Source organism: Pangasianodon hypophthalmus, chromosome 21 (assembly GCF_027358585.1).
Source record: "Pangasianodon hypophthalmus isolate fPanHyp1 chromosome 21, fPanHyp1.pri, whole genome shotgun sequence".
Lineage (NCBI taxonomy): Eukaryota > Metazoa > Chordata > Actinopteri > Siluriformes > Pangasiidae > Pangasianodon > Pangasianodon hypophthalmus.
Window position 1 is genome coordinate 14646707 of NC_069730.1, and position 72089 is coordinate 14718795.

At 38.0% G+C, this 72089-nt stretch overlaps 3 protein-coding genes across 4 annotated transcripts; all 3 read left to right on the plus strand.

Annotated features, from left to right (window-relative positions):
- Positions 1–4784: 4784 nt before the first annotated feature.
- ralbp1 (ralA binding protein 1) lies at positions 4785–17480 on the plus strand. 2 transcript variants are annotated; one of them, XM_034314855.2, is made up of 10 exons: positions 4785–4923; positions 6694–7025; positions 10091–10528; positions 11347–11696; positions 12408–12569; positions 13021–13152; positions 13575–13685; positions 13934–14055; positions 15376–15496; positions 15756–17480. In XM_034314855.2, exons 2-10 carry the CDS (start codon positions 6776–6778, stop codon positions 16086–16088), a joined length of 2019 nt encoding a protein of 672 aa, XP_034170746.2. In that variant the 5' UTR covers positions 4785–4923; positions 6694–6775; the 3' UTR covers positions 16089–17480. The 2 variants fall into 2 exon arrangements, with proteins under 2 accessions (XP_034170746.2, XP_034170745.2); XM_034314854.2 differs by having other exon boundaries at positions 4789–4923; positions 6690–7025.
- A 1144-nt stretch (positions 17481–18624) lies between these two features.
- On the plus strand, positions 18625–33200 carry rab31 (RAB31, member RAS oncogene family). The gene is made up of 7 exons (XM_026925359.3): positions 18625–18849; positions 20730–20809; positions 23337–23418; positions 26776–26847; positions 28110–28216; positions 28739–28848; positions 29654–33200. Exons 1-7 carry the CDS (start codon positions 18814–18816, stop codon positions 29749–29751), a joined length of 585 nt encoding a protein of 194 aa, XP_026781160.1. The 5' UTR covers positions 18625–18813; the 3' UTR covers positions 29752–33200.
- Positions 33201–47875: 14675 nt separating this feature from the next.
- Positions 47876–53927, plus strand: LOC113533212 (C2 calcium-dependent domain-containing protein 4C). The gene is made up of 2 exons (XM_026925176.3): positions 47876–48307; positions 50366–53927. Exon 2 carries the CDS (start codon positions 50402–50404, stop codon positions 51671–51673), a length of 1272 nt encoding a protein of 423 aa, XP_026780977.1. The 5' UTR covers positions 47876–48307; positions 50366–50401; the 3' UTR covers positions 51674–53927.
- Positions 53928–72089: the final 18162 nt, after the last annotated feature.

The following is a 72089-nucleotide window of genomic DNA, read 5'->3' on the forward strand; positions in this document are numbered from 1 at the left end:
TGCTAATTGTTGCTATGACAACATTGTAATGTGGAAGCTGTAAGGGGGAAAAAAGCACAAAAAAAGCTACACTCTCTGAACCCAGTGGGGTAAACAGTATGCTTTAAGCATCTATTTCTTTTTGTGATATAGTAATTTTGTCCAAAACATCCCATTTTTCTGGATACTTTGCAACTCCTCTGCAAACTAAATCGCTCTCCCTCCTACAGCCTCAAAAGGTTTTTTCTGCATCCCAGATTCCTAGAGTGCTTGATGCATTTGCACAAACTGAAGCTTAGAGGTAATATAGAGGGCCTTTGATTTTTTTTTTTTTTTTTTTCAGTTCCCAAAAATCTATTTTTTATGCTTTAGACTTCAAAAAAATGGAAGATTTCTCCATTTTAACATCAAAAAATAGACACAGACTTTTGAATAGATTCCTTAACTATATGCTTTTGAGGTGAACTATAGATCTGAAGACACTAATACACCAATGGCTTTAGGATTTACATCAGTTTTTCCTTTACAGCAGGCCAGGTATCTTTAGTGCACAGCTGTAACAACAACAATATTAGAATAGTGTTATTCACTGTTGGAATGAGCAAAAATGGAATGAGCCATGTTGAGTATACTATTTGTTATCACAGTATTATTCTTGTTAAGACTGTATTATCAATGTTAAGAAGGAATTGAAGCATGCAAGTTGCATTGTTTGAAAACATTTTGGCAGGCAAATTAATGGTGTAATTAGGAACAGCTGTATGTTATGATGTAGTAATTAGTATTTTGTTGTTTCATTAATCATTGGAGGAATTAGATCTCGTATAATGTGGCCATAATATGGTAGGAGAACCTAGCAGAGTTAATGTTACCACTTCAATTATTTTCATATAACAGCACATCCCATGTTTTATTCCCTTTAAATCACAGCCATTTGATAACCATTACATTGTATTATTTAGTAATAAACATCATGGCATAATTTTAATCCATTTATAGTTACATTTAATATTTTGAAACAGTCGTTACCTTAATTTCTCTTTAAGTTCACAAGAAAAATGCCGTTTGTTTCTGAGAAACAACACCACACAATGTCCTTACAAATTTACCTTTGACTGTTACACAACACTGACACTGGAGACTCGGTTGAGACTCCAGGTGAAGATATATTCTCACTGCCGCTACTATCAGCAGGTAGTTGAATAGCATTGTGGGTAATGTAGGAAACCAGGAAAGTAAAGTGATAACAGACCTACATCTAGATGAAACTAAAAAGTCAACTCAGTCTTTCATTACAAAATAAATCCTGGATTCAGCTAAAGATTACGTTAATTAGAAATACTAATATGCAAGTTGTTCAGGGTGGATTTTCCCTTTAAAGGGCCAAAATATTTTTAAAATGTAACCATTAATTCATATGCTGTAAACATTCCTACTTGCCTCAGTGGTGACTAGGTTTTCATCCTGATGGTGCATCGTGAAAGTGGAAGTAAATTTTAAAACACTACATACACTTTGGAGGGACAGTTAGGGCTTCCATGAACAGTGTAATTAAGCTTAGTGTTACACCACTACAGCTGCCATATTTATTAGCTTGTGCATAAATGGCTAACAGCTAGGTTTGACTGACTTGTAAGAACTTAGAATGGCTATGATGTATGCTATGATGAGCAAAAAACAAAAATTATGAATTTTGTCAATTATCTAAGGCTGAGAAGTGCAATTTCATGGCAAATAAACATATGTATTACATCTTAATTTATATCAGAATTCCACTTTAACTCTGCTAGATGTTTTATTTTCAATTCAAATTATATTAATGACAACAACTTGAGTGAAAAGTAGAATCTTTGAAATATTTACATGAATCTCAGAGCTTCTTAGTATTCATTATGTCCTCTTTTTGCTTTAATGACAGTGAGCACTCGAGTTGCCATGGACTCTACAAGTTTGTGGAAAACCTGATGATCCATTTTAGATCAAATCTATCGGCGTATCGTCTGAACACATGCTTCAATAGAAGAGATTAGGCAGGAGGTAAACTCTGACCTTTTTTACAAAGCAGTTAACATGGTCAATATCACACATTTGCTTACATTTAAATATGGACCTAGAAATAGTGCAAAATCTTAAATATTCAAGATATTAAACATTTACTTTATTTGTTTTCAATATTTTGAAATTATAAAACCTGTTTATTTCCAATTTTAAATGCAAAAAAATCCCAGATTTTCAATGTGGTCTCAGAGATTTGGACCCCACTGCATGTATATAAACATTTTTTCTCTAAATATTATTCATGGCAAATTTATGCTGCTATTAGAATCTGTGCAGTCTACTGGAAATATGTATAATGAATAAATGAGTGAATAAATTCCTCTCCATAGTTGTGGTGTGTTCAGGTCTTAAGCATTACGTGTAAAGCATAATAGCCCACTAAGCAGTACCTCCAAGTTTTGTTCCACATCATGATATTATGATGGTTTCATAGTTGCTCTAAATAAATTCATAGTAATAAGATAGTCAATAAGTATGTGAAACATGACAGGGCTGTGCGATGGTGTTAGTAACTCGAAGGTGATTATTTAACTATAACAGCATGTCCTGAAATCTTTTATTCAGTTTGCTAATGCAAAATTAATAAATATTTATTCATTCATTTTAGAATATTTAAATATTTATTAATTTATTTATTAAAGAGTAGCATGTACATTTGAACCATTTATAGTTATGTGAAACAACTTAGCTCCTGTTATCATTGCATTATAGCAGCTATAAACAGACATCCCCTCACTGGCCTTAAAGCTTTGGTTATACGGCTTAAATCTGTGTTACACTGAGCAGATCATACTCAAGTTACATTTAAGTTATGAAGTGTTTATCTTTTCTCATTACAGTTATATCCAGACCCCATTTTTTGGACAGAAAATTTCTTTCTTTCACAGAATGACCCACTTTCTCCTCAGTTCATGAAGATATTTATGAACAGAATCTAGGTTAGGATGTTTTTCCCCAGACATGAATGAATCTTTGGATCAGGAGCCATTCAGTAGTTCGAGGTTCAGACTGCTGTACAGGTTTGTGGCTCAGTGCTTCCATCTGCTGGTTATGTTTTTAAGACCAGGTGACACTTTTCCAGTCTTCAGTTGTCCACTTTGGGTGACTCTCTGCCCACTGATTGGATAATTGCATGAATTAACAGGTGCACAGGTGTTTCTATTAAAGTGGCTGGTGAGTGTGAGTAACAACAGCTAAAAAGTCTTTTCTCTCTCTCTATTTCTCTTGAAATTAATAAGAAAAGAAATGCAGCTTGTCATGTTACTGTGAAAGTCCTCTGTCCAGAAGAATTTCCTGTGGCAGAAAACTGTGACCTTCACAAAGTACTGACACTGGAGACTCCTTCCATTAATGTTAAATATGTCTTTACAGAAAGGCTCACCATCAACAATTAAATGTCTTAGAAGGACTAGTAGTTGTAGTAGTAGTAGTAGGAGGAGGAGGAGTTGCTGTAGGAGTAATAGTAGGAGGAGGAGGAGGAGGAGGAGTTGTCGTAGGAGTAATAGTAGGAGGAAGAGGAGGAGCAGTAGTTGCAGTAGGAGTAGTAGGAGGAGGAGGAGGAGTTGCAGTAGGAGTAGTAGTAGGAGGAGGAGGAGGAGGAGCAGTAGTTGCAGTAGGAGTAGTAGTAGTAGGAGGAGGAGGAGGAGCAGTAGTTGCAGTAGGAGTAGTAGTAGTAGTAGGAGGAGGAGGAGGAGAAGGAGGATGAGGAGGAAGAGGAGGAGCAGCAGCAGTAGAGGAGGAGTTGCACTAGGAGTAGTAGTAGTAGTAAGTTACATTTAAATATGAAGTGTTTATCTTTTCTCATTACAGTTATATCCAGACCCCATTTTTTGGACAGAAAATTGACTTTCTTTCACAGAATGACCCACTTTCTCCTCAGTTCATGAAGATATTTATGAACAGAATCTAGGTTAGGATGTTTTTCCCCAGACATGAATGAATCTTTAGATCAGGAGCCATTCAGTAGTTCGAGGTTCAGACTGCTGTACAGGTTTTTGGCTCAGTGCTTCCATCTGCTGTAGTAGTAGTAGTAGGATTAGTTGCAGTATGAGTAGTAGTAGTTGCAGTAGTAGTAGCAGGAGGAGTTGCAGTACGAGTAGGAGGAGGAGTTGTAGTAGGAGTAGTAGTAGGAGTAGTACTAATAATAATAGTAGGAGGAGGAGTTGCAGTAGGAGTAGTAGTAGTAGTACTAATAGTAATAGTAGGAGGAGGAGTTGCAGTAGGAGTAGTAGTAATAGTAACAGTAGGAGGAGGAGTTGCAATAGAAGTAGCAGTAGTAGTACTAACAGTAATAGTTTGAGGAGGAGTTGCAGTTGCAGTAGGAGTAGTAGTAGTAGTAGTAGTAGGAGGAGGAGGAGTTGCAGTAGGAGTAGTAGAAGTAGTAGTAGTAGTAGGAGGAGGAGTTGCAGTAGGAGTAGTAGAAGTAGTAGTAGTAGGAGGAGGAGTTGCAGTAGGAGTAGTAGGAGGAGGATAAATTGGATTAGTAGTAGTAGTAGTATAGTAGTATAACTGCTTTATGTCATGTTTTAATTGGCACCTTTACACTTTCTTGGACATTTGTTAAACATCTATGTGCCTTGTTTACAGAGTTTGTTTGTATTTTACATTATTTTGTATAGAGACTATCTATCTATCTATCTATCTATCCTGAGGTATTCATGTATTCTAATTTAAGTATTCAACAGCGCTGTGGTATAAAACTCTTTTCTCTTGTGTCACAGATTGCAAAGAGAGGGGAAGATACGGGACTAGTTTTAGCAGGCGAGCTGTTTGTCGTTACCTACATTTCCCAGAATTCAAAGCGAACGCAAACTGCGCAAACTCGCGTCACAGTTGGCACGTAAACACAGCAACAGGAAGCAGCTCTGTGAAAATGACTCCTAGCAGGTTGGTGCAGGAACTTAAATTAGGACCTTTGGTTATGTTTATGGACTGATCATGCGTTTTATTCCTCTTGTTGATATGCGTGTTTTTGTCTCGTATTAGAGCTCAGAGCTGCCACTGGATATTTAACGCAATCGTTTACAGGGACACTGGCTGTGCTAGCTGACCAAGAGTTAGCCAGCTAGCATAGAGAGCTAGCTATGTAGCTGAAAAAACAAACAAACAAAAAAAAAAAACAGGTCAAAATAATACATTAGGAATGGTGGTGAAGCTGTAAATACCTATTTAGGATAATTATATTTCATCTCAAAATCTCATTAAGAATGTAACGTTAATAATCCTGCTTATTTTAGCATAGAAAGCCACTGAGATAACGTTATCTCGCTTCACTTCCTGCGCCTGTGCTTGTTATAATGACATGTATAATCCGTATTTTAGTATATAAATGCTCATTTTAGCGAGAAAACGTTGCTGTAGTCGTTAAAATTAAACATGATTGGTATCGAGCTGTTGTTTTATTATGGTGTTTGGTCCAGCTAAGTTCATGACAAAGAGACTGACAGGTCTGTTACAGGTCTGTTGCTGGTCAGCAGTGCGGAAAGGCTCTTCAGTGTTGCCAACTGTTTTCAAGTCGCTAATGAAGCTCAAAAAGTCGCTAGAACGCAATAGACGGATGACGCAGTGGACTAATTTGCATATTCAGTTATTTACGTCATGGTCGTTTGCATATCAAAAGGTGTTACATGAAGAAGGGAGACCTTCTGAAGACACATAGTGTGGACTAGAATAAAGTTTGATCCAAATAGAAAATGATCGATTCTAACTTATTTCTTAGAAAGAAAGAAGATTTACAGAATACTATAATTTTTTATCAAGAATGCAGACAAAAAGAAGTAGTGATAGTGAGAAGTGAATCAGTAGACATGAAGGGAACAGTTACAGATGGAATAACATGTTTTCATTAGTTGTAAATACAGACAAGAAGAATGTTTCAAGTGAAGAACATTGACCTGTGTGGGTGGGACAAACAGTGGTGTTCAGGGATTTGTTATTGGGAGCAAATGTGATCAGTGATTGGTCGTTGGGAACAATGCTGATCAGTGATTGGTTGTTGGGAACAGTGGTGTTCAGGGATTTGGTTATTGGGAAGAATGGTGATTAGTGATTGTTCATTGGGAACAATGGTGATAAGTGATTGGTCATTGGAAATAATGATGTTCAGGGATTGGCCATTGGAAACAATGTTCAGGGATTGGTTATTGGGAACAGTGGTGTTAAGTGATAGATCATTGGGAACAACATTGATTAGTGATTGGTCGTTGGGAAAAGTGGTGATCAGGGATAGGCATGTGCACATTTAAGTTGTTTTTTCCCCCTTAGTTTCATCACTGCACAGGATGATGTTATGTGTAAGAGTTCATATTAAAACATTCCCTCAGCGCACTAACATGTTTCCTGTCAGATGCAAGTTTCCACACCAAACTATAAGTTATGTGAATGTTTGTATGGAAAAATGAAAACAGAAATGAATTCACAGCTGCATTTTATTTTCAGTTAGCCGGCTAGCCAGCTACCCCACACAGCACTGTTCAGGGGTTGGTCATAGTGATCAGTGATTGGCTGTTGTCTGTACAGTTGATTTTTTTTAAATAAGTGGCTGCAGTCTCAGTTTGAAACTTGTTTGCTGTCTCTCGATATGAATATTATAATTGAACTGAAATATTATTAACATAAAATTGATTCTTCATGATCAATTTATTTTTTTTCAGATAGTATGGAGAGGTGACGCGTCATCAGATTGTAACTGATAGCAGGGCAGCGTGCTGTGATCAGCCAATAGGAAAGCGGCAGCACAATGACTGAGTGCTTCCTGCCACCCAATAGCAGCCCTGCAGAGCAGCGGCGAGGAGCGGAGCATCAGAGCGGCGTGCCTCGGACCCCCAGCTCAGAGGAAATCAGCCCCACTAAATTCCCAGGGCTGTACCGCACAGGCGAACCATCACCGCCACATGATGGACACCACCATGAGCCTCCCGACGCTGCCTCTGATGATGATAAGGAGCACAGCAAGAAGAAGAACAAGTTCAAGAAAAAGGAGAAACGCAGTAAGACTTTTCTTACTCCTGTCTTTCCTGTTTTTCATCTAAGTTGTATCTTTCACATTCTCAGAAATTAAGTTACTGAATGGTACTTCCATTGCTAGGATGGGTCCATTTAAATGTTTACATGTTTTTTACATTTAGGATGTATCTTTTACCTGGAAAGGTGCATGTGGCGTACGGTTAATTAGCTTTTAGATTAAAACTTTAAATGTACATCAGTAGTACTTGAAGTACCTTAAATTATTTATTAAAGTACACTATATTATAGTTTTCAGGTAAAAGATACATATTAAAGATACTAGTAATGTACCGTTAATGGTACCACCCCAGAAAAAGTACCGCTCAGTACCTTTATTTGGGAGAGAGCAGAGAATTAGAGTTTAGCCTTACTAGTGATGAAGCTGTTTTTTAACAATGAATTTTTATGATTTATTTTTTATGTATTTTATTAGTTTTAAAATTTTTGATGCCTCTTTTCATTTGAAATTGTGCTTAGTTTGAGTGTTGTGGATAACTGCTGTGCATGTGTACATTTAAGTATCGCCCTTGATTTCAGCACTGCAAGGGATGTTGTGTAAGAGTTCACATCAAAACATTCCCTCAGAGCACTAACACGTTTCATGTCAGATGCAGTTTTCCACACCAAACTCGAAGTTATGTAAATGTTTGTATGGAAAAATAAAAAAAGGAAATGAATTCACAGCTGCATTTTATTTTATTTCAGTTTGCCAGCTAGCCAGCTACCCCACACAGCACTGCGCTAATGCTGTCAGCTGTGTAGCTAGCTTAGCTAATGTTGCCCCTTCAGCAACAGCAATTTAAATTTTAGTTGCTAGCCAGGCTAGCTAAGCTTAGTTTAGGTGTTATGTAATGTGAGGTAAACCAAACAGTACAAGCCAGCTAAAATTAAGTTAACTATTCTATTGTCTAAACTAGTAGCCAAGTTTCCGAGGTAAGAAAGGACTGTTCTTTACCTGAGGTTTTCTTTCTTGTGGTATCTTCCTCTTACTCATTACATTTCAGAAGAAAACAATGCACTTTCTACTTACATTTCCTAACACTACATCAGTACATTCTGCCTAAAATTGTCAAATTTTTGTTAGCCATAAAGTGACCTTTTAGCATCTAGCTTCAGAGCTTCAAGCAGTTGATTAAAAAAATGACTAATAAATCTAAACTGTAATAAGTGTACAAACAGGCAGTTTGTATTGTAACAGATAGCTATTAGCATGCAGACTAGTTTGTATCATCAAAGTTATCATGCTAGGTGATATATGATGTATTGGATTTAGCTTTTGTTAATGTTTTCACACGTTCCTTGGTGAAAGGTGACTAATTTACTGTTTGTACATTTGTGATTCAAGGCTGTAAAATTTCTTAATTTTTCATACTTTCACTTTCATTCATACTTTAAGTACATTTAAAAGTTTGTGTTTCTGTACTTTAACGCGAGTAAAGAATATACTTCAACTTTTACCAGAGTATTTATTGAGAGGAACATTTGCACTTTTGTACCTCAGCCAAGGTTGCTAGCAAGCTAGCTAACATTAGGATACCATTTATGTAATTAAACCCATTAGTTATGTTTGCTAGCCAATTAGTAAAAAGGAGGCTGTTAAATTTTTGTAAACCTGCAGCCAATTTTGTTAGCAAGCTACTTAGCATTAGGCTGTTGCTTAAACCATTAGCCAAGACTGCAAATGAGCTAGCTAACATTAGGCTGTTTTGTTAGTCTGCAGGAGCTTTGTAATCTGCCTGATTGCTTATTATGGTATCAGGTCTATATAGGAGAATGTGAGTTCTAACTCTCTTTCATTTAGGATTGCAGTTTTGGGATTAAAACCATTAGCTAGGTTTGCTAGCAAGTTAGTTAAATCTAGTCTATTAAATTTTTTGTAATTACCTATTTTTTTTATAATTACCTACGTATTATACTGGGTAATTAAAACCAGTAGCCAGGTTTACTAGCAAGTGTTTAGCCTTCACACTCCATCGTTGGTGGCTAACATGTGAGAGAGGAACATAGGGTGGGAACTGGCTTCACGTGTCTCAGAGGAAACATGTGCTAGCCTTGGCTTTCTGCCTTTTTGTGGTTTTAAATGTCAATAATGACCACTCGTTTGATTTAGCTGATATTGCTACGTTAATTTTGGAGCCGGACTTGGTTACCTGTGACCTGGTTAGCCTAAAGCTAAACCTAAAGTTTGGCTCTTAAGCTTTACACAGAATTAGCCTGTTAGCTTATTTATGCAGCTTGATGTACTCATCAAGACTAGTCAGATTTGTCAAACATTAAACATCAGTACTGTCTAGTTTCTGTTCTGCTTTGCTCCATGTAATCAGTTCTACAATTCACCAATATCTGTCAACCTCTGTAATTGTATTTCACACAATAAGAACATTTGGTGTGTGATGTACTCCACACTGGCCGAGTGTGTCAGCTTTTACTCCGCAGCTCTGGAGAGAGTACACTGTTTTCCACCCACTGGCTATATTTAGCCAACCTATTGCAGGGAAGCAGGAAGTGATGGACAGTTTGAGGACACACCCTGTCAGTCCCTGTCCTATGTGGGTGTGTATTTGTGGCAGAACATCATTTCTGCTTGACTCCAAAGCTCTCTAAGGACACAGGCTCATAAGTGCCAGCTGATGGGCTCTGATCGCTGTTATGAGCTCAGTTACTGAGAGTACACTCTGCAAAGTAGGTGTCATGGCTCCAAAGATGGAGTGCTAAATAGAGAGCGGGTGCAGTAGTCTCACAGGGAACAGTGCTAAATTGTGAGCTGACCTCATTTAAGCTTTTTTTTTTTTTTTTTTTTTTCATCTTCCCTCCATCTTTTTTTTTTTTTTTTTTTTTTTTTTTTTTTTTTTTTTTTTTTTTGTGGTCATGGCTCACCTTGAGGAAGATTGGCTAGAGTAGAGAGAGGAGAGAGGAGGTGGCATGGGATATTTCTCACAGCTTTGTAATCTGCCTGATTGCTTATTATGGTATCGGGTCTATATAGGAGAATGTGTGTTCTAACTCTCTTTCTCTTCCTTCATTGCTTATCTTTCCTTCTCTTTTGTAGCTGAGGGCTACGCTGCCTTCCAGGAGGATAGCTCGGCTGACGAGGCCGAGAGCCCGTCCAAGATGAAGCGCTCCAAAGGCATCCACGTGTTCAAGAAGCCCAGCTTCTCCAAGAAGAAGGAGAAGGACTTTAAAGTGAAGGAAAAAGGCCCCAAAGAGGAGAAGGCCAAGGACAAGAAGTCCAAGGACTTGACTGCAGCTGACGTGGTCAAGCAGTGGAAGGAGAAGAAGAAGAAGAAAAAGCCAAGCACTGCAGAACCGGAGCCAGTCGCTGTGGAGACTCCAGCCACAGTCAGACCCATTTTCGGTGCGCCGTTAGCTGAAGCAGTGAGGAGGACGGCGCTGTACGATGGAATCCAGCTGCCTGCCATTTTCCGCGAGTGCATTGACTACATCGAGAGCTATGGCATGAAGTGTGAAGGCATCTACCGCGTCTCCGGTAAGCTGTTACATTAACCTGCATCTACACTTGTAAACATACAAAGCAACAAGCAGACTTTCATTCCTTATACCAGTTCATAACACAGTACTGACATTTTCTCAGTTTTGCGCAAATTAGTAATAAAGTGACAAATAAAATTTACTGGCTTTAATAAAAATCCTCAGACTAATTTTATACTGTAGGTCGTCCAACATTCCATGATTCTCTACTCTTACAACCTTGGTTCTAGCTTCAAAAATTGAAGAATTTTTCAGGATTTTATCACAGTATTAAAATACATTTTAACTCCCGAGTGGCGCAACAAACAATCATCCACACTATAGTTGGGGGTTTGCATGTTTGAATTCCAACAGCGTCACAGCCATCCATGGCCAAGAATCTTAAGCGATCATAACTGACTATGCTTTCTGGGTGGGAGGTATGGCATGACTCTCTCTCCTGTCAGTCAGAGCGACATTCATGGGTGTCTGTGAGCTCATGTATGCGTAAGAGGGCCGAATGTGCTTTCCTCCAAGTGCGTTCAGCTGCCCTGTGACGTAGCATGTGCAGCAGTTTGAAGAAACATGGTGGCTTCACAGGAAGCATATGCAAGCCTTCACTCTTCCCAACTGGTAACTGTTGCATGACAGGGAAGAGCTAGCTTGTGTAGCTAGTGTCAGCTCATGTACTACTTTCACTTTAAGCAACGTCTGTTTTTGACTGTGCGACTTATAACTTAATGTTTACTGCAGTTCCAGTTTGACATAGAAATCGACAACGTAAAAAAGAGATATCTTTCAGGAGCAGGAGATCTTGATCCTTTTCTCTCTCTGCAGGAATGAAGTCGAAAGTGGATGAGCTGAAGGCGGCGTACGACCGCGAGGAGTGCCCGTGCCTGGAGGAGTACGAGCCGCACACTGTGGCCAGCCTAATGAAGCAGTACCTGCGCGAGCTGCCCGACAACCTCCTGGGCCGAGATTTGGCGCCGCGGTTTGAGGATGCATGCAGCCGCTCCAGCGAGGCAGAGAAGCTTCATGAGTTCCAGCGGCTGCTGGCTGAGGTTCCTGAGGGAAGCAGGCTGCTCTTGTCATGGCTCATCACTCATATGGACCACGTGATCGCCCGTGAGGCAGACACCAAGATGAACATCCAGAACATCTCCATTGTGCTCAATCCCACTGTGCAGGTGAGACTTAAAAATTAGGTTAGAAAATCATTTTAAAGGTGCAGTTTTTCATTTTTAAAAGTTTTTCTACAATAATCACAGTTTTGCCATGCAATAGATCTGGCTAGGTTTTTTTTTTCTTCCACCATTTCATGCTTCTGTTTATATTTTACTGGCCCTTAACTAGGTCCAACCTCCTGCCAGAGCAGAGCTGCTTAGTTTGGCTGTGTTTACTTAAAAGGCAACTCACAAGGCATACGTGGTTTAAACATAGGGGCAGGGGCAGATTTTTCTTTGTTGGGTGGCCCATTTCCTGCAAAAGTAAAACTAAAGCTGTTATATATAATAGTAGTAAACCATTTGTGTGTTGCGTCCCTGCATTGCTAGTTTAAACCTATCTAGACTTGTATGATGTCATTAAATATTGAAACGCATTGTTGCCACGCAAGAAAAATCCCCTACTCAGCATCTCGTTAGTATGAGAAAAGTATCTTGTTATTAGAGTTAAAACAACTTATTTAGTAAAACAACTAACTTAGTATGGTTTCCAGCATGTGAAACAAAGGGCTTTGCGGTTTCTCCGTAACTTATAAACTTCATTGGCAGATTGATGATTGATGTGTTATAAGAGGAATGAAACACTTTGGGACATGCTGTTATTGGGGAAAAAAAAGCTTCCAAACAATTGTAATGATCTGGATGACTGAAAAAACTCCTTCCTTCTGTTTACAGATAGGGAACCGAGTGCTCTATGTCTTCTTCACGCATGTGCGTGAGCTTTTCGGTGACGTGGTTCTGAAACCAGTCGTGCATCCTCTGCGCTGGTCCAACGTAGCCACCATGCCAGCCTTGCCCGACACCCAGGAGAGCATTAAGGAGGAGATCCGGAGACAGGTACAGCTGTAATGAAGCTAAATAATACAGCATACAGATCTTTATGCAGCACTTTCTTTTTCATAAATGTATTATACTCTATACTGTACACTTGAAACTTGTTGGAGCATTTCGGGTGAAACCATTTAGGCTTGCCTGACTAGCAAGGGGAAGTGGAGTTTATTTTTGTCACATTTGCATATTTTATATAAGGAAGTTGCAAAGCAAAGTTATGGGGAAAAAATTGTGCATCATGGGGAAATGCATGATACACAAATGAGGTTAGATGTTTCAGTTGTGTCTTTGTTTGACTTGTGATGAAAAAAAAAGAGAAGGTGTGCACTGGGAAAATAATCAGGACAAAAAAAAAAAAAGCTGACCTGGCCAATGCTCAGTAATGGTCAGTGATATAATGGCTGTTTGGGGGGAAAAAAAGCAATATTTTTGTATTACGTGTGTGTTTTTTCTGCAGGAGTTCCTGCTGAACCGCCTGCACAGAGACTTGCAGGCTGGGATAAAGGACCTGTCCAAAGAGGAGCGCCTGTGGGAGGTGCAGCGTATCCTCACCGCTCTTAAACGCAAACTGCGTGAGGCCAAGAGACAGGCAAGGGCTCTCACTCACACACACACACACACACACACACACTCTCTCACACCACATCACTCTGAACATTCTTACCCAAGATGCAGATTAATCAGCATCCAGAACAGCATGCTAGAAGACTTAAAATAATTTATAAAACAAAGATTTCAACAGAACATTGCAGCCAGGGGTTTATCTCGTTTTGTTTGTGTAGGTTGGTCACATTGCTAAAACCAAATGCATTACATAAATAAACATAACCTTCTATTATTCAGTATTAAACTAAATATTCTGATAGTTATCAGAATATTCTGATCCATTCTGATCCATTTTCAAATACTAGGACAGAGAGTACACATTCTGTCAAAGGATATTGGATATTGGCATTTTGTTTCATTTTTCTTTCTCCTTTTTTATGAGGATGTCTCTTTTCACACACACAGGAATGTGAGAGTAAGATAGCACAGGAGATCGCCAGCCTGTCTAAAGAAGACGTGTCCAAAGAGGAGATGTCTGAGAATGAAGAGGAGGTCCTTAACATTCTCCTGGCTCAGGTGAGACCAAAGCAATGTGCTGGATTCAGAGAAAGTCAGGATACATTACCTGACTATGTGTGTTTTCAGGCTCTAATGGATGTAAGCTATAGATGTCCCATTGATCCAGGGCATCTTGTTTGCTTTTATACTACAGTATAGTACAATCTGTTTACAAAAACTCAACCCTCTGTCATATTTCCAGCTCACACAGAACATAAAGGTTAAATGTACAAGAGTAAAATGTATGTCTCTGGCTCTTCCTGTAGGAGAATGAGATACTGACCGAGCAGGAGGAGCTGATCGCTTTGGAGCAGGTCCTGCGCAGGCAGATCGCCACGGAGAAGGAGGAGATCGAACGACTGCGTGCTGAGATTGCTGACATACAGAGGTCAGAGTTAACAGGTTATCTTTTCAACAGGGCACATATTATGAGTCTTTAATGCCCCCAGTTTACTGTCAATCACACTGTCTGTATTATAGTATGAAATTTGTGCTGGAAAACTGAGAGATTGGAAATGTCAATATCAAATCAAATTAAAGCAATAATTTCAGTCACTTTGTGTGTAAAAATCATACATGGTTAAAAACATGGTTAAAATCATGGTTAAAATGTCTCCCAATTGATGGATATAATGTCAGCGTTTTTGAAAAAAGCTCAGCATCTGAAAACCAGATAAATATATCAAGGCTTTGTCCATAACAAATAATAATACTAATATTTCTCCAAGTGAAAAGAAACATCTGAAACCCTTATGACATTTAGTATGTTTATTGAAAGTATTTATTTAAAGGTGTGTTTGGTAGAATTTGGACTCTAGAGGTTATCTGGTGAACTACAAAAACATTGCAGTGATTTGTTTCCTCACTGACCCCACCTCCCCTCCATGCCCATGTACACAAAGCTCCGCCTCCCCGGATCTGCATCGGCAGAGTTGGACTAGGATATATCCATCATCTTATTCATCTATGATGTATCCATCATCTTATTGTAGCAAGTCAGTTAAGACAATATTAGCTATAAACATGCACAATATTGCCACACCAAATATCATATTTATTGCTGCAGTCACTGATCCAAGCATTTTATCAGTATCTAACATCTAATGATTGAATTGGCTATCCAGGAGGAATGTAGCTAATTCTGTGTCCAACTTCTTGTTCTGTTTCTTTTGGCATCTTTACGCTCTTTCTTTTTTGCGCATCAGCAGGCAATGATGCTTTTTGCTCCACAGCACTATTACCTAGCTACCTTGGCTGTTTAGCACTGGATTTCTCCATGTTTCTAACACATCTAAGCAGTAAAATGAATATAAGGTGACAACTGGAATGTGGTCCATGTGACCACTGTGACAATAACGTGACTGACAAGAGGGATGTAATTATAACCAAAGAGCCCAGCACTAAATTGCATTTTTCCAATTCTTTCCCTCAGGCATATGATACACTTACTTTGATCACATTGATTCAACAAATAAGTTTAGTCCTGTGCCCCAGATATTCCCAGGTTTTTGTAATGGTAAGGAAAATAAAAATATTGACCATTGCATTTTTAATGTTGTGTGGTACTTTTTAGGGTAAGTAAATTAGGTTAAGTTGTAATAAAAATGTTTGGTAAAGGCTGGCCTAACCACTATGACCTTTCTCTCTCTCTCTCTCTCTCTCTCTCTCTCTCTCTCTCTCTTTCTCTCACACACACACACACACACAGCCGGCAACAGGGCCGAAGTGAGACAGAAGAGTACTCATCAGACAGCGAGAGTGAGAGCGAGGACGAGGAGGAGCTGCAGATTATTCTGGAAGATCTACAGAAGCAGAATGAGGAGCTGGAGGTGAGAGAAAGAGGGAAATGATGAAGAGAGAAAGAAGTAAAATGGATAGTTTTCTTTTAAAGTTGTGTCTGATATGATGCTGAGCCCAAAAACTAATAATCATAATAATAATCGGTTTAAACCATCATCTCATATATGTGCTCAATAATAATATATTGTTATATTATCATAATATTATTATTATTATTAACATATAATTATTATTATTATTATTATGTATTACTTAGTAGTTGAAGTACTTTGCGGTTTCTCTCTGCAGAACAAGAACACTCATCTGAACCAGGCCATCCACGAGGAGCAAGAGGCTATTTTGGAGCTCCGTGTTCAGCTCCGCCTCCTTCAGAGTCAAAAGCTGCAGCAGGAGCACACAGCTCCTCCCACAGCGGAGCAGGCCCCAGCCACACAGCCCAGCCCAGAGGAGCGATCCAGAGCCGATGAGCCGATCAAACGCAGCGTACCCGCATCCATGGCAGCCCCAGGTGATGCCAGTGTCGCCACTTCTACAGCTCCAGCCAATGGGAAGCCGGGAAAGGACACTTTAAAAGTTTCACCTAGTAAAACATACGCCGTTAATCAAAATCCACCAATATAGATCAAACACGAGATTAATGTCTGTTGTATTGTGGCCAGTGAGGTGACGTTTTAAGGCTCAGTGCGTGCAATCACTCACAGGTTTGAACACAATTAGGGAGATATGATAAAAAGATGAAAAATTAGATGAAGGTGAAGGGATTAAACCACAGTGGGTGTGGTAGAGGTGTCATGATATTTTCTTTTTTTTTTGGAGTGGTGTCATAAACTAAATTAAAATATATCTAAATAAAATTATATCTATAATAAAAAGAGCTTCAGCATAAATTTGGTTAGGATTTAATTTTACTGTTGTTCAAACCCAGGCAATACTAATTCCCAGGAAAATACTTATTTCTGTTATTCCTCAAATAATTCTGGGAATGTATTAATATTTATGAGCTACATGCTAGAAAAAGTTTATTTCTCATAGGGGATTAAAAAATTTTGTTCTCTTCATTTCTCAACACTTTTTGGGGTGGGGGGGGGGGAGGGGGGGTGCCCAGGCCCAGGCCCAGGCCCAGGCCCAGGCCCAGGATTAAGATCGAAGAAGTCCTCCAGGTTATTTCTGAAGGTGTGTGTGCACATGTGTGTGTGAGATATGAAACCACTGTGCCATAGGTGAATGACTACAACCGGACCGAAGTTTTACACTGAAGAAATAAAACAGATCAGACGAAGAAGTTCAGATGCTCTTATTTTATATATTTGCATTATTTAAATATCTGTGCTTTTGATTATATTTAGTGTTCAGACTAAACTGAAATAAAGTGCAAATGTACAATGCATAGACATCTGGTAATAAACAGCCGATGGTCACATTGTCAACATGTTATTTAGGTTTAAAAAGGTTTTGTCTTTTTACACTTTTACTTTGTGTTTAAATATGCTGACCTAATCAAAATTGTTACCAGTAATTCATCATGCAATTATTTGATAGCTCTACAAGGGTTGTTATTATTATTATTATTATTATTATTATTATTATTATGACTAAGTTGTCTTTCTAATTGATTGTTTTTGATTGCTTTGGGGAAGTAATGACTCCAAATTTATAATGTGTGTTCCACAGGAACGTAGAGAATGTTGTCCAAATGACACTTCCATTAAGCGCTATATATATTCTGTGTTTCCTCTTTCTATTTGTGTGTGTGCTTTTTGTCTTATTTTTCCTCATGTTAATCAGAACTAGGAAGTCCTCTTGAATTTATAAATACTTCAGTCCAGTCACTTTTTGCTTCTTCTGTGGTTCTAATATGATGTTTTTCAAAGAAGAAGCTCTTGTATCTTCTCACCATTGAAATAGTTTTTTCTTAATTGCTCTTAGTTGCTCTTAATATGGCTTTTGCAGCCACTTGTCTTTACTTTCTGATGGATGCTACAAAATATAATAAATATATTGTGTCTGACGAAAGCATTCCAGTTATTGCAATGTAAATATCATGACTGTATGTAACCTAACAAGAAAACAAGTGTTACTGGTTACTTAAAGTGAATGGCAGGAAGACTACATTAACTCAAATAACCACTTATTACAACCATGGTGAGCAGAAAAGCATCTCAGAAGATGTTGAACCTTTGAGGCGGATGGGCTACAACAGCAGAAGACAACATCAGATTCCATGAACAGGAATCTGAAGCTACAGCATGCTCAGGCTCAACAAAACTGGACAGTTGAAGATTGGAAAAAGACCAAGCGATGTCTTTCTGATTGTCAACTGTCCAGTTTCACAGCACAGATTTGTTAGTATTGATATGTCTTATTGTGCACTAAGTGCCTAATTAGATCCAGAAAGGATTTTTTCCCCAGTAAAATAAAAAGTCATAAACATTTCTCAGTTCACTTGTACCTATTTCTTATTTAGATTTTCTAGAATGCCTAGAGTATGTCATTTGAACCTATTTCCTAAAGTTTAATAATAAAAGAAGTTAATACAGAGTTAAAACTTTTGATTGGCAGTACATATGAGTGGGTTCAACTGTATTATTTTTATGCAAACAACAAGCAATATACAAAAGTTTGGGATAACAGTCAGACCAGGGGCTTAGAAATAAAAATAAATCAATAAAATTAAAAAATAAAAGGAAATAAAGGCACTTTCAATATTTTCATGGCACATTTGTTATGTAAAAAAATTAATAGTAATAATAATAATAATAATAATAATAAAAACAGGGTATTTATTACTCTATTTACATGTAGGGATGAAGAACTCAGTCATGACAATAACTGTGTTGATGAATAAATTAATTATTTAAAGGTAAAGTTATTTACCTTATTTATATATATATATATATATATATATATATATATATATATATATATATATATAATGTTATGAAATTGAAATGCAGGTTAGTTGGGGAAAAAATGTAGAAAGCCAACATTTTTGAGTCCAAAATGGTTTTATGAAGAGGAGAAATAAAACACAACAGTGTAACAGATGCACTCATCTCATGTGTCTATGTGTGTGTGTGTGTGCGCGCGCGCTCAGGATTTTTCTTTTCGGCTACGTAATGCGCAACAGGAGGGTCACGTGACCCGAGTGACGGCGCTTCGGCGAGTTTCCGTTAGCTGCGGGCAGGAGATGGTCAGCGCAGGCCGTGGCCACGGTGTGTGATTTACAGGAGGAAAAGTCGCTGGAAGTACGGCGGGAGAGAGACAGTAAAAAAGGAAAGCAAAAAAAGAAAGAAAGAAAAAGAGAGAGACGGGGAATAATGCCTCAAATGTTGTAGGGGGTTTTGAAATGGCCATTAGGGAGCTGAAAGTGTGTCTTCTTGGGGTAAGTGGAAAAACTTCCTCAGCATTCTTCTGCCCGGATACTTCGAAATCCAGCGACGCGTTATTTTCACTCGTCGAGTAGCTTATAAACAGCCCTAAACAGTCTTAAACACGTAAGAAAACTGGAATTAGCTAGAAAATGTATTGTGGTTTGCTTATTCGAAGCCATTTTGCTATTTTTTTTCCACAACCGCCTTGCACTTTAATGGAAACTTGCCTCTAGAAGTAGCTAACATGCTAGCTAACATCAGTTTAATGATGCCAGCTGTTCTCAGGGGAAAGTAGCTAGCCTAATTAACGGTTAAAAAAAAAGTCGTTAGAAGTCGCCGGATGACGTCATGGCCTAACGTGCATATTCACTGAATCGTCATGTTTATTTGCATATCAAAGCATGTTACATGAAGAAGGAAGAAACATTGAAGACAGAATGGAATAGAAAATAATAAATTAACTATTTGTTAAGGATGTAGTATGAACACAATATTTGAAATGAATAGATAATCTGTGCTAAACAAAAATGATTAGGAGGTGGTTTTTTTCCTTTTTTTTTTTTTTTTTTTTTTTTTTTTTTGGAAAGCTTGCCAGGAAGGTTCACAGGACACATCTGATTGAGACTAGAGGAGTTCATCAGGACTGGGATCCCTCGAGACTCGCTTGAACTTGAGTGATGTAGCTGAGGTTGAGGAATTGTCAGGGCCATAATTCACAGACCAGAAGTCGTCCTTGGGCGCTGTCACCTATTAGTCCAGTTCCTGAGTCTGAATCAGAGTTTGTACTTTATAATTTTGGTGTGTTTGCTTTTGGTTTGGTTTGGTTTGTTTTCTCACATAATTAAATGAACCAAAAAGCAAAAAAAAAAAAAAAAAAAAAAGCATGTAGGGCTGAAAAGACATGCGTAAAACTCCTTCAGAAATCAGAAATCCGACAACGGAAAAAAGTAAACAAACCATTGTCATGTGTGTAGAAATCATAAAAATCACCTGAGCACAGAGAACAGAAATGACTAGTTTAAAACATTTTGTGTGTCTCATTTTGTCTGTCAGTCCCAGTCTCACTTCACATCGCATCATACATCAGCTATGTGCATGTAGTGTTGTTGAGGTCTGTAGTACACTGACACATCCCACATCTTTTTAAATGTGGCACTGCGTTGGTTTCACATCTAAGAAATGAAATCCTTGAAATCCGTCCTCTGGCTCAGGTTGGGGGTCGCTGCTCATTTTAGCAGCTCACATCTACAGAAAAATGCAACCCAAAGCAGACGGCCTATATTTGGGCAGATTCAGAATCACATTCTCACTCGAATTTTGTGTTCTCACCCACACAAACGAACCGCACTGAAGAGGAAAATGTAGCAGGGTTTGATTCAAACGGACTAAACACTGCATATGTAAAGCACACTTTCTAATGTCTGCTGAAAAATCACTGGGATTTCTTTGGAAATAAAGTCTCTCAAGGGGTCTAAAAGTCGCCAAATCTAGCGCGGAATTCACTAAGTTGGCAACATTGGCCATTTTAGCAGAAATTCACATTTCATAAGCGTTCACAGTAAAGACGTATACCAGCCATTACATCATCATCATCATCATCATCATCTGGCCTGCCTGAGCCTGAGAACACATAAGCTACGTCCCAAACTGAATACCAAAGTGCCAAGTATCACACTACCTACATTTACAGCCCAAAATAGTGGGCTATTTTTGCATGCTACTTGGTATGTCAGTTTTCTTTTGGGGACATGGTCACATATTTGTGGTGATGCTATGCCTTGAAAAAAGATGAGCCTGAGAAATGTTTTTTGCTCCTTCTGAATGGACCTGGAATAAAATTCTAAAAGAAAAGAAAAAATCCTCTTTTCCATTTCTTCTTTTGCAAACGCAGGACACAGGAGTTGGGAAATCAAGTATTGTTTGCAGATTTGTCCAGGATCACTTTGATCACAACATAAGCCCAACTATTGGGTAAGTACATGCAAAATATAAATTCCTATATTGTATCCCGCATTAGACCCAGGTGTGTCTTTACGGTCTAATGCACTGAAATTCGTGATTAACCATTGAAATGTGCTCATAAGCTCGATTTATGAGTGGCAAAACCAGCCTCATCTTGTCTCGTTTGGTGCTGGAATGCAAACAGTCTCGGATGTTTTCATGAGTCAGCCCAGTAAAGCTGAATAAGGAACTTTTTATGTCTCAAAGTTGTTTAGATAAGCGCTTTATAATTTACTGCTCCCAAATGAGCCACTAAAATAAATCACTGTGGGTATTGCACGAACGTGTAACACATCAGCTGTGTGCATGTAGGGTTGTTGAGATCTGTAATACACCGTAGTACATCCCAACAACTCCCAGTCATCGGGTTTTTTTTAATGCAGCACTGTGTTTTTTTCACATTTATGTAATTAAATCATCATCATCAGGAGCACTTTTCCAAATGTACATTTTTATCTGGTTTTGATCTGAAAATAACAGCCAAAAAATGCAACTGCCTGTATGCTGAAGTGGATAAATCACCAGCCTGGGTTCCTGGGACAGTCGGATTATGTGTCCATGCTATCCGTTTTTTAATTCAGCAGTCTCAGTAGCCTGTTAGGAAGCTTTTCATCTGGTTCGTATATTTCTCAGTGGTGTAGAGAAACTCAATTCTGTGGTGTGCAGCACTCTTCCAAACCCTAACACCTGCTGCCCTACACACGAGCACCGAAGATGTGGTCTGGCTGTTGGTAGTAAAATATTTTATTCCACATATTAATTAGCTTGAACAGATGCGAGAAACAGTGACAACACTGAGCAAAATACCGCACAGCGTAGGACAAAAACTCTAGCCAAACTCAAATAATGTCTTCACGTAACACCATAGCTCATAGCCAAAGACTTTTTTTTCCCCTTCTTTTATTGAAGGCACAAACATGATGCTGCATCAGGAGAGGAGCAAGTCTTGGCCTACATAAAGACGCATTGATGTACATACACTAAATGGACAAAAGCCTGAACATCACCACCATATGTGAGCTTTTCCCAAACTGTTGCCACAAAGACAGAACGCACAACTGCCTAGAATGTCTTTATTATGATTTCCCTTCAGTATAACTAACAGGCTCAAACCTGTTCCAGCTTGACAGTGCCCCTGTGCACAAAGAGAGCTCCATGAAGACATGGTTTGCCAAGGTTGGAGTGGAAGAACTCGAGTGTCCTGCACAGAGCCCTGACCTCAACCCCACTGAACAAATTTGGGATGAACTGGAGCACTGACTGCACCCCAGACCTCCTCACCAACATCAGTGTCTGACCTCACTAATGCTCTTGGGGCTGAATGAACACAAATCCCCATAGCTACACTCCAAAATCTAGTGGAAAGCCTTCCCAGAAGAGTGGAGGTTATTCTAACAGCAGAGGGGGATTACATCTGGAATGGGATGTTCAACAAGCACATATGGGTCTGATAGTCAGGTGTAAACACACTTTTGTCCATATAGTGTAATTAGCTTAATTAGCCAATCACAAACATGGGGCTAGGCAAACACATTGGAGCATTTATTTGCAGGGTCTGCACTAGGGACAGGTTTGGGAAACTCTGGCCTATTCTGATTATGTAAATTAGTTCTGCGTCAAATTTGAGTATGTCAAAAAACATGGTTTGAGGAGTTTTACTTGTGAACTCAGTTTGTGACATCACAAAATAGCCTTAACCTATTATCGTTCAGTATGTTAATTATTAGAGGATGATGTGCTAACTGGATAGGTTTAATGACAGAACTGGAACACTGTTCCTATGACCTATGAATAAAATAGCTGTTATGGCAATTTTGCCTGGTTTGGCCATCGTTAAATAAATCACTGAAGATATGACAAAATGAAACCTAGGTACAGAAATTCCCCTTTTGTCTACTTCTGACAAATGCTGGCTAGTTTACTAGCAACAAACTGGGATGCTTTCTGTTAATGTTTCCTATATTGTCCTCTTCAACCTGCCAAGCCAGTCTGAGTTTCAGACATACAGGGTTGTATTTTTACTTTTTTTTTTTTTTGTAATTGTAATATGGCAAATGTGATAGCCTTGTGTAACCAGGGTAGTGGAGGGGAAAGAGTGGGAATGAAATTGAGAAGAGGACAATAGGTGTTTTCAGTTTGCATTTCATAGGTCTATGCAGGTCTGTGTATTCTTAATGAGCGTAGAGAAGGTATAGAAATGTTGCTAGTTTAGCAGATAATCTTTCTTGCATATGAATGCACACATGGAGATTAGTGTATGGAAAAAACAATTATAATTCATGAGTGTAAACAATGTGAATATCTGTGACTGTTTTGTGTCTACACTGAATGATAAACTGTGTTCTTAGAAATAGAGTGAGAATATAAAAGAGTATACTTCCTTCTCATTTCAGACTAATATCAATAACAAAGAAGCTTCCTCCTATTCTCATCCCCACTGTAACATTTGTGTCACACTGTTTCCATAACTGCTCGTTGTTTTCTGTTTATGTGTCAGCGCATCGTTTTTAACCAAGACGGTCCCCTGCGGCAATGAGCTTCACAAGTTCCTGATCTGGGACACGGCAGGGCAGGAGAGGGTGAGCGTCTCATCTTCTGTACACCTAGCAGTCAACACTGTGTTACAGACGTGAATGTTAAGTACCGCATGTTAAGTGTGCTGGAACATTTTGAGGCTGGTTCTATTTTAAAAGTACTGCTGTTTTCAAAAAAAAACTTCCTGAGTCTAATGGGACATTCAGACCTAGATGAGGTTGTGGAGGAATATTTCTATCCTCTAGCTCTCATAATAATCAGATATTCTTAACATTAACTCATTTAAATGCTTATTTATGAGAAAAACAACACCCACATTGCGGTTAGAGAGCACTCTGTGTAGGGAGATAAAAACATACTTTTTTTATCTGCTTAGGTTCAAAAAGTTTTTCTCTTCTGTGTCCAGCCCTGAATCTCAGGAATGTCGACCTCAGAGATGAGTAATATAATTCCAACATGTATTATGTAATGGTCCAAGAATGAATCCTAATATAAACTATTGTTTTGTTATTGTCTGTCTTAACCATCCAGCTAGGGAGGAAGCTGATGTTTTCACATGTTTTTCATATACTAAATATACTAAATTTCATATTCACTACTCTGATTGTAACCTGCTGTGACATTTTGTAGCCGTTAGCTCAAGGCCACCAGGAAAAAAAGAAACACTTGCTGTGTCTCAATTCGTCTACTTATACTATGCGCTCTATTTGTGATGAAAAACTACATACTTTTGCGTGTGTAGCAAAGAAGTATGCAAGTACTGGGACATACTAACACGCCATGTAATGGAAGAGAATGTTGTTGCCCGGAAGAGAACACTGTCACCATAAACAAACTCATTCCTCATTGCATTTCAGCTTTTCTTCATCCATTATTCCTTTTATAATTTACACTGTATAATTTAATTTACCATTTCCTTGATTTAGTTTTCCACATTTCATGTACACTTCTCTAAAATGCGAAGTGTACATGAAAATCTACCAGAAATAGTAGACCATCCAGGAACCTTTGGGATACTCACTTCAATATATTACGATTCGGGACACACTAATTCTAATCTCAGATACTATTTAGGATACATAGTAGGCGAATTGGGATGCAGCTATTATCATCCATTACATTTAATTGTGGTCCTTTATGTGAGTTAATGCTTGCTGGACAAATTGATGTTGTAGTCTCGTGCCGGGGAGATTACCCCAAATCCACACCGGATGCGTCCTAGTTATGCTTCCGTACAACCTACTCCTAGGAGAAAGAGCAAACGGCAAACCCAGCATTCAATTATCTGGTTTGAGTAGGTGAATTTATAAGTCACATTCACAACATTTTTTTTGTTTTGAGAGAGATATTATCTGTTTAATCATTAAAGCCTAGTTCATGAGCTACCAGAATCCCTTGCCGACAATCACACGCCCCTCTCAGACAAGCCTCAAAATAAAACCCTTCTGATTACTAATTGCACTCACCTTTTGCTCATGAACTCCTTAGCTTCCTGTATAAATGTCCCTCACATTCTATACAGGTTTCCATAATAAGATATAAGATCAAGATCAGAAAATCTGCTCCAGACTCCACCATAGTAGTTGTATAGCTAGTTAAACATTTTTGCCAAACTGTCATTAAAAGGGAGCTAATATAATGTGGATGTAAAGCAGGAAAAAAAACAAGAGAAGATGAGGAAGCAACTCCCATTGCTACGTCTTATTTGCTCCCAAGCTTTCATTACCATGTCTGTATTGATTGTAGCGATCTGCCAGTTTAAATGATAAAACCGTTCACCTAAAGACGTGACCTGAGACTATGGGACAGTGAACAGATGAGTTTTGTAGTATACAAACACTTTGCTATCCAGCTGGTAGATTACTAGTAGTAGTAGACTTTGGAGATTATGATTTTAAATGGAATGCACAGGTTATAGCAAGTGTGGCTTTGTGAATCCAATCGTGTGGAGTTTATGCTTCACTTACATGCAAAGGGGAAAATAGAGGAAACTTAAAAAAAAAAAAAAAACTGAGCTTGATGCACTTTTAATGCACCTCTGACACGGTCCGTGTTGATGGAAGCGCTTGTTAAATGGAATTGAATGAGGTCTTGACGCAATATATATATATATATATATATATATATATATATATATATATATATATATATATATATATATCTCCACATATTTGACTTGACACAGTTTTTATGCCGGATGCCCTTACTGACACAACCTTCCCCAATATTATCCGGGCTTGGGACTGCCACTTGAACATACAAGCTAGTACATGTTCCACCCTGACTTACTAGTGTTTGTGTAATAATAATGTAGTTTAAAAGATGCCCTAGAGAACCTGAGATTTGTAATAATTCCATGCAATGTATCTCACTAGTTTCTTTGTTTCAGGTTTCTCTCCCACCTTTTTCTTTAAAAAAAAAAAAAAAAAAAAAAACTCCTCTTTCTGCCTGATCAGAACTGTGTGGGTAGGTCAGATCACGTTATGATTGAGAGTGAAAGTGGAGCTGATGTAAGCAGACAGCTCATTCTGATTGGTACTTTGATAGGATTGATGTCACCTACCAAATATAGTCATCCCCAACTCGAATCAGCCAGAAGCAAGCGGCAGAAATTCCTAAATCTCCTAACTGAAAAAAGCAAAAATCTTCCTTCCGTTGTAGTCAGTGATAAATTCACTGCAGAAGCTATATATAACGGTAAGAAGCTAATTATGAAAATGAGGTGACATGAGACGTATAGATAGGTGACAAATTAAAAGAAAAACTTGAATGAAAGATGCTTGCAATGCTTGAATAAATGTAGATGCTTACAGGAAAGGGCTCTATAATCTTTATGTGAATGTTCAGGGTGTAATTGTTGTGCCTGACGTGTTTTTTCATATGGAAAGGTTCCATTTTATTCCCACAATTGCATGACTATTCCTATTCATCCCTGAGCAGACGTCAGCAATGTCTTTACAGGAATGGTGTGGTGATTATACCCCCACACACAGTGACCACATGCTCTTAGTTCTGCATGCTTGAGACCAGAGGTCTCTCTATGTCTGACTTATTCACTGATTTGGATGGAAATGTTGGTGCGTTTGAAAAATGCTGAGCAGGTATGTTGTCTGCTCTGATGTTGCAAGTGCATGACATCACTCGAAACCAGTTGGTCCTATCCATGAAATCCACACTTCCTCTTGGTGATATATTCCTGTTTTGTCATCTCTTGGACTGGACAACTGTCAGATGGCCACATTGTATTTAAAATAAAACAGTGAAAATAACCATGTTTTCAGGCAGACCAAATATTAACATTGGGTTTTGTTTTTACCCTTTGAATTATGAACTCACTAAAAGATTAAGATTATTTAAAGGTGGTTACTTAAATACAATATATCTGCTTTGCTTTCTTGCAGTTTCACTCTCTGGCCCCGATGTACTACAGAGGATCTGCTGCTGCCGTCATTGTGTATGACATAACCAAACTGGTAAGTTCCTCTGCAGTTTTACACTTGTGCAGATAGGTAACTTGTGGTTTCTTTAGCCTTACAATGAGGGGAAATAAGTATTTGGACACTTTGCTTTTGTTATTTATTTATTTCCAGTGCATATTTACACACACTTTGAGCCGTCACATGACAAGAGTTGCAGGGTGACCTGAAAGCAGCAGGAACAACAGTTAAACAGTGAACAATAAGTAATGAACTGCACCACAATCATCTCCATTACTACACCCCATCCAAAACTTCTCTACTAAAAAGAAGCACAGAGATGCACATCTTATACATTTAGACAAATCAAAACTGTTTTGGAACAATATACTCTGGTCAGACGAAACAAAATGAGAGCTCTTTGGCAATAATTCAGCTCGTCATGTTTGAAGAAAGAAGGGTTGCACATATGATCTCAAGAGCACGACACCCACAGTGATGCACAGAGGTGGGAGCATCATGATATGGGGCTGCTTCTTTGCAAATGGTACTGGGGCATTATAAAACATCGAAGGAGACATGAATGGATAATCGTGGAGAAGATGGACGTTTCAACAAGACAAAGAGCCCAAACATACAGGCAAAATATCTAAAGAAGGCCTTGCATGTCCTAGACAAGCTCCTGACATGAGTCCCTTGGAATCAGAGTCTATCAGATGGATCCCCGTAATCTTGGGGAATTGAAGACTATTTGGCAAAAGGAATGGGCCAAAATTTAACCACAATGCTGCGAAAACCTAATTAGGTCTTACCGTAGATGTGTTTTTTTGTGTAATTGCCAACAACCATACTAATGCAACAGTACTAATGTTGGTAATTTGGGATGTCGGAATACTTTTTTCCCCTATTAATTTTGTTTTTTTTAAAAAATCTTTGTTTATGCTTATAAATACATTTTTGTCCATAATTTATAAGTAAACAGTGAAAAGACATTACGGGTATAAATTTGAAGTGGATATATGCACTGGAAGTATAATAAATAATAAAAACAAAAGTGACTGAATACTTATTTCCTCTCACTGTCTATACTCAGTTAATGGTGGGATAGAAGCAGTGTGTAGAAGGACAATTCACATGTTCACTTGTCCTTGTCATTTATTTGTTGTATTAGCTTTATTGGCCATGATTGCTGCTAATACTGTGTATTTGTTGGGGTGGATATGCTGTTGCATACAGAATACAGTCCATATAAGCACAAGATGGATTTGCACATGCATTACTGTAGCTTTGGAGAGTTGGAGAGTCTCTTCTCTCTGCAGGACTCCTTCCAGACTTTGAAAAAGTGGGTGAAGGAGCTAAAGGAGCACGGCCCAGAGGATATTGTGGTGGCAATTGCAGGAAATAAGAATGACCTGGGTGATATACGGTGAGCATCTCGAGCAGTCTGAGTTTTCCTGGCTCTCTCTCTGCAGATCAGATTGAGTTTAGATATGAAAAAGTTGTGGGTAGGGCTTTAAAGTTTGTCTAGAATTTGCACTGTGTGGTATCAGTCAGTCCTCAGACCCACTGGTGGAAATGTAAAAATTCTTCAAGGTGTATGTATGGTTCAAATGATAGGGAACTGACCAATCTTACCTAAGAGAGTATTAAAATCTAGCAATGCAAAAACAACCAATTGTTAATAGCCTAATTAATGTAACATAGCATAATCAAATAGTAAGACAATCTCCCAGTATTATCTGTTTAAATATACTGCTTTATTAATCCTTGATTTTTTTTACTAGTTAGATTTACTGTTTTTTAATTTTTTTTAAAGATCTTATTGTATATGGACTGGCTTTACCTGTCTGTTTTTATTAGACTTGTATTCCCTGTGAAATTGGGCAAATTTTGTTATCTTTGGAGTTGTTCAGTGCAACGCTGACCTGATTACCTTGCATTTTTGCAGGGAAGTTCCCACAAAAGACGCCAAGGAATTTGCAGAGTCAATTGCAGCCATATTCATCGAAACCAGTGCTAGAAATGCTGTCAATGTTGAGGAACTCTTTCAAAGTATTAGTAAGTGTTGCTTGAATTTATCCTAATAATCTTTAGTAAGGTACTGAGTTGATATCATGTAACCACTTCCTAAAGGTGTTTGTTTTTTAAATATTGTAACTGTAACAATTTGTTGTGCGTTTAATATCTCTGTTTAGTATTTCACTATGAACACATGAACACAGTCACCACTACCAGCAACAAGAATGTTTAATTGCAGTGGAAAGATTAATACACGCATTCATGTCATTTTTTCATTAACCTTTATGGATATTCAAATATTAAAATTAGGCACTAGGCGCGTCTACCGTGGAATACTTTGTCATGTATAGACTACCTGTTAAAAAAGTTTGGACACAGTAGATTTAATATATTTTATAATGTCTTTATGGATGAAATGTGTTTCTAAGACCATTGTAAATTCTGATTTTAATGCCCATGTATCAGTTTAATTTTTAATCAAAATGTATTTTAATAAGTAGTTTTGTTTTTATTATTAGATTATATCCCCAAACAAGTAGTTTTTATTTAGAACTTTATCTAGAACATAGGAAGCTTGTTGTAAGAAAAGCTTCCTGGTTGAGAAGATGCTAAGAGTGTGCAAAGCTTCATCAGGAATACTGTTTTCTTGGTCACTGTATAATTCCATATGTGTTATTTCATAGCATTAATGTTTTCATTAATATTCTAAAATAGTAAAAATAAAGAAAACCCCTCTATGAGTAGGTGTGTCCTAACTTTTGGTAGTGCATATTCACCAGCATGTAAACAGAGGAGATGTTAGAATGCAGTGTGCAGTAATCAGTATCCAAATGTTTGCCTGCAGGTCGGCAGATCCCCCCTCTGGAGAACACCGACGTGGACAGCAACGAGTCGTTCAAGATTACACGCCAGCCACTTCCATCAGCTAGACGCTGCTGTTAGAGGAGTGAGGAATTTGGCTTGCTCTCTTCCTCATAGCTGGATATTTAATTTAGCTTTATAACCATCATAACCTGTAACCTAAAGTTAGCCTGACTTTACTGCTGAAGTAAAAATGAATTTAGATTCAGCAGTTTTAAGCACACAGTAGTTTAACGAGTTTACAAACAAGACACAAGGCAGATTGAGCAATATTTCCAGTGTTCAATGTGAAGCAGTGGAGCAGAGTTAGCTGGCTAACTCTGTAAGATTAACTTCATAAGGAGCAGAGCCATAGATCTTAAAGCATTGGTGTCAGACTCCACAGTCCTGAACAGCTTAGAACCCAGAAAAAAGACAAAACCCTAAAGCCCGATTGTGCTGTTTGAAAGTACTAACCGTCTTTGTTTAATGTTGGTCCAGTATCAGCTTGCCATATCCAGATGTTCTTATTCATAAGGACACGAAAGGCAAACAAACCCCAAAAGCATGTGTCTTACTCTGAGGATTTTAAAACGTATTAGAAAGCAATTTGCTCAGAATGCCTTTAAAAACTGCTCAGCCTGTTTACATTAGACTTTTATAACCAGTTACTTTACCAACGCCCTCAACTGACAGCTATAATATCCACCATATGTAGAATATAATCAAAGTGTCTCTTAAAAATTTAAAAGCAGATTCACACAGATTAGTCAGTTTACCAAGTCTAGGTCAGAGCAAAATGTATCTATTTATATATTTGCTATTTGATTTAGTTTGGTTTCACACTGCACAAAATTAAATGAGCGTAAAAGCAAGAGGGGCTGGTAGGCCTGAAAATGTCCTTGTAAAACTCTTTCGTTGATTTGTTCAGAAATACTGCAACGAAAATGGTAAAAAGCCTATGTAAAGTAAACAAAGTGAGCACGGAGAACGCATAGCTGAGGCTAAATAAATGATGAGATAATTATGTTGATAACTAAACAATTTGTTTACTGCATCTAGAATTTTTATTTGCTGGTCAAAATATCCAGAACACATGGCATTTCTGCAGAGATTCAGCTCGGTCTTTTGGTTCTGTATGCACCATGCAGCTCGCATCTCCAAAAAAAAAAAAAAAAGGCCACCCGTAACCCAAAATACACAGCATGTTTACTTTACCTCCCGCATTTGGGTTGATTCGCTTGCTCACTACAATCAAACTGCAATAGAATTTGTTAGAAGCAGCCCGAGTCCGCCTCGCTCAGACCAGACGTGTTGGACCAGTCGTTTTGGTTCTCACCCGCCTAAAAGAATCACATTGCAGGAGAAAACAAACCAGGATTCAATTCAAACAGACTAAACACTGCCCAAGTGAAAGAATCCTAAGAGGTCAAATTTAAAGTGAAACCAAGTTAATGAATTAAATATGAACCAAATGGGACGTAACCACTGCTCAGTGCTCAGTCACAGGTAGATGGTTAAGGATATTATAGACTGTTAGGAGTCATTACATCTTATGAGTTTTATAAAAGCTACACATGTTAAATTTGAGATTTACAGTTTTAGTATTCCTATCTCCTTTTATTCGGTACACTAATGAAATTTTCACAGGAGACATTCCAAGTAGAATGATGATCATTCCTGTTTTATAATCTCTCATCATTCATCGTTGTCCTTGGCTGTTTTAATGTCATCTTGAGTTTGAAAACGTAGCCTAAATGTCAGCAGTATACATGTAGGATATGTAATATTTGTAAGAAATGAGTGTGTTGTTCAGGTGTGCAGTCAATAGCTGAAAATCTATTGTGCAATTCTGCACCAATTTATGCATTTTTATAAATGTTGCCAATAACTTGTACAGGATGCTCAATTATCCAAAATGCTTGTAATTATTACTAATCCATGAAGTGTCTTAAAAGTGTGGTACTGTGAGAGATGAAGACGCTAACACATACGGTAGTTAGCATTGTACTTTGAATGTGCATGCCATCCACAAGTGCCTAAAGTATTCATAAAATGTAGTTGTAAAAGTCGATACAGTGTTTAATATGTAGGTGAAAATGTAAACTAAGCATTGTGCATTTCTAGATTGATCACTCTACAATTGTGTACGGTTTACATGTTGTTACATATTATTTAGTGTTACAGTCGTGCAGATGTTTGCACCCTCACGGTTTTTGCGTATGGAAAATGTAAGTGTATATTAAAATCATCTAAAAAATAACAATGGCAATTGCCACCTCACAGCTCCAGGGTTTCCATCCAATCCTGGGTTCAGGTTACTGTCTGTGCAGAGTTTCATATGTTCTCCTCCTGGTCCAGCTTCTCTGGTTTCTTCCAAGCTCCCAAAACACATGCCAGTAGGTGGATTGGAGACAATAAATTGCCGCTAGTTGTGAATGTGTGTGTTATTGCTGATGGACAGGCCTCACATCCAGTGTGCTCAGGATAGGCTCCAGTTCTACCGTGACCCCGACCAGGATAAAGCACTTATTGAAGATGAATGAATGACTAAACATAATTCCAAGAAATAATCAAATGTGTATCTTGTAAACAAGATAAGAATCCAAAGTTTCGAAAATAATTAAAAATGTCAAGGTTTGAGCTGATAATTGGCAGAGTTAAAACATAATAGAAATGCTGGTCACACAGTCAGGCAGTTGCCTATGAAAATGGCTATAAAATAAATTTCTGCCTTCATTTTGTCCTAAGTGGGTGTAAACGTTTGCACGTGACTATAAAAGTGGTTATTTTTTATAATCGGAGTCAGAAGCACTTTGCCAAGTTAAAGATTGATTGGTGAACAGCCACCAGGGGGCAGTGCGAGTTTGACTCTTAAAACAAAGCACATCATGCTGGGTCTCTCTCTTTCTGTGTCGGTGGAGGTGAAGTCTGTTCACCCCTGATAATGTCCACAGCGCCTTTACTGTGTCACTGATTTGTGTTTGTTGTCGTAAGTAATGTACCGCTTTTCACAGCCTTTTGTCCGGATTATTAACGAAGTATGTTGAAATATTTTCAGTTTGCAAAGCCTCAGAAGAATCATAATGAGATCAGAGTCTCGGTGCAAATTGAAGTCAGTTTCAGTTGAAACAGCAGGTTAATTTTACTTGGCTGTGTCACAGGTTTCTTAATTGTGTAAACCACTAAGAGTGTGAAAATTAAACCTGAAATAGTTCTAGCATAAAGGATAGGCTGTACCAGGATTTAATACAACAGGGTATTTATTTATACAGAGCAAACCCTGAGAAAAACACAAACCTTTTAACACATAAATCTTAATGCTGTGTGTTATTTTATATCCGTCTTATCCATCTCTTATCTGCTACAACAGAATGACCAAGACAGATGTCTTTGCTTTATGTATGCTGATGCATCAATTACCAATACTGCCTATAATAGCAATAAGCAACAATGCCCTTATTATTTACATAAATTATTTACATCTGAATGCTGATCAGAGTAACAGTTTGTAATAAGCAGTTTGTTAATAAATATGCACAGTAACTTTATCTTGCATCTTTGTATTTAATTTTATAGAGAACACTGAACATTATAAAGAAAACTCTGATGTGTTATTCGCCTCCATTTCCAGGCCATATGATATCGATGGAATTAAAGGTAGAGTCAGCAATTTTGTTCCAAGTTAACGAAAGCTGCTTTTAGATTTCAAACAAATGCAGCCTTGTTCCAGTCTTTCCTCCAAAGCCACACAAGCAAAACAAATACAAACATGCTGCCTTTGAAAGATGAAGTTCCTGAATTGACAGGGGGGGTTGAGATACCTCCTTGTCTTGATTGGTTGGAGGTTGGTAGTACAGTTTGTTTGGTCAGGCCAGGCTCCTGTTTCATAAGCCTGGGGTGCCAAAGAGAACAGAGGTTTTCTTCTAAAACAGATATTTTGCCAAATGAAGACAGATCAGCCAATCAGCATGTGAATCTTGAATGACTGACAGCTGCACAAGTCTCATATTAGTAATGTTTTGCCCGGTGCTCTTGTTTCGAATTGATTTTCCCCACTTTAAAAATACACTGGCGCAGCACCCTCTCTTTCTGCTAAAGTAAATAGAGAATGTTTTTGAATTCATTAATGTGAAATAAAATGTGTTTGACTTCTTTGAATTAATATTGCATTATAATATTCAGGATTAACATCAACATAACATTATAATTAGCATTATATTAATAAACAATAATTAAATATCATCAGTTACGGAAATTTCGGCCACCGAAAATGGCATTTTTGTTTTTCTCCTGCAAGAGAAAAAAAAAGCTGAAAATTCTAACTGAACTAGAAGAGACCTACAACAAAGTATCAACAAATAATTTTAATGGTAATGATAATTAGAAAGTGATTAAAAATGCTACTTTGCTTTTATATATTATACAATCTGTAAACATTGTTCTGAGATTAAAATAAAAACTACACCTTTAATCAAGTGAATCTCTGGAAGTCTGATATTTTGTGGAACTCAGTGTCACTTATCAGGGTCTGTTTTCCTAAAAGAAGGAATGTTAAGCTTTTCATAGCTGTTTTAGATTTTTTTTTTTAAGTGATATTGCTTAAATAACTCTCCTGATTAGAAATATAAATGATTTATAAAGGTGTATTTACTTGTGTCTTTTCCTATCGTTCGAGGAAATCCATGCACAACGTGGTGGGAATAATGGGATGTAATTATCTTGTATTCGTGGTCTGATGGAGGTCATTTGTAAGTAAATAGCCGTTTTGATTAAAGAGGCTACGAGTTGGATTTGTTTGTGTTCCTGAGCAAATGTTGAAAATCCTAACTCCAACACTGACACCTGTTTCTCTCAACATTTAATTGACGCTGAGTCATGGCTTGGTTTAGGCATCAACGAATTTACTTTAGGTTTTACATCTGTGATGCTAAGAGAAAGTTATGAATAAAATCTGTCCGGAAATGTTCAATCCAGTCCCCTAAACCTTTTCAAATCCAGTCCAGGACCAAATCAAGTGTGTGAAGCTGTGTGAAGGAACTTATCTGAGCCTCAAGGAGCACTAAGTACCATCTTGAGAGTGTCACTGAAGAACATTAGAGGAAGATCGTGTTGAGGACTAGTCTGGAGTGGGAGTTACAGTCCCTGTAGTAATAAGCGTTTTGTTGGGTGTAGATTACTCATCTGTGTGAGTTAACACTCTGTCTGACCTCCTGGCTTTTCTCTTGTCACAGGCTTGTCTGTGTAATACCCGAGGTGCCTCAGGTTAATTTTAAGCATGTTTGTTTGCGAATATGTGTGTGACAGGTCGGCGAAGGGGAGTATTATGGCTTTTCTTCACTTCCTCTCAGCTGCCCGTCACTTGTCTGGACTACTTAATGCAAGAAGGATGGAACTGGACAAATGCAAAGGGGAAAAAAGAACATATTACCAAATGTCAGGAAAATGTGTAGCACGTCACCATGGGAACATTCACATGAAGATGGTGCAAAAAATCAGCTTCCTTCAATTCAACCACAGAGTTTCTGAAGCTGCTTGATAGAGATGCAGTGTGTTGGCCTTATACTCTCTGCTTTCTAATGACATTAAAGATGCAGTAAGTAACATTTTTGTGTTTGATACAAGTCTGAATGAACTGTAAGTCATATATTGTTGTCCTACATGATATAAAAAAAAAAAACGAAGTGAGTCACGCAACCTGCACACTGTAACCACAACACTGTTATTGCTTTTGCCTTCCAATTGTACCAGATAATTAATTAGCCTCTATCTAGAGCAGTCTCTTTACTACACAGTGTACATCTGCCATTTTGTAGTGGTGTCTAAAAACAGTGGAGGATACCCAGTTCACTCTTTTAATCCCATAATGCACTGCGCTGTTTGGATGTGATTTGTGCGTACTGTCACAGAGGAATACAGTGAGCTAAGAAGGCAATGCGCCTTCAGTGTAAATCTGTCAGAGATTTATTAACAAAATAGATTAGATTGATTTTCCAATAGTTAGCCTAAGTATGGCAGGTTGGAAGCTTTGTGTGCCTTTCTGAAACATCTCAAATTTGACCTCAATTACACTCATGTTTGTTCACTGATGAGAATATTTTTTTCTTATTGAAGAAGCAGCTTCCATTTTTAGGATATGGCACCCCTGGAGCAGAGCGTGTTTAGGGCCTTGCTCATGGGCCCAGTGGCAGCTTGGGAGTGCTGGAGCCCCTGTCCTTCTGATCAGTAACTCAGAATTTTAACTGTTGAACCACCTTGCTTGATCCCCTGAGCGAAATGTCATCTTCCTTTAATGGCAGACTGTCATTTTTATTTATTCATTTGTCTTTCTTCCAAATTCTCCAACATGCTCCCATTTGCTCCAAAATAACCTCCCACAGCCAGCTCTCCTGTATTAGCTACCAATCATGTAGCCTAACACACAGAGGAAAGTGCTATCTGCCCTCTTCCACATACATGAGCTGACAGATGCCCATTATTGGTTAGTGTCACTCTGATTGACAGGCGAGAGAGTAAAGCCACCCCTCCCACCCAGAAAGCACAGCCAAATTTGCTCTCTTGGACTCTTGGCTACAGATCTCGCAATCTCTTGATGATAACTAACTATCTTAATGTAAGCTAATACTAGCTGACTTTAGAAAGTCAAAAGTCCAATGACAACTACTTGTTAATAATACCACTGGAATGTTTTTTTCCCTAATATTTGCTATTTTATAGTTAAATATCTTTAATCAGCTCACTAACACGATATACTTGGCCGCATACTACCACAATATATGTCTTATTAATACACCACAAATGACTATTTTAACCTTCTTTTTAGGTCAATTTGGGACACAGCCTTTGCTTTGGGATTGGGTAATGATACATGCACTTGTTAATTATTTATACATTTTCCCTTAGCACTTTCTAGGAGATCATCTGGAGGTAAGTTTGTGGAACAGGAAACAGGAAGCTGTACCAAACCAAAGAGAAAAGGAAAGGTCTTAACTACCATCCTATTTAACATCCAGTTTCTATTTTGTATCACTGTTACATTTTTATATCAACTGCAATCCATTTACTTTGTTTTTAATAGTGAATTCTGTAAAAAAGCCTTTAATGGAAGGCTTTTATGCAAGAAACTGATTCTAGCTGAGCACTAAAGGGTCATGTCAGCTTCTCTGTTGATCTCAAGTGGAGGTGAAGGACATTCATTCACTGCAGTTATTAGCTCGTTCTGTTTACTCTAGATCTATGATGTGAAAGTTCAGTGAAAATACCACATACCCCCATTCTACTTCTTTCAGAGCATTTTCTATTAAATATAAGCACAGCACCAGGTACAGTTTATCGCTGAGATTCTATTCCACCATTTGCTGTATATGACTTAAAGCCACATTGTGACTTTAAGTACAGGTTTTTGAGATGTGACATTTTGCAAATACACAATACATTTTTAATCTGAAGATAATTTAATTGCAAACAAAGAGATGTCATAAAAATTATGTCATTAATTCATCTTCAGTCAAGGATACAGTGGATCTAGAGCCTTTCCTGGAAATTGGGGGCATGAAACAGAAATAAACCCTGGAAGGGACACCAGACCATCATACATTCACACACTCATTCACATCTAGGGGCAATTTAGCATAGGCAGTCCACCTCCTGGTGTATTTTGGGCGGTGGGAGGAAACCAGAGAACCCCAAGGAAACCCACACGGACACGGGGAGAACGTGTGAAACTCCGCACAGACAGAAATGCTAGCTCAGGATCAAACAGGAAACTCTGGAGCTGTAAAGCAGCAAAGTTGCCCACTGTTTCACCTTACCACCCGTGCTGTAATTTAATTTTGAATTTTAGAAAGCAAATGTAACCACTTATTCCTTCATTCAGACAAGACAGCACTGCCTCTTTTTACTTGGACAGAAATGGCACATCACAGCAGAGGACTGTCGAAGCTTGAGAGCTGTACCGTGCAAATTCTGACACATAAATGGGGAATAACTGTAGTCTAGTAAGGAAACACCAGGCAGCAATCATTTCTGGCTATTTCTACCCACAGTCATTGTGTTTCTCACACTGGTTTTTGTACATGACCAAATGGAGGTTTTTGTGTAACTCACAGCTCCTTCTTTCATTCGCTTACAAGTAGACTCTCAGCTCAGGTGGCTGGCCTGAGTGATAAATATAGAAAAAAAAAACCCAAGCACCAGTATAGAATAATAAATTACTGTTTACACTAGCCACTAGCTGTTCCTGTGCATATCTGATTAACCCTGCATGGCTATATGATGTTGAAGATGCACTACGTAACATTTAACCAGCAACGGGTGTTTTGTTCCTAGAAATCGGCATATACTGCCCTGGGTGGAAAGTAACAAACATGTACCTGAGTACATGGTTCACTGTAATGGTACTTTTTTAATTACTGAGTACTGCTAGTGCTTTATAAATAAAATTTTCAACTTTGCTACATTTATTTTTGATCATCATTAAAAAAAATAATAATAATGTTAAAAAAAATAATAATGCATTTAACCCCGGAGGGTTGTAATCCTGTCCTTTAAATAATTAAATAATGTGATCCAATCAAAATAAAGCAGTTTCTTAATAAAATTCTACACTTCAGCTGCCAAATGATTACTGAGCAGCAGCAATGTCAGAGACAGTGGAGACAGATGAGCAACCCTGGCCCAATTTATAAACTATCTTCAGTTTTAACTGCTTCCAAAGAAATTATATGATGATAATAATAACCTGCAAATTATGTGAGCCAAAACCCATAGTGATGTCAGCATTTCACAGCTCAACATAAAACCTGCAGAAACATGTACAGGGACGCCATTAGCTAGCTAAGTGAGCTAAACTTGCTAGCCAGATCTTTTGATGTTTTACAGTATGAAAGCTCTTCATTCAACATAAGATGTCACTTCGATGTTCAGTAGCGATTGTTTTAAATATATCTCAAGGATGTTCTGCTACAGCCTATAAGTAACATTCAGGATAATGTGTAGGGAGCATTTCTGCTAGATAGCTAACTACGTAGCTACCTAGCAAACATATGAATTACTATGAGCTAGCTAGCTAACAAATCTAGCAAGGTGCTGAACCCTAAACAGCATTTGGCTAGCTAGCTATGGTTATCTTTTTTATATACTTTGAAAATGAAGGTGGTGTTCACACAACATACTTTTACTGTATACTCGAGTAATTTTCTTTAGCACTACTTTTACTCAAATGAATTATTATTACAGTAACAGTACTTTCATTCAGGTCAGTGTGTTTTGTACCCTTTCCACCCCAATACTGACTTGTTAGTCATGTGAAGTGTTTCTACACTTAACTCATTACATGTATTGTGTCTACACTCAAAGACCATTAATTTAAGGCTGCTTGTACTAATATATTAGCTGTAGATTATATCCAGACTACTCCAATGTTATATACACACACCATTATCCTTATTTTTTTATTACTTCATTAAGTGTTGCTCCTCCCAATCCAACATGGCTGACGATGACAGATGGAACACATGTCTAGTATTTCTGTCTAAACTTTCTATACACACACACACACACACACACACACACACACACACAAAGATCAAACAACAAACATCATTAGCTTAAAAAATTTTAATTCTGAGCTAAACTGCACAATTACAATTAAATGTCCTATAATTCTGCACATCAAAGTTTAATAAAAAGGTTTAAAAGAAGTTTAATATTTTAGACTTAAATTGCGATTGAATAATTTACACAATGCTTTTACCCCATTTCACTCTTACCCGATGCCAACTAACTTCAGTTACCTGTTAATAAAAGTGATTTTTTTTATAAAAGATCAAAATTTATTTGCATTTGCATGACATTTTTGATTAATAAAGCCATCTAAAAAATTTGACCTCAAAAATGAGATTATACAATAATGTAGTACCTGCTAGCTAGCTCGTTAACTGGATAATAGTGATGAACAAATTATTTTTTTAATTGTTAAAGTACATTTTGGCAGCTTTGGCTATTGTTGAATAAATTACTTAAATTATGATAATACAAATTGAAACCAGTATACTAACATCCGATTCCTGATAAATGCAGTATATGCTAGTTTACCTCCCAGCTAGCTATTAAGAGGACATGGAGGCATTTGCTAATGGTATATTACTATGTATATGTTCATATGTTCTGACATTTTCAGCGAAGGTAAGGATTTTAAAATGTTCCTATGTAATTTTTAGTCGTGGCTTGGGTATTAAAGACTTATTGAACCATATTTATTTTCCATAATTTAGATTATTCCTAATGGCTTAAGATGGTGGTCATGATGTTCATGCTAACTATTACTGAGTGAATAAATCGCATGAAGCCTTTAGTTTTGTTGAGTGATGGAGTCACACAGTCACACACCCTACACCAACACTTCCACACCTGCATGTAGCACCTGCAAGTGACTCTGTTTGAACTGACAGAACATGCGTAGGATGTAACCATCACTGCCGTCTTCTGACAACTCTCCAGACATGCGAGCCATCATCTGCTCACTACATACTGCTCTAGAGACCAGTACTTCTCATTATGTCCTGCCAGTCAAATGTGTGCTCGCCTTTACCTGTTGTGCAGATCACAGCTTTTCATTACAGGACTGTTAATAATTATACTGTTAAATGTCATTCGTAAGTGCAAAACCTGAGACAGACTGTGGCCAGTCTGGGTAAGAATCACATGACAACGCAGAGTCATATGTCCTGCTAAACCCCAGGCTCATGTATATCCTCACAAATGGCAAAAAGAATACAAATGAAATTGAATTTTTTATTATTTTAGTTAATATATGTTAATATAAACATCACAATGATATCAGTGCCACTGTTTTTATATACAGTATATTGTATATGTATAAATACGCCTTGTATTTATAACCTCTAAGCAATTTTTCAATCCTTTAGGTCATTATGTTTGCCCTTGAGTCTTCTTACCAGTGTCAGATGTCATACACTGCCTTCTTTTAATCAGGTCTGGAGACCGAGAGTGTCTTGTAGATAAACTGTGAACCAGTGTTACATTTCCTTTATCTAACCAAATTATTTTTGCCCTGTACATTTCCTGTAATTGTAAGTGAAAACTTCTCTTGTGTACAGTATTTTTCACAACCGCGCCTCAGTGCTTTTCAAATGATGCTCAGCCCAACTGAAGCATTATGTAAGAGTAATATGGAGCATTCATTTCTGCTAAATAAATATGAATTGCAAATGTCTGTATTAACCATTAAATTATGGATACTATACAGCACATTATGATTATACGGTTTACTAGCCCAATGGAGATTTTCAATCCATTCACAACCCATATGCTGTTGTGATTATTGGCAGAGACTGAACAACAAAGCATTGATTTTTTTTATTGCATTTCACAGATTTTATATGGTGCTTTCACCAGAACCAATTGCTTTAAGACTACATGAAAACCACTGCCCATAGACAATGCTCCTGCCTCACTCTCATTGTTCCAGGACAGTGTTTTCAGCGTTATGTTGTTTGTTTTTCCTGCACTGTGTCCAGTGTTCCTGCCTCTTGCCCAGGGTTCCAGTCACTGGGTTGGCTACCGGGCAAACTGCCAGAGTCACAGGATGGAAACATTCACCCTACATCAATCTCAGCCTTTACCATGATAACGGTCAATATTTGCAAAGCTGCAATTCTCTCACCTGCCTCTTATCAACGTTATAGAAATGCTTGAAACATGGATAATTAAAAAAAACGAGCCAGACTGATTGTAATAATAGCCATGAACTCTGGGGGGTTATTGTGATTATGGGCTAAGACAGAACAACAAAGCATTGATTTTTTTGTTTCATTTCATAGTTTTTTTAATAGGTTGCTTTCACCAGAGGTAGTTGCTTTAAGACTACTTGAAAAGTATTGCCCATAGACGTTCAGAGAAGCACAGCTTCTATGGGCTTCTATGGCAAATTCAAGTACACTGTGTTTTAATGGGAGCAAAGATTAACGCTCATTAAGGCAAACAGGGTTTTAATATGTTATTTTGGGTCCACATAGCTTCTCCGTATGATGAGTGGGAGATATCTCAATGGGGTGGAACCTCATAACCAACTGCTAATCACTGAAACAGTAATGAACATGACTGACATCACAAACTTAAACATATCAGTGCCATGATCAGGGCTCGGAGCTGCCACAGTCAGTCAGTAACCCAATCCATAACAGTTTTAAGCATATATAGCTTGTTATTTTATCATTGTACTTGCTAAATACTGTAAATACTTTGTAAGTATAAAGTTATGTGTGATTAATTGCATTTATTTTTTTGTTTATTTATCGGTCTTGATATCTAGCTGTCACTACCTTCTTTAGTGAAATCAGGCTAGTTAGTTAGGAGCTAAACTGACCAACATTACTAATTGTCTCAACATGATTTTGGAAAAGACTTTTGATGCTTTTACTTTTGAGGAGAGACTGAGAATTAAACAGGAGGCCAGATTAACAGATGAAGCAAACAAATATACTTCAGTAACAGACAGCTGTGCTTCCCCTATTTTAAAAACCACCGGCCGCCACTGGCTTTCACATACGCAGCATTTAGTCCAATCAAACCCTAGTGTGTTTCCTCCCTTGGTGTGGTTCATTTACAGGTAAGATCACACATAAATGTGGACCAGAACAATTGCTCAGAGAATGTCTAAGCAAGGTGGCCTTGGTCCTGTTCCAAGCAGACTCTAGCATGGTGTGAACCCTACATGCCTCTTAGCCAAAGTCTTTTTCCTTCTTTGAATTATGTCTAGTGGGCACATCTCCCTGGTTCAGTCCTGAACTTGAATTATTGTCTGTGTGTAGTAGTGTTCTCTCTGGATTCTCTGGTTTTCTCCCAAAAACATGCTGGTAGGTGGAATGGCTACATTAAATTGCATCATGTGTATCATGTGTGAATCATGTTCTGCATTGGAATGGCATCCCATCCAATGTGTGTGATGTGTCCCATCACACACCTGGTGTTACAGTGGTCCTTGATCACAGGATATTGTTTCCAATGTTCACTGTTCCCATGACAATGTTCCTGCCTCATGCTCATTCTTCCAGGACAGTGTTCTCAGTGTTTGTTGTTCCCACATTGTTCGTTTTCCTGCACTGTGCCCAGTGTTCCTGCCTCATGCCCAGTGTTCCTGGGACACTGTTCTCTGAGCCAGCCAGTGAGAACGGAGACCTGACAATGACAGTGGAGAATACACCATATAAAATGCGAATTAATGTATTTTTGTCTTTCCACTGCTACCAGTGTCCTTTGTGGAAAAAAAGTCAAATGCATTATGTCCTTAATCACTGGATTGGCTACCAGGTAAACTGCCAGAGTCATGGGATGAAAACATTCGGCCTACATCAATCTCAGCCTTTACCATCATAACAGTCAATATTTGCAAAGCAGCAATTCTCTAACCTGCCTCTTATCAACGTAACAGAAATGCTTGAAACACGGATAATAAAAATGAGCCAGACTGATTGTAATAATAGCCATGCACTGCTGGGGGTTTGAGTTTTTTAAATGTTTTCTGTATATGGTGGTTTAGAGAATGCATGTGGGTGGCAGCAGCACTCTGCTATGTTTACCAGTTTTGGGGGTTGAGAGGTAGCCAGGGGAAATTAGAATAGATGTGCTCATCACAGCACCTCCACTGCAGTAATGCCACAGTCCTCTCTAGGCAATTAGTTAATCGCATTTTAATGTTAAGCCCATAGCAACAGATGAGAGCACTCTCTTCTACTGGGGTTAATGTGCTCATCACACTAACACACACACATACATACATACGTTTTATATATATATATATATATATATATATATATATACATACATGTGAAAATGACATCTTAGCAAGTGGAACAATCTTTAATATAGTCAAATGTATCTAGAATTTCCTATTACAAAATGACAGTAAACCAAATATACATATAATTGAAAATGTCTTAAATATAGTCAAATGTATCTAGTATATCTTATTATAAGATTACAATAAACCATATATAATTATTAAACCTATTTCTAGATAGTTTTACTCATTTCATGCTTGAAATAGTCTTGTTATACCTCCAGTCTAATTTTAAGCATTTATTTGTAGAAAGAAGAAGAATTTTCTAGAATAAGAAATGAGTAAACATGTCTAGAAATAGGTTTAATAATTATATATGGTTTATTGTAATCTTATAATAAGATATACTAGATACATTTGACTATATTTAAGACATTTTCAATTATATGTACACACACACACACACACACACACAAAGAGAGAGAGCAATAACCATGCTATGGATCAATTTATCTGTGTAAAATTGCCTATCATGCAAGTCTAATCCTGATACAGCTCTATTTTTCTCCCCTTGTGGTGATGCATTGCGCATACAAACTGTGGAAATAAACTCCCTCTGCACTGCTGGGATTTTCCATAACTGTTCCCTTATTGCCCAGACCAAGTCATTTATTGTGGCTGATTTTCCCCCGGCAATGTGAGCTAAGTGCCGCACACTTTCACCCACCATGTCTTTGAGTCAACCTGTTTTTTCAAGCAGTACAAGAAAAGCATGTGATTGTCCATCCATTAATTTTAATGCGTCCTTGCTTCACTTACATTACTTTAAGGAGCTTTTGCCGCTTTTACAAGAGGAAGAACTGCGTTACCATAGCTCTCGGCAAGTTTCCAGGGAAACAGATTGGGGCAGGTCGAACCAATTTCACTTCCAATAATTATGACGAAGTAGCACATACGTGAGGACTTGGCCTGTGGTATAACAGGGTCAGGGGCGTGGCACGGGGTGGCAGCTTCCCTTTTGCTACTCCAACCACTGGCACGTTGTAGGCATTTTAACCAGATCTTTTGAGTATTATACAGTAAGTGTTATTTTCATAACCTTGTCTCTGGGTTGAGCAGGATGCATCATTAGGTCAACACCACGAACTAGCTAATATTAGTCTGATTTTGTACTAGGACTGGTTAGCTAGTCAGGTTCTTGTTTTCTGACTCCTTTAGGAATGAGCATTGATTCCGTAATTTGTTGTTAGCTAAGGATGTTACCAGAATTTACTCGAGTTTTGGTATCCAATGTTAGCTAGGCAGCACCTGACTTTAGACAACCTTGTCTATCACCAAATTTGGCTATACCTAGCTAAATACAAATGTTAGGTTCATTTTAGCATTTCTAAAACTGCATGCTCACTGCTAAGGCTGCCGAGGGGTTTGAGAAGACAAGCGTAGCTAACTATAGCTGTCATATGCTTCCTCGGGTCAGGACCGAACTGTGTACTAAAGGACCTGGGACAATCCTTTGAGGACAATGATGTACACATTCCATCTAAGTCAAACTGGACCATAACCATCTCTGAACAGAAGGGAAGATCTGCAGCACTCGACAACTACCTACAACTTCATTTTGACATGTTTACCCCAGTGGTTTCACTCCGATTCACTTCTCTGGACAGTCGGGTGTCATGTCTGTTTCATGACACCACAGGTGTGAGTCACACACTGAGGTAGAACTGAGGAAGCAGCTCATAAGTGGCGAAAGGTCTTCACGACTGAATAACAAGTCCAGTCCCCAAGACTCTCCACTGACAGAAATGTGTTGCCTTGTTACTTGCAGTTGAAGATTGGAAAAATGTCGCCTGGTCTTGTCCAGGTTTGGTGAACTCGTGCCCACTGTAGATTCCTCAGATTCCTGTGCTTTGCTGACAAGAGTGGGACCCAATCTGTTCTTCTTGTACCCCATCCCAGTCCAAGATGTAAAGTGATGCTTTTCTGTTCACCACGGATGTAAAGAGTGGCTATTTGAATTAACATAGCTTTCCTGTCAGCTCAAACCTAACCTCTCTAATTATCAAGGCATTTCCGGCCAGTGAACTGCTGACTGGATGTTTTTTTTTTGATGGTTTTTCGTACCATTCTGTGTAAACTCTAAAGACTGCTGTGTGTGAAAATCCCAGGAAAATACACAAAAAAACCCATCTTCCACCACCAACCATGCCACGGTCACAGTGACTGAGATCACATTTTTTCCCTATTCTGATATTTGACATGAACATTAATAGCAGCTCTGACTTAGACTTAGATCTGTACTGCTGCCACATGATTGACTGACTGGATAATTGCATGAATGAACAGGTACAGATGTTCCTAATAAACTGGTCGGTGAGTTTACAGTGTAAAGAAATACACTTTGAGTAATTTTTGTTAAAAGAAAAATGTCAATGAAATGTTTCAGTCGATTGTGGTGTTTAATATTAATTGGCTTATTTGGCCAAATAATTGTAATCTTTGCAAACATTCTTTAAAATCAATTGATGGCAAACAGCTAAATACATTCCAGAAAAGTAAAACAAATTATAAGCAATTATTTTTTAAAAATATTTTTCTAATTAAAATGTATTCTAATAACAACCTGGGTCATAATGAAGCATAATAACCGAACAGTGTGTGGCCAAATTAAACTGTGTGTTCTCTTATATACAGTTGAGGTTAAAAGTTTACATCCCCCTTTCAGAATCTGCAAAATGTTTGTTATTTTACCAAAATAAGAGGGATCATACAAAATGCATATTATTGTTTATTTAGTGCTGACCTGAATAAGATATTTCACATAAAAGATGATTACATATAGTCCACAAGAGAAAATAATAGTTGAATTTATAAAAATGACCCCGTTCAAAAGTTTACATCCCCTTGATTCTTAATACTGTGTTGTTACCTGAATGATCCACAGCTGTGATGGTTGTTCAAGAGTCCCTTGTTACAGCACTGGGTTACAGAAATGTCTAACATTGGGTTACACATTTAGAGTATCGGAGCTACAGAACAACTACTCTTTAAGAAGAGAGAGAGAGAGAGAGAGAGACAGAGAGACAGAGAGAGAGACAGAGAGAAACCTTCTTTGCTGCTATAATGCTTTACTCTGTAATTAGGGTTCAGTTATGTATATTGTATATATTAAATCTTTTTTAAGGTTTCCAGGTGAAAGATAGATATTAAAATTACATAAGATAATGGTACAATGAAAGTGACAGTTTAGTACCGTTTTTTTCTGAGAGTGTATGAAGCCACAGCAATGCAAATTCATATAGAATTTGGATTCTTATAGAATAGAAGAATAGGATTCTTAACCTATTCTGGTATTTAGTGACTCCGTTTTATGAATGATCAATATCAGAACCACTTAAAATCACAAAAAAAAACATATATTACACTTCACATTTAATTGTTATACATCAGAGAGAGGAAGCTAGCATGTGAGTTCTTTTTATGTGCACAGTTATGAATCATTGTAAATGAGCCCACAAGTACTATTTGGTAACTATTTAAGTATTGCATTTGCAAGCAACATAGTTTGAATAATCAGTGTTTTTGCATTATAGCCATAAATTAACCATTTTTAAATGTATATATATATTCTTTTTTCATATATTATGTTAGAACTGTAGTACTTTCTTCTAAGATAAATTCCTCTTTGTTCTACTGAACTTGAAAGAAGCAGAGGTAGCACTGCCATTGGAGGATAGTGAAGATGAGATGGCATTTAGTAATGATGATGATGATGATGGCAAACAAGGAGGTAGAGTGGCAGGCATGATTAAAATAGGATTATTAAACAATGCATTTGTAAGACAGTTCACTTGCATTTGGTCGACATGCATGCATAAAGTTATTGGCTATGCAGACTGAGGTTTTCAAACTATTTTTCTTTTTGTCTATGAAAACATCCATTGTTTCAATATTTCCCTTTATGGTACACTGTTGCCAAAACAAAAAACAAAAAACTCCCAACTCCCTTAATATTAAAAGTATTTTAAAATACTGATTAGGTTTAAATATTAAATTGAAAAAGTAGTAAACCATTTTTTTACCCAGAGGTGTCATGATGCATACCATAGAGGTAATAATAATAATAATAATAATAATAATAATAATAATAATTGTTGTTGTTGCGCGCGTGTGTGTCTGTGAGAGAGAGAGAGAGAGAGAGAGAGAGAAAAAGAGAGAGAGAGATCAATCATATAATTTGATAATCCAGTGAGATTTTCCCAAAGAACTTTCACAAAGTTTGGATTATGAAAGACGCCAGAGCGCGCGCTCTTGCAGTAAACTTCAGATTGAAACATCGCCCATGTGCTGATTAGATTATGGGCAAATATTGCAAATTATATCATAAATATCATATTTTGTACCGTTTTAACTAGAAATCACAACCGTGCCGTGTAAAAGTACAATTCTTTTTCTTTTTAACACCCAAAACTCAGTAGTAGTAGAAGTTGGTGAGGGGTTATTTTTTTTGCGCTTCACGTGCGTGGAGCTTGCATGGCCATTCCGCCTAATGCCTTGCTTTGATTAAGTGCCTGATGAGGTGAATTCCTCGCAATTCCGGACAGCTCGCGTGCACCCACGCGCCGCTCCGATTGGCTGCCCTGAGCGCGCGCTGTAGTCTGTGCAGAGATAAAAGCGCGGAGCTGGCGCGCGGTGCGCCATTTAGTCCGTGCGCCGGATTAACACGCTGAGTAAAGTCAAGTAAACCCGCACACCTCGCATGGACAAAAGGACACGCACGCAGACACCTGTGATTTGCCAGACCTGATAGCAGACGCCGCAGTGGTTCGCAGTAAGTTCCCCGAAGCTGCTCAACAGGTAGGCTTTCTGATAAATGCTAAGAAATGAGCGCTGCAACATTCTGCATGTAAATGAGGCTACAGAATATACTGAGCAAAATAATGCAGATAACTTTAGAATGCGGCTGCATCTGAGGCTGCAAGACCTAAAAAGTGCATTCTACACACTCGATTTTTATATGGAAAAAGAAATAATTTTGTTTTGGGTTTTCTGTCTAAATGTTTCTTTCTGTCAGTTTTGTCTAACAAGTAAGTAGATTAAATGTTGTTGCACTATTTCTGTCATCTGCTGTATATAAATATTAAAAGTTGAATTTGGTTTAGGGAGTGAAAGAGGGAGAGTTGATCATGGTTAATAAGAGGAGAAGTATGGAGGCTATTGTTAAGTATACATTGCTGTACACTCTGATAATGAAGATTCCACTAGGAAGGTTTGGGGGTTCATAAAGAAATTATATAAGAAATATAGAAAATGTTAGGGTTCAGTCTTACAGGAAGGTTCTAGGAGGCACTAGGAGGGTTCGAATGGGGAGAAAAACTCAAAAGTACCTGAAACTGTTTATTTTAAGAACCTCTCTAGATAATATGTTAAAATACCACCAGAGGCGCACAGATATTAACAGCTGCATGGATATTTATTTGTCTGTCTGTCTATTGGTTTGTTTGTTTGTTTGTTTGTTTGTTTACCAGGGGTCCATGTAGCAGTTAATTTTTTGTATGCTTGAGATGGTATTTTGACATTATTCGGGATCCTATGGGTTTTCTCACCATTCAAACCCCGAAGCATACCTCCAGGAACCTTTCTGTATGATTAGACCCCCGAACAAACAAACAAACAAACAAACAAACAAACAAACAACAAATAAATAAACAATACTCTCAAAAACCAAAGGCTGAAGGATTTTCACACAATTTGAACCCTTAACAGTTTCCACAGCAACCTTCCTGGACCCCTGGATGGATGGATGGATGGATGGATGGATAGATTTTAAAAACTTAAAAAAGAAAGGTCAGGTCGTTTGGATTTTCTCATCCTTTGAACACTTAAAAATGTCTCCAGGAACCTTCCTGTATAATTGGCACTGTGAATGGATAGATAGATAGATAGATAGATAGACATACAGCCAAACAAAAATAAATAAATAATTACATAAATAAATACGTAAATAAATACTCTTAAAAGCAAAACGTTCAGGGTCCTTTGGATTTTCTCACCATTCAAACCCTTAAAGGTGTCTCCAGGAGGCTTCTTGTTTGACTGGATAAATAAATTGACTGACTGAGTGAATGAATGAATGAATAAACAAACTCTTATAAACAAAAGATTCTGGGTCATCCCTTAAGGAATCCTAATGTCTAAACAAACCCCTAAACATTCCTAAGTGGAATCTGCATTACTGGTGTGTACCGCAATATTATATTAACGCTCCCTATTTCACTTCCCCAACCAAACACCCGTATCACCCTTTTAACATTTATATACAACAGATCACCATCCGAAATAGTGCAACAAAATTTGACCTACTTGGCTCTTAGTCACAAGGTCCATGTAGCAATTAATTTGTTTTCCAGTGATATCAAGTTATTAATTATTGTTGTGGTTTGTAAATCATGAAAATGTGAAAATATCTTCTGTGGACCAACAAAATAAAAAAAAGATAAAAATGTATGATAGTATGAAAACATGTTAGATATCTGTTGTAATACTTCTGATATTGTAAGAGAGGTTCAGATGCACTGCACCAAGTGGAGCCCACATGTCAGTGCATTGCATCATGAAAGTTATCAGAATTCACAACAAAACCATTTAATTTCCACCAGATTCCAGGCTTCAGAATAGATTGCAGGAGTGTGGGTAGTACTGGAGCCAATTTGTGTTAGTATATAGCAACATGAACTGACACTGCCAAAGTAAAGCACAACAGAGTAGGTGTCAGTTGGAATTGCTGTTGCTGTACAGTGTGTTTGAAATAGATGAAAATAAACGTACTGTGTCAATATTGTCATTAATAGATGATGTAGTCATTATCTTCAGCAAGTAAATTTTAGTGCTATTTCCCCCTATGTGCATATGCAGGGTTTGTTTCCTCCTACCACTCCTTCTCAAGAGAGTATGTGGCTCCTGGAGAAGATCCGTGGCTCTGTGGAAGGCAATGTGCTCCGTCATCGCGACTCGGGTGACAGCCAGTCCAAAGGGCCCACCCACAGCAATGTGCTCACACCCGATAAGATCCCCGACTTCTTCATCCCACCCAAGTTGGTGTGCTGCCCCCCGGAGGCTGATACTCCAGAGATGAAGCCCAAAAACGGGCTGCACTCCTCCACATCCGAGCAGACCATCTGCAGCAAGACACCTCAGGGTGGCTCACGCAGCCCGCGCCTCATTTGCAAGCTCACTGGGGATACCAAGAACCTGCTCAAGGCTGCCAACCGCCACATCATCCAGATCGAGAGTGCTGATGACTTGGCAGCAGGTGACGTTGGTGACCTCACCACCAACGCTGACCCTCAGTCCCAAACAGCCATGTCCTTGCCCTATGTACCTAAAGCGCAGACCTCGTATGGCTTTACTACTTTGATGGAGAGCCCTCACACACGACGCAAGGAGTCGCTATTCCACAGTGACCCCACCAGTCCGCTCACATCCCCCAATTCTCAGCGCAAGACACAAGGCAACAGCAACCACCTCAACCCAGGTGACTGCAATACCTCACACTCCAACCCTTATCGCTACTTCAGTGGAGGCGAGAGCGACACATGCTCCTCAGCAGAGTCATCACCATTTGGCTCACCCTTGCTCTCAAGGTCAGCCTCGCTTCTTAGAATGTTCACCCATGAGACCCAGGCTAAAGTATCACGTGCTAAGCGCTCCTTTGCCCGCCACAGCTCTCTCTCGACAGACGACTGCAGCTCGGTGGAAACCAGCCCCAACATCCAGCGCCGCTTCAGGTGTCCACCTTCGCCTGCATTCGGAAGCCGTAAAGCAGGCGCCAATGTCGACCGCCTCACCCAGCACACTGTCAAACTGCACAAAGGGGGGACACTGCGCCTCTGCACGGACTACGACACAGAGGCGGCGCGGCTCCGGGTGCGCGTGCTTGCTGCTGAAGACCTTTACGATAAGCAGGTTGATGTGAAGAGCATCAACTGCTGTGTGGCACTCTACCTGAACCCAGGCAAGCTGCAGAAGCAGAGAAGCAACATCATCAAAAACAGCCGCAATCCTGTCTTCAACGAGGACTTCTTCTTTGACTCCTTGCCTGCTGCACAGGTCAAGAACCTGGCGATAAAGATGAAGGTGGTCAACAAAGGCACCAGCCTGAAACGGGACACGTTGCTTGGGGAGAGGGAGGTGCCCCTTAAAGATCTGCTGCCTGGCTTTTAGTGCCAACCACAACAGACTCCACTGAACAGGAAGTACAGTCAGCCTGGACTGAATCCAGAGCAAACAAAGTGTCCACTGTAATGTTTTTCCTTCCTTCTTCCTGCTGCAAGAGGTGACCTTTCCAGTTAGAAGACTGAGAGTGTGTTATTGACAAGGGTTCTGTATGTCCACATGTTCTGTGTGTATGTTCAGGGCGTGTCAGTATTTGAACTGTACATAAAGCTCGCTGTAAGTGTCCTTTCAAAAGTGTGTGTGTGTCTGGCTCACTATGGCAACTCATGTCTGTAGAAGCCAGCTAACATCTGTACAGCTGGTGATGCAGCTGCTTTGCACTGTGCACATGTACAAAGAGGCTTTGAAGTGCCACAATGGCAAATGCAAATGCATGCTTCATATCTGGTTTGAAATTCTAAACTTGTGAGCGTGACAAAGACTTTTGTATTTGCTATCACTGTAGTGCCAGACTTTCCATGTAAGCCTTTTCTTCAATCTTATCACTGGAGCATGTGAGTGATCTTGTTGAATTGTTCTTGCTTATAGTCCTTTGGTTCTATGCTATAATTCTGCTTATTTTCACTGAGTAGTTTTGTGGGACAAATTCACCCTCCAGCCTTACAAAAGAGATAAGCTGCACATGTCGACTGGTACATCGCAAAACGGACATCTGTTAATTAGACTTATTGTACAACACCAATCAATTGTGAATAATGTAAATAATTGCTTATCATGTTGTACGTGTGTATGACAGACCTTCAGCATACTTGAGTACTTGCACAATTGTCTTGGCATGTTTGTTGAAATTTATGTGTATAGCTGAGACAAACTTGCACAGATAAATGCATAAGCTTTTTCTTACCACTTGTTGAACACATTGGCTGTAACGGAACAGCTAATGGATAACAATTGTATAATGTAGTGCCAATATTTATTTTACTGTTTTATGGAGTTGAGATTTATACTTTTCCATGGCCATAACAAATGATTTCAGTATAGCCAATTATAATTCCTTATTATAAATCATCTTAATAGCATCAGTGTAATGGGCCAAAAATGGCCACGGGTCCTTGTAAGCCTTCTTATTTTTCATTTACAGAGCCTTGAGAGCTCTGTAATCTAATTAGCATTTAGGAGTCTCTGCAGTATAGCACAAATGAAAGCTAAAGCCACTGTTGGCAGACATCAGACTTTGTCTAGTAGACAATAGCACTTCTAGGCTGTTGTTTTTTTTTTGGCTGTTTACTCTTTTTTTAAATTGAATATCTCACAAATCACCTAATTTTAGCTTGCTAGTAATAACTCCTAAGGGTGAGAACTATTAGAGAGATGTCTTTGGTGCTAGAGGTGTTGGCTTGCTAGAGTGAGAGAGAGAGAGAGAGAGAGAGAGTCATCCATTGACAGCCTATATTTTACACTCTATAGTATCTGCAGGAACCAGACCATTTTAAATCCATTTTCTTGGTTTTCTGCCGAAACAATTCTTACTTTGACGGCACCAATCATACATTTCTAGCTCTATTTTGAGCACTCATTTGCAACAGTCAAATTGCAGGTATTAGATTCCCTATTAGCTTTACTTCAATGGCAGGTACTGTGATTCTCTACATGAACAGCAGAAGTACAATTACACAAGGGGGAATGACTTCTGACTTCTTGAAATCTCTCAAATTAAAATGGCTGAAAGAAGGCCCTGCACTCTTTGGTGGAAATGAAAGGACTCAGTGACGGCATTCGATTGATATTCATTTCACTATCCGTGTTTCTGTAGATGAGATTAAACTGTCTGGCGCTTGTGTTTAGAACCGAATATAAAAGATAAAGTGCCTATCCACTGAACTTGATGCCTGTCCTTCTGTCTGTCAAGACGTAGGCCTCTGTGTGCGACCTTCCTCTTCCCTTATTACTGTGTGCAGATGCATTATCAACACTACCTTTATTAAGTCCAAATAGACGTACTGTAATATTGTACCTCCGAGTTATATTGTGTGGGTGTTTCTATATTTTCTGATGCTGAAGGTGGATATTGTTGGTTTTGAGTGGATGCGTTCGTCATTGTGGGCTTTTATTGTTTATTACACCAAGCCGAGATTCTAGCAGTGACTTTATTCTTTGCCCGACTCTGTTTTCTGAAACTGTTTCACGTTTATTTCTCCTTTCCAATTTTCCATTGATCCTCCAAATCCAAAGTGAAACATGGTATTGACCTGTCTATTTTGGTGCCTCGTTCAATAAAAGTTGTGTAAATGGTGATTTTTCTTGCTGTCTTTTTTTCACCTACACATAATGGAGAATAAAATGTAACAGTATCCGTATCCTCAGATATAGACATTTAAAGCACTTTCAAAATCCGATATTAAAAATGAGCACAGCCTGTAATTTTTATATTATATAAATTAATTTGGGTTCTTAGAATTTCAGTAGTCTTATGGTATAAATAAGTAAACTGAAATGCTTATTGTGCTTTATACACAGAAAATCATAATCTTTAGTGGATATACAGTAGAGTTATGAAACTTTCAAGTAAAACTCCAACCTGAAACATATTAAATATGTTTATACTGAAATATTTATGATGCGTTTAGTGATTCTGATGCTAATTTGTTGGTTGGTGCTATATTTTCTGTATTGTCATGAGAGATTTGTGGTTGTACTCATTCTGACATCACAAGCACAGTTACAGTGGCATTTAATAGGAGAAAATTTTCTTTATCTCAAACATAAGGGATAACTGTCAGGTCTCAGTGTTAGCTCCTAAAGAGCAATATATGATGCACATGCACTGAGTTACAGCAGGGGCTCAGCTAGTTAACGATCTACAAGACGACAAATATGATGGCGTCGATGGTGGCATTAACATGAAATTTAAATCTATGGTAGCTGATCTGTTTGAGCAGAGTGTACAGGTGAGTAGGTGAGACAGCTGTATAGATTAAAGTACTAATTGAGTGCTGGTGCATTGTTATCTTTAGGTAGAGATGAAGCAAGGAATGAAGCAGTGCAAATTAAAAACTCAAACTTTCATTACAAAATAAATTAATATGCAAGTTGTTTAGGGTGGATTTTTCCTTTAAAATGTAAAAGCTATTAATAAGCTGTACATTTAAAAGACTGAAAGTAGCACTAGCTATAATGGACATAAATGTAACAATTACGTATATCAATGTAACTGCTAATTCTTAACATTACTTTTAAACACTATTCATTGTTATTAGTAAATGGACAATGCTACATCAGGGATATTGTATCTGTTTGATTAAATGACAGCTAAAGAAGGTTGTTGATACATTTTTCAACACTGTTTTGCTGTACAAGTGACATAACAGTGATTTATGTACTACAAATACATAGTATCTAAATTTAACTTTGGCTGGACCTCTCCAGCAAGCTCTTGTGACAAAGAGTGGCTAGTTGTTAACCGCAGGTCAACAACTCATCAACCAATTAAGACAGACTGAATGAACCACAGCACAGATGTCGCACTCCCACTCACAGGCTTATCACACTCATGTGTTTCCTTACAGACCAAAACAGCACTTGGAAAAATACAGGGATGAAAACAACATATTTAACTCATGTGTCCAGGTGCAGCCTTGACTAGCATGCTCTTTTCAGATGACTAGCAAAGAGCTAGCTTCACTGAAATGTCTTGGTGACTAGTCAAGTTAGCAAGAAAAGGCTTCGGTTTCAAGTGTATTATTCGTACTAAGCAAGAAAGTCAGTATTTTCTCAATGGTTTTAAGTAGTTCTATGGTAAGCAGAATTTTAAGTAGTTACAACTCAAAATTTACCTCAGCACTTTAGCAAGCTAGCTTGTAGTAAATAAACTGGTACATTGGTGGGATGAAAAAATCTAAAAACTGACAAGATCAGGTGAAATACTACAGATAAGTGTAGTGATATAATGCTATACTTAAGTAACTACATTGAAGGGAAACTGCTGACACAACCCAAAGGTAAGAAGAATTAAATATAAGCTCTGAAAATGAGGTTTGATGGAGTAAATAATTAGCTCCTGAAAACATTTAGAATTCCTTATCCCTAGGTAAATGAGCCACACTTATTGTAATAAAAGTTAACATGCTATAAGCTACTAATAATTAGATGCCAATGGTTTACATGCTGCGGTCTAAGGAAGATGTATCTGACAGCATAAACATTACTCTTTTACATATCACATTAAGGACTCAGGGTTTCTTCTGGGGTTTCCATGGTAACAAAGGCTACGATGTATAGCTCAGTTTGGCCTCCAGTTGGTAAGATACGCATTTTGCAGCCTCCTTTAAACAGTTGTTTTTTCTAATCTTCTTTATAACATGCCAGGACCTAATGTCCTTGAGGGCAAAGGTTGCAACACTTCTTCTTCCTCAGCCCATGAAACCTGCAATATATCTTCTAAACCAGCAGTCACACAGATTCAATAAGGGCTTGTTGGAGAATAATAACTTTCTTACTCAGTGGTTCCTATACTCAGACCCAAAGACCTCATTCTCAGCAGATTTTTGTTTTGTGCTAAAAAAAAAAAATTAGCCTTGAGAGTAGAGGCAGTAGACTCGAGATTTCGACTCCATTAAGGTGAAAAAAAAAAACAATTATAGAAACACAGCTAATTTTATTAATGTAGTTTTTCTTATGATGCATCACTCATGAAGATTTTCATCTTACTGTTGTTTAGATTTTAAATTAAAGACAAATGAATGAATAATTGAACTGGTTCACCCTTTGAACTGTGATCACAATGTAGCTCACAGTGGGTTTCTCACTTATTGCTAGATCAAATCTGTTCAGCACTTAATAGCCCCAGGTACAATTCCATAATTCCATGATGCCAGTAATATTTTTTCCATGATTTTCCATGAATATTCACTGACATTCTTCTTGGTTCTCTGGTGGACTAGCGGCTAGCATGCGGCACTCTCACTGCCGCGGCCTGGGTTTGATTCCCGGTCAGTGAACCAACCCTAGCCACTGGAGAGTTGCAAGAGGCAGTGCACTCTGAGTGCCCTTCCCAAGCCCAGAAAATGGGGAGGGTTGCGTCAGAAAGGGCATCTGGAGTAAAACTTGTGCCAGGATCAAAATATGCAGATGTGTGATCTGCTGTGGTGACCCTGAACAGGAGCACCTGAAAGAGGAAAAAACAGAAAGCTAACTGACCTTATTTTTCAATTTTGACATTAACAGAAGGTGAGCAAAAGGTTAAATGCAACAGCAAATCGGTAGGAATAACCAAAATATCAATAGGTTGACATGAAAGGTCTTAGAATTGGCTTGAATTTCATTTCTCTTCAGTTTTATACGTGTAGCGCCTTTAACAATTAGACAAAGCAGCTTCACAGAAATCTGGATGTAGATTTCGATCCCTAAGGAGCAAGCTAGACATGACAGTGGCAAGGAAAAACTCACTGAGACGACAAGAAACCTTAAGAGGAACAAGACTTAAACGGGAACCCATCCGCATCTGGATGACACCAGATACTGAGACTATACTGTAAATCATTAAGGGACCAGGAATCATAGAACGTAGATTTTGTCCTCAGTAGAATGAAGTGATATTTTGAGAGAAACTGAAAAATGAAACTACTTCAACTGGATAAAACAACCAAAATTCATTAAAAGCCCTAGCTTGGAGGCTTGCTTATCTTATAATTCTAGTCAGATAAATTGGGGACTTGATGCATTTAGCTCCTTATTTAAATTGTCACTATTTGACTTGAAAGTCAAATCTTTTCTGTAATGACTGCTACCTCTGAAATGTTATTAAGAGATCTAAAACTATTGATCCTGGTGGCTTTGACTCTTCTAAACCAAATGGCAAATGTTGCTATAGCAACTCAGGCACCATTGTCTTATGATGAAAAGGATAAATATGGGGTTGCACAAGTTAAGTGGGGAATATTGTTTCAGATTTGAGGCACAAACAGCTAAGGAGGAATTGACTTACAGAGCTGTCAAATTATCTGTACTGATAGCGCAAGATTCCAGAAGGTTCCCCATATGGTAGCCTTCAGGCTATGACCCCTCCACTGTGATTACTCATCTGGCATTTCTCTTCTCTAGGGGATTTCTGATTCAAGAACCTTCTGTACTGTTCTCTTTGTCACGTTTAAACATAGTTTACCTAGTTGTGGCAGACTTTCAGGAAATGTTTTAAGGCAGAAATGCTTTGAGAAATAAAAAATAGCAGCTCAATTCCATATTCACCCTTTTTTGCTTTAATATGGAACATGTCTGACCAAAGATGCTAAATGAATATGAATGAATATGAATATGATGAATATATTTGTTTTCACTGATCGCTAATAATTTCACTGATTGGTACTAATCACCAAATGCAATCTCACATAAAAGTCATTGGAATTCTAACTCTAATTCTAAGGTGTTTGATTTTTGCTGGATTTCATACAAATGAAGTTATGATTGTTAACCCTGCCCCTTTTCCCTAACCTAAAATGTTAAGAATATTTTAAACAATTCAGAGCACATAAATAATAGAAAGACTGTATTGAATCAACATATTTAAAAAAATCACTAAATATTGTCAAATCTAAACAAATTTGACTTCTTATGAAATGTCATCGCAAGCTAATTGGTCATCAAGCACGGCTAGCAGAAAACAAATCATTTGACAAAATCATTCTGACAAAATCGCCAACAAACAAAAAAGGTTCATTTTAAAAGAAAGAGCATAGCATTTGTTGTCCTATGCTCAAAAGTGGAACGTAACAAGCTACATGTACTACCACAGTACCAGAGGACATGGCTCACTGTAATGGCGCTTTTGCAGTGTGAAAGCTCTGTATTAAATTTAACATCTAACTTTGATATTCAGTAGAGATTTCCAGTTGCGTTAAATATCTAAGTGCTGCTCCAGCCTATAGGTAACATGTGAAGATACTGTGTAAGGGGCATCTTTACTAGATTGCTAGAAACATGTATGAGTTAATGTATGAATTAATAATGAGCTAACTAGCTAGCTAACAACCAAACTACTGAAATCCCAACAACATTTGGCTAAATTAGCTAGCCAGTTAACCATAACTGTTGAAAAATGCTTTCCTCAGATATAATATTTTCTATTAGTTGTGTATAGACATGTAAAATGTAATTTGTAAAATAATTACTCAGGTAGATTTTGATTTATTTACTCTTACTTGAGTGAGATATACGTATCATATAACAAATCAAGTAAATTTGTTACTTTTACTTAAGTGAATTATGGCTTTTATTCAAGGCAGTGTGCTCTGTACTCTTGTAAAACAACCTTATGATATCTAACTAAAGTACTAACATAAGATTGAACGCCGCTGTTACATATGATTAACGTAAATGCTCCACAGCGTGTATTCCCTATTAAGAGATCTGTAATATGATGGATGAAATACAGTTCACTGTGCAAAATATTACAGGTAAATAGTCTACTTTGATGTGGAACAGGAAAGGAACTGTATTAGAAATGAAAAGCGGACGGGGTAATCATATGCTGTGTCCCTCTATTCAGCATAGAGTGGTGAGTGGCACAGCTTTGGAAGTGTGGTTTGATTGGTGTGTGTCCGCTACTGAGAAGCCTTTGAGAACGTAGATGAAAGACTTTGCTTTGTTGATTCAGAGTATGTTTCAGTGAATTTCGAATTTCATGCTTTGTTTTTAAACCAGGTTTATGAATGCAATAAAACCAATTTGTTTCAGGGCTACTGTAACTTTCCCACTTTGTTTATAGTCTCCTTACTTTCTTTTTTTTACCAAGTAGATCAGAGTGTTGCATCATTTGCTAATTTTCCTCTGGAGAGTAGGCTCAAATCCTTCTCTACATGAAGCAGAATATAATCAGCTGCTCCAAAATGCATTCAGATGCTGTTGATGACGGAGTTATTTGCTAGTTTATCAGCTGATTGTTTAGTTTGTCATATACAGTATATACGTATCATATCCAGTATCTACAATATTATGTAGTATACACTGTATATATTATGTATCATGCTCTATGGCTGTGTGTGCATATGAAAGTAATGATACAGAGGACACAATAAGGGTGTAAATGTCACTTTTTTTTTTTTTGGTCCTGACATACAGCCCAGTCGGTAAGCAATCTCTAAACATGCTTTTGTGTTGCTGCCATAGCAACATGCAAAACTAGTTGTGGCTGTTTTATTTCCAATTTGGGCTTTCCAAACTCCCTAAATTGGCACCTTAGGAAAGCATTGCAGCACAGCAACAAGATCTTGTCTTTGTAAAATTAAGAGATATCGAGGGAGACCTTTTATTTCTCAAAGGTATCCACTGAAAAGACAGTGGTGGAATTTTATGGTAGCACTGCCAGCCTTCGAAAAATCATGAATATTTCACTGGAACTTTAATTCCCTAGAAACACTGTGTGGAAGCAGGCGCATTGCTTCCACACTCATTTTCCTGTTGCTTTCTCACTTTCTATTACAGAGCCACGCAGGTTCATGTTTTTACTGATTTACACAAAATATAGTGGTGTGTGGGAGGCCAGTACTGGGCAGTGTGTTTCTCCATGTTTCTTGTTCTGTCAGCTATCTGTGTGTTGTTGAGGTCAGTCCATCAGACCAAAATACACAATGTGAGAAAGCATGATTATATTCAGCCTGAAACACCACCTCCATTTTTACTCTATTTCAGTTTCTATCATATGAGTGTCATCTTATCAGGGACTTTTGAATGATCTGGTTGTAGGGTGAAATGGAGGGGAATGAAAAACCATCTGGAGGTCCAAAATAGTTGGATTGGTACCTTCAGTCTAGAAGGGAGTTCTGTGCTTTTTAGCAAAGAAGTAACACAAAATGTAAAATAATTGATATGGTGGAGTTGTCCATAAGGATATGTTTATTTAACAATTATGGAAGGAGTCTCTAGCGTCAACACTTTCTAACGGTTAATACGTTTTCCATTACGGGAGACTTCAGGACAGAGGACTTCGCACATTCTGATTTCTCACTAACATGGCACGCTACATTATTTTTGTCTTATTAACTTCAAGAAAGAGGCTAGTGAGGGACCAACTGTTTATACCTGTTTATAAGAGGAAATTATTTTGCAGATGTTCCACATCATTAAATATAAGTATAGACTATAACTACTACCACACCACCATGCCACTGATTGTTTCCCTATAAGTTTAATCAGGACACTGTTGGGTTTCTGTGTGTAGAGTATCGTGACTGGGTGTTTAGTTACTGGCGAGCAGGACAATGGGAAAGGGCAGCTCAAACCTCTCCACAGAGTATATTTAATTATATACTGTATAATTAAAATTATAATATTTAAACTTAGTAGGCTAGATAAAAAAGGAAATACTTATAGAAAACAGCAAATTCTTAAAGTCCTGAGTGTCTACTTTCATAGAACACGGACAGAAATTCCATTTTTTAAAGAGTTAAAAGTTTTTTTTAAAGAGTTAAAAGTTTTTTAAAGAGGTAAAAAGAGTTAGGATTGGTTACTGCTATCTTACTTAAGTTAACTAAGCTTATGTGGCTGCAAATTCATTTAAACCACTGTGTAAGGGTGATATTTAATAAAAATTAGATCCTAAATAGATCTCTTTCTACTAAAAAAAAGTCAGATGTTAATATTAAAGTTCATATTCCTTAAAAAAAAGAATTATTTGAATAATCCCTTCAAATAGAGACCTGTGAATCAAGGCAAACCTGTTACAGTGACTCAAAAATAACACTTTTCTCTGGTGCGAGGAAAATTCTTTCATATTCCTTTTCTCAAAAGTATTTTTTTTATACAAAACCTAAAGATAATTACTTAATTATAATACACTGGTCGTAACTGTCAGTAGGAAAGACTAATCTTATACTTGGTGACTGTCATCTGTTAAAATTCTATAAGATTAATATTTTAAGTACCTTAAGGATTGAAATGAATTGGCAGGGAGAAAATTATGACATGCAAAATGAAGTTCTTTAAGCACCATGAATTTTTTTTCTCCATTTGCCCTTTCAAAAAGACATTTAAACTTGGAATTAGAGGAAGTTTAATTACTGAGGCTCTCTATAAAGCTAATACCCTACACTCTGGTAAATATGAATATCTCCAGCTGGTAAATTAGGTTTGTTAGGAATAGATTTATTCCCATAATTTAAGGGCTGCAGCACGACGTCTTGAGAGAACTTTTAGTCTGTCAGTCTGGTGAAATTTCTCACTCCATGTGAAACTTGTCGGAAGGAAGTTAATCTGATGAATTTGAAAGGAAAGGCAATGAAATCTCTTTATCTCTGGGGACAATCTTAAAGAAATGGTTTATCCTGAAATGCACCTTGCTGAGTTGTGAGAAAGAAATGAGTAGATCTAAGTAGAACTAAGCCTTTGAAAAGAACTCAGAGAAGGGCAATTTGTCTGAAAGAAGGCGATTTTTGTGAGCACCCTGTTTTTAGCAACAAAAAAATTTCCAATAAATTCTCAGATTTAATATACTGAAAGCTTATTTGAATGTATACAAAATGGAGCGGGATTCAATTTTTTTGTTGTCATGGCAACATGCAGAAGTAAACACCTGCGAATAGTCATTAGAAGGTGGCGGGGTGCTGAACAGGAAATGTTTTAATTAGAGACAAAAACGGGAGAGCCGAAAGGACTAAGCACTGTGTTACTTCAACCCCAATTAACGCACACACCATCTATCCAAAAGAATTAGCTCCCAGCTCAAAAATCCCCTCGTCGCCGAGAGAGAAAGTCATTTCACTGTGCAGATGACTGCTTTTTCTACAGAAGCTTTACTGCGAAGTGCTTGTCTATGCTGATTGCGGGTTCTGGTGTAGCCATGGATCTTAGTTTGCATTGTGAGCTTTGCATATGCACACCCACTGTCACGGCTGTAATAACAATGAGTTCCCATCTTCACACTAGGTGTTAACAGTTACTAAAGCCTACTGGAAGAGAATATTGTTTCATGTGTCATCATGTGATTACGGACTGTTTAGATAGACACTTAAAACAGATTCATTAAAAAATGTAACTGAAAAAACTGGAACACTGAAGCAGTGCCCTTTATTAAGGCAGTTTTATAGCTGTTTTAAAGGTGTTTCCTCTGCATACCAAACATCCATCCATCCATCCATTCATTTTCTGTACCGCTTATCCTACACAGGGTCGCGAGGAACTCAGGGATCAAGGCAGGGGACACCCTGGACGGGGTGCCAGCTCATCACAGGGCACAATCGCACACACAATCACACACTACAGACAATGGAAATGCCAATCAGCCTACCACGCATGTCTCAGGACTGGGGGAGGAAACCAGAGTACCCGGAGAAAACCCCAAAAGCACAGGGAAAACATGCAAACTCCACACACACACAGGGAAGGAGGCGGCAATCTAACCCCCCAACCCTGGAGGTGCAAGCGAACGTGCTTACCACTAAGCCACCATGCCCCACCCTCATTACCAAACATGGTACATAGAAAAGTTTCATTTAAACAAAAAAAAAGCACCACACACTAAATGTACAGTTCTTTCATCTGTCCTTTCGTGTATTTTGTTCTCTGATTGGTCAATTTGTACTTAGTCTATCAACTTTTAATTTTCCGCCAAAGGCCCCCACAGCATTCGCATTCGTTATAACCACAACTGTGAACCTTCGTAATCACTGCTGATGATGTGTTATGGATGTGTCAGCAACGTGGCCTGGAAAATACAGTCAGCCAAAATGCACATGAAATCTAGGATGTGTTTCACTCTGTGTGATCTCCTGACATGACCGTCATAAAGAGGCTGCATGAATCTACAGTCTGGGCTAGAAAGAAATCAGGCCCAGCCTCACTTCTGCATACCATTCTGCGTATGTTTATTTATGACCATTGTCGGTTGGTTATACAAAAAACTAAAATCATCTACCTTAAAAAGTTTGTTAACAAATAATCTCCTGTAGATGACAAAAATCAAATCTTATACTTATGTCATTTTACCTTTTGTCGCAAATTCCCCCTCTCGGTGTAGCGGAGTGTGTCATGGCTCCCAGTGTGAACAGTGCTACTTCCGTGTTTTATGTTTTTGTTTATATAGCTATGTGCGTTTTGTTTTGTCTTCTTATCTCTGTCTTATCATGTTCCTAATGTGTCGTGATTGTTCTCAGTTATTTTCAGTTCATTTCTGAGTAGCCTGTGTATTTGTGTATATGTGTATTTAAGCCCTGGTGTTTCATTGTCTCGACGTGAAGCCTTATCGTGCAGCTATGTCATTAAGCCTTTGTTTTCTAGTTTCCATGTTCCATGTTTTCTGTTTTAGACCCTCACTTGTGTTTCCTGTTTCTGATTATGGATTATCCTCATTTGATGTTGCATGTCTGTGTTATGACCAACGCTATGGACTTTGACTATCATTCTTGGATTTGCCCAAATACAATATGACACACAATGTTCTTAGTCCTGATCTGCCATACCTGAAATTTTTCATAACAGCATCCAACGCTGATTTCAAGATAAAGCTTTAAATGCAATATTTTCATTTCTACACAGCACTAGTATTACCACAGAATGAAGAATCAGCTAAACACAAACCATTTTGGAGTTAAAACCAGTTCAGTTTGAGGAAATGGAGCGTGGTTCTCAGAATGTGGCTTAAGTGCGTGATCATCAGTGTCTGATCGAGTACATGCTGCACTTACGTTGAGTGACTCGTCCGCTCAGACGAGCGATGAATCAACCTGACAAACACACATGCATGTCCTCCCTCACAGCACTTCTGTTCGCACTGTGCATCATGTGGACCTTACAATTGCTCTTTTCCTCCGAGTACAGTATGCTGTCTGTCAGTGTCATAGCTGTTCGTCTGAAAAACAACACTTCTGCAAGCTGTTCTGATAAAACCAGGACAAATTAGATTCATTTCACATTTTCTACTCAAAAAAGGATTAGAGAACCCTTAATTATCCAATTATTCTAGGAGTGCAGAATTATTAATCATTTTAGAGTTTCATATTAGAGTTCCACACCCAAAAGTAAGCACATGCACTGTAATAAGTAAGGAATAAAATATGAAAGGGCATGCTGTTATAGGAAAATAATCAATGCCTAGGTGTGATAGAGCAGGACAGAAAGTTACCACCGTGAAGTTGATTCTTTTCCAATAACAGCATGAGTTGTATTCCTCTTATACCACAGCAATTTGCCAATGCTAACAATAATTTATTTACTTATTTATTATTGTTACATTTAATATTGTGGAACATCCATATTTGTTTTAGCAGCTATAAACAGTCGTTCCCTTACCAGCCTCTATTTTTTCTCCGTCTGGAATTTAAAAAGACAAAAAAAAGATGCAGCTTGTCATGTTACTGAGAAATCAGAAAAACCCGTCCATCCTGAAGACTCCAGCTTAAGACATACCCAGCTTTACGTCTGTCTGTTACAAAGCACTGACACTGGAGACTCCTTGCAAAAATGCTAAACAAACATCTCACAGAAAACCTCACCATACCAACAATGATGTTTTTAAAATTCATTTATGTGGAGCATCCGCTCCAAGTTCCTGTGTAAGCTGTTTCTATTGGAACAGTGACCTTTTAATTTAACTCCACCTTCTAACCTGATTTGAATTACAGCCACCATTACTGTCAGAGCTGCTGTTACAGAAAATGAATCAACAGCTTCTGACCAATGACAGTTGAGAATTCAACAGCACTGTGCAATAAAGTAAAATAATATAATCCTGCATTATAAAAATAGTGTCTTCAGATCTAATCACAAGTTTATTCCAAGACAGAAGAAAAGCTCACATTTATTCTGAAGAAGTTCTAGAGAAGTAGTTACAGAGAAGGGAAGAGACAGAGAGGAAAGCAGAGCAGTAAACAACAGAACAGTCATTTATATGTGATTACATGTCAATACACAGGACTAAACAGAGTGAAATCATGGGCTAAGTGACAATAACATATTATTCATCATGAAATGATTAGTACAGCCTAGAACATCATATTGTCCATTACACATGAGCAAGAGGATGACCAGGATGATGAAGAACAAAACTGGTTCAAACCAGAACCATTGGTATCTGTCGTTTAGGACTATGTGTTTGGGTGTACTCGGGAAAATGTTTTGGAGAAAGGAGCCATGTGTTATGAAGACCTTGAAGTCCTCACCCATCCTTATCATCCTGCCAGGCTCACGGTGGAATAACAAGAATGAGTTCACTTAAGTCTGAAGCAAACACAAGTTAATTAATGCAAAAATAATAAAATACAAAGCCATCAATATGGAATTAAAATAAGATATTGCCTGGTTGTTTATTCATAAGGTTTACAAGAACTCATCTGAATGGCCTGTTTACAGTATGTGAAGAAGTGTTTTTTTTTTCTTAATGATCCTGTGTATTCAACAATGTTCCTCAAACACTCAAAAAAATCATTTCTATTCATTGGGACTTAATGTTTATGAAAGTAGATTGATTGTATGTTGTAGTTACACATGTATAGTGCATTACAGACAGGGCTTTGTAGGGAAATGGAAAGTTTTAAATGGAAAACATGCACCCCAAACCAACCCTCCTGCCCCAAGCTATTATTTCAGGTCAGTACATGCATGTGTATTTTTCACAAACATGCATAGAGTGATAGGTCAGACCGGAAGCAATTGGCCAGGGACGCAATTTGTGCTGAATTGTTTATGTCCAGCATGCTGGATGTTAGATTAAATGCTATATGTATAAGCGTAGGGTGTTAAAGAAAACCTACACACACCCTGAAACACACTAGATATGTTTATATTGAAATGTTTGTGATGTGCTTAGTGATTGTGGTGCTGATTTGTTTCGTTGGTGTTGTATTTTCATTATTCCTGTGTGAAATTAGCAGCTGATGTCACGGGCAGACATTGTTATTGATAGTGCAGTTACAATGGCATTTAATATGAGAAAAAAAAACATTGCTGAATGTCGTGGGGAAACAGTGAGTGAGAAAAGAGATAACAGTCAGAGTTTACTGTTAGTTCCTTCTTTTCTCATTCTTTTGCCATTTTCCAGTGACTTTTAACATCATCATAATGAGAAATCCAGTGTAGAAGAAGTGGAGATAGCAAACTTTGGACTCAATGTTCCAGGATTCAATGCAGATATACAACGTAGCTGCACTGGGTTATGGCTTGAGATTCGGCTGTGCTAGTTAGCGATGTACGAGATGATGAGCATGGTGGTATTAGCATAAAAGTTGAAGCTTTGGAAGCTGATCAGTTTCAGCAGAGTGTACAGATGACAAGGTGACAGAGCTGGACAGACTAAAGTACTAAAACACTGCTGCATCGCTCTTTTTAGATAGAGATGAAGCAAGGACTGAGTCCCACGTCCCAATATGCTACCATCAGCATCATCTTTTACACCATTGAACATCCAATTAATTATAAATATTGACATTCAGGATGGATTTTTCTTAATGTCACTTATGTTCCAATCCGCAGACATCACCAAATATGGCTCAGCCGTCTGTTTGGTTTGTATTCTACTTTACCTGTGTAACCGTGGATAAAAAAATCATTTGCAGTAAAATGAAAGTTCCATCTGAAACATTTCTTTTGAGTATACTTTTATCCCCATATGCAGTCTCAAAATTCTATCATAATTTTATCATAATTTGAAACAGTGTTATCAGAGTTTTAAAATCTTAAAAATTTTAAAATCTGTACTTAGTGACTGTCTGCAATCTGTAAACCAAAGACACCATTAGCCATGGCAACCAGATGTGTCTAATTCATGAACTAATAAAAAGAGTATTAATAATTCATAATGTTCACTTTCACCAGTCTTTCCTCTTGTCATCTTCTACTAAATACCCCATCAGGTAGCTTTTTTTCTCAATATTCTCAAAAAACAGCAGAATAATCTGTCACCTCTCTGGTAACAAATGAAAGACCAATTTTAGAGTTGCTGTTTTTAAACTCCTTGGCCTTTTGAACATGCGGCAAGTGAGTGAGTAACTGTGGAGCTTTATTGACTTGATATGATGACAGAGGACCGGAAAAAAAAACAGGAAGCTGCGAGAATTAAACACTGTTGCTATGGCTGCTGCATATTGCCATATGTAAACCCTGCCACCTGGAAATCTAAAGATAACAATAACATCTGCTGTGGGAATAAATAATTGATGGCAATATTCTAAGGAAATGTGCTACATGGGTGATGAAATGAATTGGACAATAACGCTGTCCCCAAAACAGAATCTTTCCATTACATAACGTCAGAGCAAATCTTTCAAAAATAAATTAGGCACACCCGATGCTGACTGAATTTATTTGAATAAGTGAGGCATCATAGTTGGTCATTGAAATCCGGTCTTTAATATAGAACAGTTTGATTCATGCATATTCTTGCACCCAGCAAATTAATTAATGATTTCGAAGGGCTGAGCCTGGTGTTTAGCCTGATGCTTTGGGAAATCTAAATGCAACCCAGTCTCATAGAAAGAATGTAAAACAAGACACTGTAAAAACACAGATTTTTTTAACCATCAGCTTCTAATGTTGCTGCCACACCTACTACAATACCCAGCCAATCAGAAATGTAGATAACCATTTGGCTTGGTATCACAGTCTTTATGAATGCAGGTATGTTCAAATCTATGGAGGTTTCAAGGGCTGAGGTTTTAGAGAGTCTCCTCCTGTAGCCTACATAACATCATGGTCACACGTTACTACAATACCCATAAGCCTCATCACCTCCTGACAAATCTAGCTATGTGTACACAAAAATGGAACAGACCAAGTTGAAATACACCCCACAGAAAATGCTTTCAATGCCAATGTCCTGTGTGTAAAGTATTTCAACAGTTTGTGACTTCACATGTTGATTAAGTGAGGCATTCCGTTACAAACGTATATCTCATCACTACAAAGGCATGTAGGAAATAACTGCTACTGGGATAAAAAAAAGTGACGTAACAATGACTTATAGCTGTGTACTTTTATATTTTTAAATATTTTTGACCATGTTAGTTTTCACACTACATACTAAAACTGATGATCAACCTAACTTATCACTAGCCTCTGGTCTGTTTACTGCTGCTTAGCAACGGTGACAGCAGACAGATTTTATATTGTTAGTATTATTAGTAGTAATAGTAGTACCTTTACCCCTCCCCTGTGGAGGTTGTTGGTGATGTCACTGACTGTCGTTTTTGGGTTTTTCTTCATAGCTCTCACAATATTTCTGTCATCAATTGCAGTTGTTTTCCTTGGCCGACCTGTTCGATGTCTGGTTGTTAGTACACCAGTGCTTTCTTTCTTTCTTTCTTTCTTTCAGGACATTCCAAATTGCTGTATTGGTTTTGTCCAGTGCTTGTGCAATGGCTGTGATTGATTTCCCCTCTTTTCTCAGCTTCATAATGGCTTGCCTTTCTCCCATAGACAGCTCTCTGATCTTCATGTTGGTTTATCCTTTTTAACAACAAATGCAGTCTTCACAGGTGAAACCCAGGGCTCAAACCAAGAATAGACATTCAGAGCTATTAATTGCTTAAACAATCAATCTAACAGGGCCCACCTGGGCAACAAGAAACACCTGTCAGTCGCATGTTCCAGTATTTTTGATCACTTGAAAAATGGGCGGGTTAAACAAAAGGTGCCATGTTCTGAGTATTTTAACACATCTAGATGTAAATATCAGGATATGAAAGCTGAAATTCTGATCTATTGTCTCATGTTCATGTTTTGATCTAAAACCCAAATGACTTCAGTGTATAGCAAAAACAAATGAATTGGGCCTGCTGTTCCAATACTTTCGGGGAAGACTGTATATCTAACACGTCATTGTTCATGTCTTCTTTGTACATGTGTGTATTTTTGATCATTTAAGCCTATATCAAAATTGATTTACTTAACTAAACAATACACAATTTCCTCTACATAGTCAAAAGTATGTTGGCATCCATGTCCATCTGTGCGCATCCTTTAACAGGACTTGAAGTAAACGTTTTCTGAGGAGTTTATCAGTTCCTCACATCGTTTTGGAAAAACTTTAGCTAAATCTCTTGTGTTTTTTTGTTGTCATTTGAGGTTATTTGTTTTTTACAGAAGTTGGCGAGGACCACCCAATTGTTATTTAGGTGTACTTTCTTTTTCCCATGACTTTATATGGCCTTGGCCACCACACTGCTTGTTATGCACACTAGATTTTGAAACATGGATTTGGGATTCACTTCAATTCAGCCACAGTATTATATTTTGAATCACAGGACCATTAACTAGGTCGATCACTCATGCTGGGTGATGGTGTATCACTTCATATCAAAGATGAATGGCTTTGAGGTTTCTTTATGGACCTTGCTTTATGCACGTCATACTGAAACAGGAAAGCATCTTCCCCAAACTCTTACCGCAAAGTCAGAAGCACTTGATTCTTCATTATGTCACTGTATCATGGATGTGCAGTTTATGCCCAAATCTTATCCTTGCCTCAGTGGATAATCTCATCTGGATACTGTAGACTTGCACCTAAGAACTGCTGCTGTAATCATAAAGGCTTGTGCTCATTCCAGGACTCTTGTTCACAATATTCTCATACTGAACATCCTTTCAACACACTTAGTACTGACACTTGAGTCTAGTTCCTCTCTTTTTCTTACTATTGTCACCCCTGGCTTGTTTAATTGGTATTGAAGTCTACACATGGATTTCTCTAAAGCTTTGTTGTGACTATGTTTACTGTTAAAAAGCACTATAGAAATAAAGTCGAATTTAAAAAAATTGGACCATTTGGAATTACCTGGATTTCTGCATTAAATACTCATAAAATGTCATAATAATAAAAACACATTCTCCCTAAACTAATAACACATAACAGCTGTAGTTTTCATATCTTAATTGAAGTTATTGATTAATAATTCACAGCCCTGGCTGGGAAAATTACCTGAGCCTTTCATTTACTAACTGGTATAACCTCTGTTTGTAGCAATAACCTCCACCAGACGTTTTCTGTAGCTGCTGATAAGACTTATGCACAGTGAGGAGAAATTTTAGACCATTACTCCCTATTTCAATTCATTATTTCCAAGTTTTTTTGGATGAACAGCCATTTTCAGGTTATGCCATAACATCTAAATGGACTGAGGGCTGGACTTTGCTTTGGTCATTATAAAGCATACATTTTCTTCTTTTTTTTAAAAGCCATTCTGTTGATGATTTATTTGCATGTTTTGGGTCCTTGCAGAGGGTCCTTGCAGACGGTGGCATTGTGGCTCAGCACCTTTGCCTTGCACCTCTGGGGTTAGGGGTTTGAATGTTCTCCCTGTACTTCAGGGGTTTCCTCTGGGTACTCTGGTTTCCTCACCCAGTCCAAAGACAAGAGTGTGTGACTGCGTGTTCAATTGTGCCCTGCAATGGTTTTGCACCCCATCCAGGGTGTATTGGACTTGGATGAAGATCAGATGAGTAATTAATGCAGTAATCCAGGTGAGTTTACGTTTCACAATTTTCTTGCAGCTGTACATGGATATGCGGTGGGTAAGGCGGTAAGGAGAGAATAGTAGAGCGGGGGCAGGTGAGGTAAGGCTAGATAATGTCTCGGATATGCAGATACACACACATTCTGTATATGACATTTATAAACCCTTTATTGTTGGAGACATACTGTATGTACTGTGCTGGTACATACAGTCATATTATATTTTGAAACATACAAAGAACCATATCACTGGAAGCTGAACATTGCAAATGTAGCAAACTACTGTAGGTGCACTTGGACCAGGGCCTGTGAGTCCAGGTGAGTCCAGGTGAGTCCAGGTGAGTCCAGGTGAGCAGATAACAACACTATCCAACTATCCAACAATATCTCCTGTGTCAGAACTCATAACAGTCAAGGTAAAGATGTAACTTTCAGACATGGGAAGGTCTTCTCATTAACATGACATTTTTGGGGGTTATTAACGGCAAGAGAAGACATTCCAAAGCATAAAACATATACCATATGGCAAAAAAATATGTGGACACCTGAAGATCACACCCATATGTGGACCTTCCCTAAACTGTTGCCACAAAGTATGAAGCACACAGTTGACTGGAATGTCTTTGTATGCTTTGTATGTTATTATTAATAGCAAAAAGGGACTAAATCTATAATGGGATGTTCAGCAAGCACATATGGGTGTGATGGTGAGGTGTCCACAAACTTTTGGCCATATAGTGTAACTATAAACAGATAAAATGCACAGTATGTTGATAATTTTACTATAACACACCCAGCAAGTTTTATTCTTTACTTGGAGATGTGGACATGGTTAAATGTCGAGTCGAGTGAAGAGAACATAGATATTTATTGTGTATGGGTTCATATAAAGACACTTGTAGAAGAATCCTAAACATGGACGTACAACTTTCCTTTTTTTGTGTATGTATAAGAACATTTTCACATCAGTGACCAGTTTCATCCAGATTTTGTCGCTTTAAACTTAAAATAAAAAAGATCAAATCTGTTCATACA

Excerpts from the sequence above, each read along its gene's own strand:
- ralbp1 (XM_034314855.2), top strand. The coding sequence starts at position 6,776 with ATGACTGAGTGCTTCCTGCCACCCAATAGCAGCCCTGCAGAGCAGCGG. Across the intron at positions 12,570-13,020 it reads AGGAGGAGATCCGGAGACAG|GAGTTCCTGCTGAACCGCCT; the intron begins GTACAGCTGTAA and ends TTTTTTCTGCAG. Across the intron at positions 14,056-15,375 it reads GAGATTGCTGACATACAGAG|CCGGCAACAGGGCCGAAGTG; the intron begins GTCAGAGTTAAC and ends ACACACACACAG.
- rab31 (XM_026925359.3), top strand. The coding sequence starts at position 18,814 with ATGGCCATTAGGGAGCTGAAAGTGTGTCTTCTTGGG. Across the intron at positions 18,850-20,729 it reads TGAAAGTGTGTCTTCTTGGG|GACACAGGAGTTGGGAAATC; the intron begins GTAAGTGGAAAA and ends TTGCAAACGCAG. Across the intron at positions 23,419-26,775 it reads ACACGGCAGGGCAGGAGAGG|TTTCACTCTCTGGCCCCGAT; the intron begins GTGAGCGTCTCA and ends GCTTTCTTGCAG.
- LOC113533212 (XM_026925176.3), top strand. The coding sequence starts at position 50,402 with ATGTGGCTCCTGGAGAAGATCCGTGGCTCTGTGGAAGGCAATGTGCTC.